We start from the raw sequence: 72,089 nt of genomic DNA, 5'->3' as shown, positions 1-72,089 counted from the left end.
ATGCCTCTTATGCTGCTGTCATTTCCAGCATTCTCTTCTCTTATGGTATGTAAAGGCCAATTAAACTATTGTGAAATGCTCATGATATTACAAAAAGAAATGTAATGAGAGTGAGAATGGAATGATGAGAGAGTGCACCTTACTCTTCTTCAACTGGGTAATCCAACAAGCCCAATCCTCCCTAAAATGCCTCTTCTTCCTCTAAGACTCGATTCACATCTTTCCTCTATGCATCCGGATTCCAGTTTAGAAATCCCATATTGTTGCATTACCTTTTTCTCCTTTCTCTTCTGCGATGATCAAAGAGCCTCCGCCATTGATTGACCCTCCTCTTTTTGGAAGAATTTGTTTATGTTTAAGCCCCATGGTTAGGTAATGGAGCATTTTTCTCAAATGTAAATCATTTTCTCATGTTTTGCATGCCCTCCCCAGAGGTACAGGTACAGGTACGTCTTACAGTCAATGCATGTTTTACTTAATTTATTTTAGCTAACAGCTGTCAATTTTTTGAATAATAATTTGTGGAGCTGGTGGTTACGGATAATGATCTCATGGATAAATATAAAATTTGAATCAGTCTTAAATTACACACATTAAGTAACATAGTAAGTCTAGAGAATGTCAGTCAATTCTGAGCGTTTTAACACTTTTAAATCTAGAAGTCAAAGCTTAGTGTGTGTGATTTAAGCCGTTCGTAAAATTTGCTGTTTGTTTTTAAGCAGCCTTCTTAAATGATATTTTCAAATGAAATTTGTAAAAATATTTCTTGGAAATAAAATTTGAAGGCAAATAAAAAGGATAGGAAAAAAGTGATTTTTCCCAATAAGCATTTGTTGCTTATTTTCATCCACTCCTTTCTCTACAACACATTTTAAATTATTAAGCAGCAATTGCTTCACAAAAGTAAGAAAAGATTCCAAATCTTCCTTGTCCCATGATTAAAAAATTACATAGGGACATTGTCCCTGTATATTTTTAAGCAGAAAATAGACTTAACCAACTGCATGGGGACATGGGCTAACTAGATCGTGTAAAGAGATACCTCCACTACTCTATATTCATGCTTAAAATTTCACAGTTCGTTAAAAATAATTTCTACACTCAAATTTTATGTGAGAAACAACTAAGCATAATTACAATTACTTAGAAAAATGAATTAATAAATCTATTTAAAAATACATTCTCTACATTTCTAGATTAACAATTAAGTTTTTTAAATTAAGAAGTTATTTAAAAAAAATAAAATTGGGTTATGACATTTTTTGTCCCCCATTTTTGCACACTTACCCATTTAGAGGCCTAATGTAAAGTACAATGAAATGAGAAGATCAATATGAAAAGAATAAACTTTATCCTATCAATGAATGCAAATAGAATGGATGAGATTACAAAGGGAGAACCCCCTGGTTATACAAGCCAAGGTAAGACATAAAATATCATAAGATAATGAAAAGTGTCTTAATATTATGATATAAGATAATATGTAATGCCCGACAAAATACCCTAGAGAAATATAACTAACTAACAAGCACATAGAGATAATTTAAAAAAAACAAACATCATCTAATGCAACACATATCACTAAAATACACATATACATTAATTTACCATTTACTAAATATGCACATTTCAACTTAGACATAATCATAAGAGCACAATCATATGAACTCAATTGACAAGTGGAAATAAATGCAATTCATTAATTATCATTCCCTAGGGTATATCAACGTCATTACTTATCTAACATAAGAACATAACCACATCAAGCTTACTATCACAATATAAAACAATCTAACATTTCCTTACATTCATCTAAATGACATCTACTAATTCAACCATTATAGGTATGATATATCCTTAACCAACTCCCAAATTATTCCTTAGGTTCATTTTAAGAGCACCCATACCAATTGTTCCTAATTTCCATATTCTCTTTTACTAATATCATCATCAATCTATCATAGAACATCACCTACCAAATAACTAATCCATTACCATCAAGAGTATGATCATAATATCCAATACATATACATATCCAAGAGACAAGAAACACTTCTTCCAGCCAAGAACATATACTCTTTCTCATTCAAGAATAATCCAATAACATCATCAATCATGAATCTAAACCTTACTTTCATTAATCAACAATATCCAAAGTACAACATATCATAATCTACTACAAGAGTCATGATTCCAATCTTATTACAATATTTTCGATACATATGAATACAAGATCCTTACATAGAGATACATATTTACGAATCCACAAGTACAACTACCTCATTATACATAATCTCCTTTCATTCTAGTACAACTATCAAGAATTATAATACATCAATTTTCTACAAGAATCCATCCATAAGTCGAGGAGATAAGAATCACATCCATGCACAAGAGCATCCAATGAAGAACATCCCAATGAAAGAAGACATCAAACCACTTGACCATGTGGAACCTAAAGGAACCACCCCTTGTGCTAGGAGATGAAACAAGGCCCCACACACACTCTAGACCTAGGCTAACACCTAACAACCAAAGGAACTCAACAACTCAAAACCACAACAAAGAAGTAACATATAATCAACAAGCCAAATCACATCACAAGCCTAGTCATAAAACATATAAGCTCCTAGAGGTATATCAACAACAAAGGCATAAGGAACAAGGGCACATGTAGGGAAAGAGTATCATCACATGTTATCCTCATGAAGAAGGGATAATTCCACACCTTGATAGACATGTCATTGCATGTTATCCTCACAAAGAAGGGATAATACCATATCTTGATAGACATGTGAAACCGTCTCAACCTATGAGAGATTCAAGGGAGTTCGTTTGCCATCACTATGACCTTCCCAAACTTATCCTAAAATATCCTCCCTAGGACTAAGTGTTGGGGTCCAAATAAAATTATTATATTGTCTAGATGAATCTTAATTACCGAATCCATCTAATTAATTATTAAGATTATCACTTATTTAAAACAAGGAAAACTTTCAATGTGCCCTGGTGGTCTAGACTCTAAGAATCTTTACTAGGAACCTCAAGTAGCAACCTATCTCTCACAACCTTAGTCATCACATGAAAGATCACTCCCCCTAACCATGTTCCAAGATCTTAAGGTATACACATACAATAACACAAGGAGGCTCATACAAATGTATTCTATAATAGCATCCACATACATATAGATATGCAATCCAACAATAGTCATAAGCCATAATGCCAAAAACATGAAGTAACCAAGAGCCTCAATAATTATTCACAAGCTCAAGCATAATTTCTCATATACAAATTAATCCTCTACAACAAGGCATATCAACTTGTTAGAACCATAACACATTACATTCCTCAATAGCAAGGCACATCAACTTGATGGAGCCACCCAGAACCTCCCTGTTTATGCCCTCAATTTATTTGGTATCCCGGCTAAATTTGCTGAAGCATTGGAAAGAATCCAGAAGAGATTTTTATGGTCAGGAGTTGAAGAAAAAAAAAGAATATCCTTGGTGGCTTGGGACAAAGTTTGTAGAGCAAATAAAAAAGGAGGGTTGGGGATTAAAGCTCTAAAACCTTTAACAAAGCTCTTCTAGCAAAACAATTATGGAGAGCTTATGATACCAAGAAAGATTGGAATCAAATATGGTTTGATAAATATATTTAGAATCAGCCTATTCAAGGGGTCCATGACTTTGAAGACATTCTTGTAGGATCCTTCATTTGGAATAGTATTATCAAATCCATAAAAGTGGCCAAAGCTAGAGCTGGATGGGTCCTTGGAAAAGGTGACAAAATAAGGTTTTGAGAGGACCCTTGGATGAAGAATGAAGCTCTTTATGATCAAGACAACAACCAAGTTATTGAGGAATGTAAAAGGAGGTTTGGGCTTATGGTGTGTGACTACTGGAAGGAGGACAAATGGGTGAGGCTTGATTTTATCCATTCTGGATCTTCCTTACTCCAGAAGGAGCTGCTGTCCTTTTCCCTTAACAAAGACTATGATGATGTTTTTCTCTGGAAAAGTAACCCTAGAGGTGAATTTACGGTTGCTTCAGCCTACAAAAATACTTTTTCTCAGACCAGTAATCCCATTTGGAGTAAAATTTGGAACAACTTTCTGATCCCTAAAGTCAATATTTTCTTTTGGATTGCTTCTCACAATAGTATCCTTACTCTTGACAATTTGGTCCGAAGAGGTTTCAAATTCCCTAATAGATGCGAGCTATGCCAGAAAGAGGAAGAATCAGTTGATCATCTCTTTTTTCACTACTCCTTTACTTGGGAAATTTGGTGTAAAATTTGGGAGAAATGGAAAGTTAGTTGGGTTATGAACAAGAGTATCAAGGATATTATCTGGCAATGGAATTTCCCCACTAAATGCCAGCTTATCAAGAACCTTTGGTCCTTGACCCTCCCCATGATTTGCTAGGGCATTTGGAAAGAAAGAAATAACAAAATATTTAGGGAAGCTGAGTGTAACTCTCAGGTGGTTTTTGAAAAAATCTACAGGGCCATAAAAGAGAACATCAATATTCCTCACAAGAACAATAAGCAATGGTTTGTTACTGATATGAATGATATGGAAAAAGATATCCTCACTGAATGGAACCTAATACATAAAGTCTGTAGATCTGACAATAAGAATAGGAGAAATGATGATGTTTTTCTCTGGAAAAGTAACCCTAGAGGTGAATTTACAGTTGCTTCAGCCTACAAAAATACTTTTTCTCAGACCAGTAATCCCATTTGGAGTAAAATTTGGAACAACTTTCTGATCCCTAAAGTCAATATTTTCTTTTGGATTGCTTCTCACAATAGTATCCTTACTCTTGACAATTTGGTCCGAAGAGGTTTCAAATTCCCTAATAGATGCGAGCTATGCCAGAAAGAGGAAGAATCAGTTGATCATCTCTTTTTTCACTGCTCCTTTACTTGGGAAATTTGGTGTAAAATTTGGGAGAAATGGAAAGTTAGTTGGGTTATGAACAAGAGTATCAAGGATATTATCTGGCAATGGAATTTCCCCACTAAATGCCAGCTTATCAAGAACCTTTGGTCCTTGACCCTCCCCATGATTTGCTGGGGCATTTGGAAAGAAAGAAATAACAGAATATTTAGGGAAGCTAAGTGTAACTCTTAGGTGGTTTTTGAAAAAATCTACAGGGCCATAAAAGAGAACATCAATATTCCTCACAAGAACAATAAGCAATGGTTTGTTACTGATATAAATGATATGGAAAAAGATATCCTCACTGAATGGAACCTAATACATAAAGTCTGCAGATCTGACAATAAGAATAGGAGAGATAATATTGTTTGGCATTTTCCTGATCATGGTTGGATAAAGGTGAATTTCGATGGGGCGGCTAAGGGCAACCCTGGGAAGTCTGGTGGTGGAGGAGTTATCAGAAATGCTCAAGGAGTTTGCATTGCAGCCTTTGCTTCTTCTTTTGGGGTCCAAAATAATCATGTGGCCGAAGCTCTGGCCATGCTAAAAAGCCTCCAGCTTGCTCAGGGATTCAAATTCAAAAAAAAATTGGCTCGAAGGGGACTCCTTAAACATCATCCAAGCTCTCAAAGGTACAAGCTCTGTTTCTTGGAATATTACTTAGTTAAAAGTGCTAAATATTTGTTAAATAACTATGTTAGTATTAGCATAACTCATACTCTAAGAGAAAGCAATAGGGTAGCGGATCTCTTAGCTAATGAAGGGGTCGATTTAGAGAATGATGTTAAATATATTGGAGAAACTCATTGTAAAAGGGAGGTTAAAGAGCAATTATAGTTTGATCGTATCAATGGGTCAAGTTAATATCATGATTATATTTTGGGGAACAAATTCCAAAGACAAAATTTGGGGGCGGATTAACTGCCAGTTAATGAGTGCTTTTTGGCATCATTTCCATGATCATATGCGTGAGGAAGATTATAATCATAATTGCTGGGTTTGTGCAGCCATAAACATAAGTTTCAAAACAACAAAAGAGTCTTTGTTCAGTAACTCCAGAATTTACAAGCATTTGGGGTTTCATTTGTGGACTGTGAATAGTAGCTGCTGGTACTTCTACTTGGAGCTCAAAATGGGTGGTAATCTAAACAGGAACGAGCCCCCAGGATGCGAAAATTGGAAGAATGAACGAAAAGTCTAGAGAAGACTTCACAAATATGGCTTTACTGACTATATGGAAAAGCTTCACGGAAGCAGAAATTCTGTTTCTCATGGTTTTGCCAGAGGCTGGAGTAACAATAGAGTTACCCTGTTCGGGGAGATATGGCAAATTGATGAGTTTGCAGACAGAGGGCACCAAATTTTACAGAGATCGGAAGTATGCAGCTGGAGCGTTCAAAATTTTCCCGAAATCAAAGGATGAGAAGGGCAAGCTTGTGAAGAAAGACAACATTTCCTATTACATTCCCCAGCAGGTAAAGCCCTTTTGGCAAAAATTTTTAAGGGTTTTATTGGAGTATTTAACTATTGACGATAGATTTACAAAAAATTATAACTATCACTTTGCTATTTTGAACCACTTCCATCATGGGGCCAAAATATCCCTGCCTTTTTATCTTGCGTCCTCTCTGAATGAGAGTCTTGCTGACCATGCTAAAAAGCCTAACTCTTACCCTATAGCCCATCAGGGGCTTATATTGCTCATTTATGAACATATGAAGGACAAGGCTAGGGCGACCAAAGATGACCCTCTGATCACGAATGCACATATCTTTGAGAGTGGCAAAGACACAGATTCAGATGAGGAACAACCTACTACCCACAAAAAAAAGGAGAGCTGACACAGATAATGTGGATACAGAGGTGCACTGTGATGTGGAGGAGGAAAAGGGTAAGGATTTTGAAACTGATATGGAGTATGAAAAGGATGAGAACATTGGTGAAGAGGATGAAGGGGGTAACTCTGAAAACCCTCACTCTAACCCTATGGGCTCGGACAATAGGAATGTTGCTTTGAATTCTAAGGAGGATGACAATCCTAACTCTGTGGGCACTAAACAGGGTAAGGATTCTGCGAACACCATCTTGAATACCACCCGTAACTGTACTCTGGAGTCCTTCAACTTCCAAAAATGGGTTGTCAACAACATTACTAGCATGCAAAGTAAACAGAGGGAGTTGGAAAACAAGATTAATAAGTTGATTAAGGACTTTGGGAAAAAGAATGATGAGACGGAAACCAGTGAAGCGGAAGAGGAAATCGAGATGGAGGATTGGCTGGAAAAAGATTTGATCAAAGGGGATTTGAAATATCTAAAGGATGTTATAAGAGCCTTGAAAGAACAGGCTGAAGAGGATAAAGACAACGTCAACTCCCGGGTTGCCCATACCGAGAAGACTCTAAAAACTTCATGAACCATAGTCTCTAGGTCCTCAAAGTCTCTTCATAGAACATGAATGCTTTGGTGGATCATCTGAAAAGGAAAAATCAGGAAAAAAATCTAGTTGTCATTGATGATATTCCTACTTCCAGCACTACCCACCAGACTCCCAGGCGTAGAACAAGGTAGAACACTACTGGGATGGAGATCAATATGAAAGATAGCCAACTAAGAGAGGAAAACAATGACCTGAGGGAAGCGGCCAAGGCGATGATGCTCTTGGTTCAAAATGTTGAGGAATCTATTAAAATTTTCAATTAATTTGTAATGCTGGGTTTGGAGCCAACTTCTTGTTGGTTTCTTGCTGTCTTTTTCTTAGCTATTGGTGTTTTGCAGCTATTTTGTTTCATTTCTTTAATGCTTATCTTTCGAATTGTAATAAGGTTTCGGGTTCCTTAAAACCTATTTTTACTTAATCAAAAACATATAACCAAATATAAACAATATACAATATTGGAAATCACAGGGACATCATAAATAGCCTTTGGCACGAAGACAAACCTAGAAAACCTGACTCAAATTTAGTCAAAACCATCACAATACCACTAGTAAATCAGACTAGCACTTTTATTAAATAATATAACACTTATACAAAATGGTTTAGCATCTTCGTTAAATAATCTAGCACTTTTGGCTAATAGGGTAGCGCTTTTGCTTGATTCATCAATGCATATAATAGATTTGACAACACTTCCATTTCTTAGAACAACACATTTATTAACTATAATAGTGCATTTGACAATATCGTTAGCACATATGATAAAAGAAGTGGCACATATGAAGAAACAACACATTCACACAATTGTTTAGTGCATTTGTTGTAAAACTCAGAAAAATGGAAGTAAGAATTATGACATCACCAACAAAATACATAAAGTTATCGAAATGAAGCCAAGGCCATCCAAACAAGGATGCAATCGTATTTGTAATTCAAAGGTATTAACAATAATCATAACAAATCAATCCAAGTAATAGTTGAAACACAAAACAACTCTCGTGACACACAAGAATATCACTCACCTATAGGAGAAAAGAAGAAGGCTAATACTAAAATGATAAGACTCCCAATAACACCAAACAAGGAAATAATTCCAAACGCAACACCCTCATAGTGCAAGGATACTCAAACACCAGAGACACCTAAGATATCACTACTGATTCACGACATCGCACATGGATAAGAAAACAAAACTTTCACCACCAACATACGAATAAACAAAGATCCAGTGAATGTAATATTTTTTTCCCAAATATCATTTCTTAACTATACTATCAGTCACTTTGTAAACAAAACCTCTTGCAGACAATCTTTCCTTCAGACATAGTGAAAAAAATATTTTCAAAAAACAAAATGTAAGGAGAAGAAAATCAACCTGGAAGATAGAAGTTATGGAAAAATTGAATTCAATGAAGAGCAATACAAACCAAGAACGCCTCCAACCAAATCCCAATCAAGCTCAGAACAATTCAAGATCTCCAAAACTTAGAAAATATTACTGAAAAACCAACAAGGGAAAAATCTCAAAAGCTCCATAAATAAATTTCATCCAAAACTATAGCCGAAATTTAACTAGACAGAATAATCGAAAATACTATATTTCATACCAACCCTTTCCTGAAATCGAGGTAAGAAATATAAAATAATATTATTTACTTACCTAATTCTCACAGCCAATAGAATAATAGGGTGGGTAGAATATATAACATTTAATTAGCCCAAATAGTAAAAAGAGAAAAAAATAATGATATAAATAACCAATAATTAAACAAGCCATGGGAACAATAAAATGTAAACTTGCCCAATAATAAAATAAACCAAGATCACTATAAATAAGTACCCCAAATTAAATATTAAAGTCACAAACTATATAAATGAATAATAAATCCAAAAGACTCAAATAATAAATAATTAAACAATAAATAATAAATTATACTATAATAAACTCATTAATTATTAAATATCAAACTATACATTAAATTAATTTTTATATTAATCAATTATTAATTAATTAATCAAAGCTCCACAATGCAACCCAGCATAGGGCCAAACATCTCATCACAAGATACTAACATGACGACTCACGACAAGAAACTAGACTGACAGGATATCAACTTAAGCCTAGAGTTTGCAAAGGGAACCCATGCCATCTCTGATCAAATTGCCATTGGGATAAAGACAAGATCAGACCTGTGAGACCAGGTGGAGTTGATGTCTAGTACCTGTGATCCTGCAACCACCACCACAAGACAACATATATAATAAATGATCTAGCAAGTGTTAGAGAATCACAACATCATATCATGCTCGTAATGAGTGATATGACATTGTCTCTATCACAAATACAATAGTAATACAGATACAATCAACACAGCATCATCTCATCCAATATAATCATGAAGTGGGGTTAGCATAATCAAGATGCCATCATAACCTCATAATCAATATAATCTATCCATGAATAATGAGTGCATATCAATCATCAAATGTAAATCCATCCATCATAATAAACAAAGATATATCATCATCCAACATAAATCACCATATATCAATATCCATATGAAATGTCTAGCATCATCAATACGCATCTAAGATATAGATCGTCATAAGTATCAACCAAAATATCACCTAAGAGTCTAGATAAGTCTATCGATGCATAAATCAAAAGATGAATCAGGGAGGGACACTACATAATATAAGGTCACATGTCACCTATTGATTTGTGGAAAGATTCCTATGTCAACCCTAAGTAAACTTATGTGATAAAGTGTAAAAAGGACCTAATAGTGAAACTAGTTACGTAATACCCTTTTTTATACCACAAGATTAATTTGATTACACATTTTTTGTTGTGTTTAACTTTGAGATTAAATGGTTAGATGTTGACAACTATTCTATTTAGATTTTAAAAGGAGGTCTTACTTCCCACAACTAGATTGCATGTTATTGTTGGTAGGACCTGGCTTAATGTGTAGTGTTCTTCTTTATTAACCTAGGAGAATTGAAGTGGTTGAAGGAGAGAAGTTTTCAATGATATAGTTTGTAAGTTTGTAGATTGTTGTGTGCTCTTCTATATCGTGTGACAAGGAACTTCAATCATGTATCTATCCTTTATGAGAGTGTTGTTGGTTGACTTTTGGATGCTTTGGTCAATTTTAGACTAGACATTGCCAAGTAGTAGAAATTGTAGGAAGGTATATATCATTAAATGATAGTACGTAGGTATCCACAAGGTATTTTTGCATGCCTATGTATTGGTTACTTCAATAAAGACAAACTATGTGCAAAATCATGAATATTTAAAGAATTTTTTATTGTAGATTGAGATGGATATGTGGATAGAAAAGGGTATACCTATAATGTATTTATCCTTTTTTGAGGTTTTGTTAGTTTGATATATTAGTGATAGGTTGTGGTCACTATATTAATTACTATGTGACTATATGTTAGATACTTAGGACCCTATTCAAAAGGAGATAAATTGTAGTGTATGTTTTTGAGTTAAATCATGACATTTAGAGTGTAACCTTTGCTTCATTTTCTTATCTTTCATGTTTGGGTATGGTGGAGGATGAGAGTGTTGTGTTAAATTAGTGGATGTTGTTGATACTTTGTTGATCCCATGAGCATAGAGGAGAGGAGTTAGCTGGTGTAGTATGATTATACACTTAATGGTTAGCTCATTTTGTTGGAGCCTCTTATGCTTTTTCATTGTGAATATCAAGAGGGGGGATGCCATGCTTAGGTGTATTATTCACTTTTCACATCCTCAGTTATAATTGTTCATGTAAATAATTAATTGCAATGCATCTCAAAAGTTAATGGGATGGGAAAATGGGGTTCCCACATGTGAGGGTGGGGACATCTATATTTATTTTATTACTCTCCAAGGACTTGAAAATATTATTATCATGAGAAATTTATGATGGGCCCACATAATAGAAATGTGAGAATGTATATATTCCTTATTTAGTGGGCATGGATGTAATTAGTTCTTCACAGATGAGTGTTTCGAAGTTACATATACCATCTTAAGATATGAATATCAAAGATGCTTGTGTCAAAGCTATTTTATATTCCAAGATGGCTCCATGCATTTGAGGATCTTGATCATTTGTATCATATTATTTCAAGACCTTGTTTGGGCCCATGTTAATATGTTTTTGTTAGTTTTATTGACCTGCTTAAGTTGATATATTGTAGGCATGTGATTTAAAGAATTGGACAAAATGTATTTTGTAGGGTGTTACTATTATTTTTTAAGAGAAGTAGGAGTTATAAATCACATTAAATCTCGCATAGATATCCTATGAATGTATTCCTTTGATGTTGCTAAACAATACATTGGTTTTATGTATTTTGGAGGTTGGGTTTTCTACCAAAAGGTTTTTCCCACAATAATCTATATGTCTCTTATTTTTGTTGTTATTTTATTCCACTTCTCTCTCTCATTCCTTTCTGAGTGTAGTTTCATACTAGGATGCTACTAGAATTTTTATAGAATACTTTTTGCAATATTTTCCTAAAAAGACTAATGTGGAAATACTTGCATGTCAAATTCTTAATATTTATTTTAAGTTTAGTTGCCAAAAGAACTTTATTGGCCCTTTTGCTAACAAGTCACTCATGTCTTATCCATTTTAATGTGAATGGATTTACGAGATACCATCTTTAATGGATTTTGCAAAAAAATGTTTCCTCTTAGGACTATCTTGTCTATGCTACTCATTACCTTAATAATGATATGCTATTATTTATGGCCTTTACTTTAGGTATTATTATTTAATTTGATGTTCTAACTAAAATATTTGTATTATTAACTTCTCTTGAGTAGCTCAACACATGACGATAATTTATTTTAATTCAACATTATTAAAGGTTAGCGATTATTGTGATATTTGAAGGGTTTTTCATTAGGATTTGTTTTTCTTGTTGAACCATGGTGTGTATTGAGTAAGGCATGTAGTGTCCCTCCTTGATACATTTTTATTTTGATAAATTGTTAGACATTCATGAACTTGTTGAGATACATTTATGATATTCTTAGTAGATGCTTCTGATTTTGATCATGTTATTGGTAGATGATAGGTATTACATGTTGACATATGATACATTATGCTTTATATGGATGATGATATACTCTAAACTATGTTGGGATTTATGTTTGGATATTTATGTGTATTCAATGGTTTATGTTTACTTATGATGTTATCATGTTATGTGTTAACTTTACCTCATGATTATATTGGATATGATGATGATCTTGATGTTATTGATGATGTGTCTTTATTATGATGTATTGTAACTATGTGGAGGGGATGATGTCATACCAATCATTGCGAGCGAGGTGTGACATTGTGATTCTCTTACCACCAGTGTGCCTACTCCATGATTGTATATATATATATATACTGTGCATAGATGTTTGGTGTTATGCAGGATTGCAAGTACTAGACTCTAGTCCCAATGGCAAGTTAATAACAAAGAATGATATAATGTCCTATCACATTCTAGGCCTAGTAAATACCTTGTTAGTTCTAGTACGTTGGTTAAGTTGTCAGTATGAGAATTAGAACAATCTGTAGACTCTGAGGTATGTAAGATTGAATCATTTTGAGAATCAGATTATTGGTGATAAGAATAAAGGTGTGATGACTAGAAAAATGTTAGTTGCAGAAGAGATATGTTTGATTCCTAAAATTGAACCTAAAGATGTTGTTGAATCTTGTAAAAATGATAACTGGATTAGAGCCATGGAAGAAGAGTTAGATCAAATTGAAAAGAACAATACTTGGGAACTTGTGCCTAAACCTAAGGATAAAAATGTTACTGGTATTAAATGGGTTTTTAGGAACAAATTGAATGAAGCCGGTGAAGTAGTTAGAAATAAAGCCAGACTGGTCTGCAAAGGATATTCAAGCATAGTACATGTGAGTTTTCAAAGGATATTTCAGGGAGGTTAATGTCAAACACTATGTTATGTTTTTGTCATAAAAATAGGACCATTTACTGCTAACCCCCTTTCTCAACTAGATAATACTTTAGAAAGTAGACTCAAGGCATTACAACTCTTTTTATTATTACATTGAGGAATTTATATAGATTGATATTGTAAATTGTATATTGTATGGGATCGAATGAGGTAAGCAAGGCGTCCGAGACTTTTGGCAGGAGGATGATGTGTTGACCATTGCTCGAGCCAACATGACGAGACAATGGATTATTTATGGAGCCTCTCATGTAAGACAAGATTTTTGCATCTAATGACAATTATTTCAGAGGTTTTGTTTTTGCATCTAATGACATTTATTTCAGAGATTTTGTTAGATGGCTGAGGTTGGCAACTTCATGTGTAATTATTATTTTTGGTCCTTGGAATTGGGACTTAGTAATCATAATTCATTGTGAGGTGAGCTATTCAAGTGGTATTGAAGTTGGTAGGCTTGGTTGTGGTTCAGTTTATGCTTTTTCTCTATTGTAATATTGATTTACAAAACAATGCAAATAGCATTCATGGGGGACATCACAGAGAAAAGGTTGAAGGTCTGAGCATGGCATGGTCATTCATGTGGGGCAAATAATTTTGGGTGATGAATTCTTAAAACCAAAGAATCGGTATAGGGTTAACACTGATATCATGAACATGTTTGTTGCAGCTTTGCTAGACTCAGAAGAATCGAAAGAAATGGTGAGTGCTCTTTGTAGGAGGTTGATGAAGAATTGCTACCTAGGGGAACTAGATGATGTGATGGAGAATGTGGATGAGAGCAACCTCATCCTACTACTGAAATGTTATGATGTGAAGAGGATTGCATTGTTCCTAAAGAAGCTTATGGAATTTTTGAATGAGGGTAGTTTAGGGTGGTTGTAGTGGTACTTGGTTACTGAGGGCCTGGTGAGCAAAGGGGATGACAAAGATGGTGTTGGGGAAGAGGATTCAAACAATGATGGCTTGTCTAGTCTGGACCTACTAAGGAAGGTGGAGGTGGCTACTCACATGGATTGCAGAGTTGACTGTACAATCAAGGCCAAGGTTGCAAAGGGATCCAATGGGAAAGGAAAGAAGTTTGTTTGATATGCTATGTTTATTTGTTGTCTATAAGGTCTCTTTTTATGTTTATTTTCAATTGTTTGTCCAAAGTTTGGAGGGGTTTGTGTTCCTTGATTTTGGGCCAAGTGCTAGCTATGGAGATAGGGGTATATCATTGTTTTGTGTTATATGATGTAGGGTGTATGGGGTATGGACATTTTGTATTGTAAATTCTTGGTCTTGAAATATATGTATTAAACTTTTTGATTTTATATCAAGGTGTTTCTCCTTAATGACTATTTATTGAAAATAATAATAATAATAATTTTTATATTATCCAACTAAGAACTTTTGAATAATAATCAAAATAATCAATATTTTAAATAATTACAAAATAACACTGCATTAAAATCCTTTTTAGAGCAATTTGATTATTTCCCTCTTACTACCATTAATACTACTTGATGAACAAAGTATATGATTCTTATAAAATATAAGAATTATTAACTAACTTAGATATAAGACTGACAGTTCATTGGAAGTTTAAAAAGACATGGTATCTGAACTGTTCAATTTTCCTTAAAGGAAAGTGATCTCGTAGATTGCAAAGATAGGTAAGTACATGTAAGTAAAAATAGTAGAGGTTTTTAAATAAGAACTTAGCATGTGGCCTGTATAACATGTAGAAATAGCATTAAGGTTCACTTAAATATCAGAGCGATTTATATTACACACACAAAGATTATATTTTTAGGTTTAAAAGTTTAAAACACTCAGAACATTTTTTAGGTTTAATATGTTGCTTAAGGTGTGTGGTCACACTAAGAATGCACTTCTAGATTTAAAAGTGTTAAACACTTGAATTGAAGGTGTAAATGGAAGTGGTTATCTAGTTTTTGAGATGTATCGTTGTATAAATGATAATATATAAAGATAACTTACATATTGATACATTCTAAAGAATAGATAGCCATTTGTATTAAATGACTTGTAATCTATACTCGTAACTTACGCCTCTTATGTTGTTGTCATTTCCAATATTCTCTTCTCTTATGGTATGTAAAGGCCAATTAAACTATTGTCAAATGCTCATGATATTATAAAAAGAAATGTAATGAGAGTGAGAATGGAATGATGAGAGAGTGCACCTTACTCTTCTTCAAAGTGGGTAATCCAACAAGCCCAATCCTCCCTAAAATGCCTCTTCTTCCTCTAAGACTCAATTCACATCTTTCCTCTATGCATTCGGATTCCAGTTTAGAAATCTTATATTATTGCATTACCTTTTTCTCCTCTCTCTTCTGCGATGACCAAAGAGCCTCCGCCATTGATTGACCCCCCTCTTTTTGGAAGAATTTGTTTATGTTTAAGCCCCATGGTTAGGTAATGGAGCATTTTTATCAAATGTAAATCATTTTCTCATGTTTTGCATGCCCTTTCCAGAGGTACAGTTACATCTTACAATCAATGCATGTTCTACTTAACTTATTTTAGCTAATAGCTGTCATTCAATTTTTTGAATAATAATTTGTGGAGCTAGAGGCCACGGATAATGATCTTATGGATAAATATAAAATTTGAGTCAGTCTTAAATCACACATATTAATTAACATATTATGTCTAGAGAATGTCAGTCAACTCTGAGAATTTAACACTTTTAAGTCTAGAAGTCAAAGCTTAGTATGTGTGATTTAGGCCGTCCCTAAAATTTGGTGTTTGTTTTTAAGCAACCTTCTTAAATTATATTTTCAAATGAAATTTGTAATAATATTTCTTGGAAATAAATTTTGAAGGCAAATAAAAAAGGATAGGAAAAAAATGGTGAAGCCACCTGTGATTTTTCCCAATAAGCATTTGTTGGTTATTTCCATCCACTCTTTTTTCTACAACACATTTTCAATTATCAAGCAACAATTCCTTAACAAAAGTAGGAAAAGATTCCAAATCTTCCTCGTCCCATGATTAAAAAATTACATAGGGACATTGTCCTTGACTTAAGCAGCTGCATGGGGATATGGGGTAATTAGATCGTCTAAAGATATTCCTCCACTACTCTATATTGATGCTTAAAATTTCACAGTTAGTTAAAAATAATTTATACACTCAAATTTTATGTGAGAAACAACTAAGCATACATTTACTAAGAAAAATGAATTAATAAATCTATTTTAAAATATATTCTCTATATTTTTAAATTAACAATTAAGTTTTTTAAATTGAGTGATTTTTTTAAAAACAAATCAGGGTTATGACATTTTTGGTCCCCCATCTTTGCGCACTTACCCATCTAGAGGCCTAATGTAAAGTACATTGAAATGAGAAGATGAATATGAAAAGAATAAACTTTATTCCTATCAATGAATGCAAATAGTATGGATGAGATTACAAAGGGAGAACCCCTTGGTTATACAAGCCAAGGTAAGACATAAGATATCATAAGATAATGAAAAGTGTCTTAATCTTATGATATATGACATATAGTGAAGATAATATAAGATCACATCATGTCACCTATTGATTTCTACAAAGAATCTTATGTGAAGCCTAAGTAAACTTATGTGATAAAGTGTAAAAAGGACCTAATAGTGAAACTAGTTACTTAATACCCTTTTTATACCAACAAGATTAATATGATTACATATTTTTTGTTGTGTTTAACTTTGAGATTGAATGGTTAGATGTTGACAACTATTCTATTTAGATTTTAAAAGTTCTTACTTCCCACAACTAGATCACATGTTGTTGTTGGTAGGACATGGCTTAATTTGTAGTGTTCCTCTTTATTAACCTAGGAGAATTGAAGTGGTTGAAGGAGAGAAGTTTTCAATGATTTAGTTTGCAAGTTTGTAGATTGTTGTATGTTCTTCTATATCGTGTGACAAAGAACTTCAACCATGTATCTATCCTTTATGAGAGTGTTGTTGGTTGACTTTTGGATGCTTTGATCAATTTTAGACTAGACATTGCCAAGTAGTAGAAATTGTTGGAAGGTATATATCGTTGAACAATAGTATGTAGGTCTCCATAAGGTATTTTTGCATGCCTATATATTGGTTACTTTAATAAAGACAAACTATGTGCAAAATTAATGAATATTTAATGAATTTTTTTTATTGTAGATTGAGATGGATATGTGGATAGAAAAGGATATACCTATAATGCATTTATCCTTTTTTGAGGTGTTGTTAGTTGGATATATTAGTCATAGGTTGTGGTCATTGTATTAATTATTGTGTGATTATATGATAGATACTTAGGGGCCTATTCAAAAGGAGATGAATTGTAGTGTATATTTTTGGGTTAAATCATGACATTTAGAGTGTAACCTTGGCTTCATTTTCTTATCTTTCATGTTTGGGCATGATGGAGGATGAGAGTGTTGTGGTCAAGGTCATGGTATTTAGTGGATGTTGTTGATACATTGTTGATCCCATGAGCATAGAGGAAAGGAGTTAGCTGGTGTAGTATGATTATACACTTAATGGTTAGCTCATTTTGTTGCAACCTCTTATGCTTTTTCAATGTGAATATCAAGAGGGGGGATGTTATGCTTAGGTGTATTATTCACTTTGCACATCCTAAGTTATAATTGTTCATGTAATTAATTAATTACAATGCATCTGTAAAGTTCATGGGATGGGAAAATGAGGTTCCCACATGTGAGGGTGGGGACATCTATATTTATTTTATTACTCACCAAGGACTTGAAATATTATTGTCATGAGAAATTTATGAGGGGGGCACATAATAGAAATGTGAGAACATATATTCCTTATTTAGTGGGCATGGATGTAATTAGTTCTTCATGGATGAGTGTTTGGAAGTTACATATAATATCTTAAGATATGAAAGTCAAAGATGCTTGTGTCAAAGCTATTTTATATTCCAAGATGGCTCCATGCATGTGAGGATCTTGATCATTTGTATCATATTATTTCAAGACCTTGTTTGGGCCCATGTCAATATTTTTGTTAGTTTTATGGACTTGCTTAAAAGTTGATATATTGTAGGCATGTGATTTAAAGAATTGGATAAAATGTATTTTGTAGGGTGTTACTATTATTTTTCAAGAGAAGTAGGAGTTCTAAATAACATTAAAGCTCACATACATATCCTATGAATGTATTCCTTTGATGTTGCTAAACAATACATTGGTTTTATGTATTTTGGAGGTTGGGTTTTCCACCAAAAGGTTTTTCCCACAATAATCTATATGTCTCTTTTTTTTGTTGTTATTTTTTCTATTCCACTTCTCTCTCTCATTCCTTTCTAAGTGTAGTTTCATACTAGGATGTGTTGACGGGTGTTTTGAAACACTCACCAACAATCAGGTAGTTGATGTGAATACTCCCAACCTCTCCTGAAAATCAATAAGTTTTTTGGAACTAACCACTCCAAGGTCTCTATATTTGGTTCTCGACGGTGATGGGAAGCTCAATGGTTGATGTGGTCATACCTGCTAAAGGGGCCTGTTGGTCGAAACAACTTCCAATAGCTTAACTTTTTTTTTTTTTGTATTTGTATGATTTAGATTCTCTTTCAAAATAAACTACAAAAGATGGATCAGGGAAACAAGAAAATAACAATGACACAAATACAATAACAACTTAACGAACTACACAATTAGCACCCTGCAATCTAAATATCATCAATATCATTCAATCCAGTATTCAATAATAGACCTGCAGTAAAGATGCAAAGTCATGCAACCTCACAAATTCATGGAAACGAATACCACCACAATGTTTTTCTATCAGATTAATTCTCATACACCACTTACGTGTGCAATATGATTCATAAAGCAATAAAACATAAGATCAAAATAAGTTGTTGATTTCAAACTATAGACATTACTAGATTGCAAAGAACAAATTCATAGCACATACGCATAGATCAGGCAATCTATAAGCTTCTTTTTGTATTAACTCCAAAGAATGTATCATAACATCTACTCAAACTCATAAAATCTACATAAAAATCTCTAAAAGAATATCTAATTGGGCCTCAAATCATCAATTTTTGGACCCTTACAATGAATAAAAAATCTTTAATTTATAGAGTTTCTTGCCCTACTGTCTAGAAATAAAGCGATCACTAAAAAAGAAAGGAGTTGCGGTTGACATGCAAGTCTCTGCCTTGAACTCTAGTTAACTACTACAAAACTGTGACTGGGTGAGCATTACGAAAATGGTGTTGCATGAGCTAACACTTCGTAATCATGCAAAACTTGCTCAATAATTTAAGGTACATGCTGGAGCAGTAGTTGAAGTCCTAGTCATAGTGACATGCAAAATTCTTCAAAAATACCATGCTATCATTAGCAACTATATGTTCAACTTCTACTTCTTTTTATAACTCTTGTAGTTGCTAATGAAGCATGCAACTACCTCAACAGGAGGATCAACAACATGTTTGATTCTGAACTTGAAATTCTTCAAAATCATCTTTGCATTCTTACTTCTATTCTCTAATTTCTCTATTATCTCTGAAGCCTGTTGACACTGAGTTATCTAGTATGTATATCTATCCATTAACTCAACATTAAACTCAACAGAAGTTGTAAAATAATGTTCCGCATATGCATCCCACTGACAGAGTACATCGTCCTCCTCCAAATGTCCAACACCAAGAATACCAATCCCAAAAATGCCTAACAACTTCGCTACAAACTTTTTATATTTCTTTACCGACCCAAGGAGAGGAAGACAAGAATCTGTTATGTCCTTTCCATACTGCTGCAACATCTCAATCTTCAACTCTCCCCAAGATTCAAAATCTTGCATTGCTTAGAAAAAATGTTGAGCTTTCGCTCCCACTGTTGAGAACTTGAATCCAAAGCTTCTCCTATCTACGTGGCTTTCCTATATACCTCCATAGTATTCTGCAAAAAAACAATCTAATCTTAGAAGCATTATTTCATGCCCATGTTTTTGCAGTTGCAACCACCTTTCTCACTTCAATGAGTGTCTTTACGTCACCTTCTGGAAGCGATGAGGTTGAAGGAAAACTGTCGTTTATACACAGATCTAGTGGCTTGCCCATTTCTACCAGTAATTGCTTGTATTTTTCTAATTGTGCCTTAACCTTTGAGTGAGAAATGTGCTCTTTCTCTATTCTGCTCCTCACCACACTAGTAGCAAGTTCCAATGTATCCAACTCTCCCCACTTGGTCTGCTTACCCAATTTTACTTGTGAAACTAGGTATTTCTGGGAGCTTTGGCCTTCAACTTGTACATGAACTGCAATATCAACAATCACCTCACTAGAACCGGTTCTATACAAATGATGCACAGTCTTTGCCTTCTTTTTTTTCCTTGGTTCTTTAGTGATTGCTTGTTGCAAGGTGACAATATTATTTTCTTCTTCTTCTCAAAGGTGAAGCTTAATCATTGTGGTGTGTCTTCATCCTTATCACCTTCATGTGGCACAATCTTTGCAGTTACCTTGTGTGCCTTTTGTAATTGCTCTTTTGCTTCATCTTTCTCTTCCTCCTCTTGTTCATGAATTTGCACACCTTGGGTTGACATACCCGGTTGAACTTGGCTGGTTTGGAGAGCGATATCAATATTCAACTTCTACTATTTGTGCAACTCTCCTAACCTGTCACTTACTTCCTCTTCAAACTCTTTATCAACTTTATCTATTTCTTTCAATTCTCCTTCAACTGTTATTTCTTTTAATAAATTATCGTGGTCCTCAAGAGTTAGAACCAATCTTTCATCATGTTCATCCTTGGGTTCCTCTTGTTCTTTAGCCAACTACTTCTCTGGTAGATTCTGCTCATCTACGTCCATAGGATCCACCAGTGCATGTTTCCCTAGCCGAACATATTTCTTTCTTTTCTTCTTCTTAGTTTTCCTTTGTACCAATTGTACAATAAGCTTCTTATCCTCGTGATTAGAATCATACTCGATATTATGAATACTCACCTTTTTCATAGTAGGAGTAAATACTTGTATTACTGGAGGTGATATTATTGATGTAGTAGCAAAAATATCGCTCGGTGCAAACACTGATGCTATTACAGGGATTGTAGTAGCTGATGATGTCAAAATTGGAGCCTGTGCTGATGTAGTAGGTGGAGGCCGAGTAGATGTTGTTGTCATATCAGGAGGAGGTTGAGTAGATGTAGAGGTACCTTCATCAACCTTTCCTTGCTCATCTTTCTCCTTAGTGCCTTCTCTTGGTACTTGCCCAGTAGCAACCCTAATAGGATGTACTTATGCCAGTGGCACAACTCCTAATCCGTCCCTTACTCTAAAATTTGCTGCCTTTTTCAATAACCCAGCCTTTCACATTTGTTCCTTGACTTGTTCCATAAGCTCCTCTATCGTTGGCTCAGGTCCAATAACTTCATCTGGTTTTGTGGGTGTGTTCTTTCTAGAACTAGACCTTGTTCTTCGGGAATATTCCTTGTGTACCCTTGCTTGAGGATTATCAGTGGCTGATTCTTTTTGTTTTCCTTTTGAAGCGCTTGGCCTAATCCTCAAATTCAATGATTGTTTAGTTCTTTTTATAACATTTTGGCTTACTGAATCTATATTTACATCTTCATGTCTTGACCATCTTATTGGGGAGAGGGGATTCTTATCAATTCCTTGCTCCCTATATGTTTGGTCTAATAATTCACCATCATCCCTCAATTCTTTAGGGAGATTTGTCTGTATTTGAAAATTTCTTATTTGTGGGATTGAGAGCCTAGAATAATTTTTCTCTCTAACTTCAAAATTGTCTTGGAGGTTGGCCCAAAAGTCTTCTAACCTCGGTTTATGCCCATCATAAGCTTTTGGCATCATTTTCTTCAGTTTGCCATACAGATCATAATGTTCCTGAGCATAATTAAATTCTTTTAAATGCAATAATTCTTGCTCGTCCGCCTTAGCTACTTGAATTTTCAAACAAAAAAAAACAATTGAAACAGAGAAATCCACACCGATTTTGTGCTTTGAAGACAACAATTACTACAACCCAACCATCTGCCTTACATACTCAAAGAGTATCACCCGTTCATTACAATATCTGGGCAGCAACATGGGCTACCCTGTAAAGCTACTAACCCTGATGTACGTAGAACGTTGATTATGGATGAACCAACATCCCCATTCCCTTATTATTGCCACTGCCTCTAGGCTTATTCTATAAGCCTCATCACCTATGAGCTTTATAATAATGTGGAAGAGTAAGGCATCATTTATCCTTTTGAAATGTATCTTTGCATTGCTCAGAGGGAGTTGAGTATAATACTCCCATGCCTTTTTCTGCCCCTCTTCATCACCGAGTTGGCCTTCCGTTTGCAACCCTATAAACTTGTCTGCCCGAGCAGCCACCTGGATAACTTCTTCATTTTATGCACATCAACCAGTTGACTATGTATGTTATCCGATAATATTTGGGCCCAATCAAAATATTGTTTCCCAATCAAAATAGTAGTTATATACTGAAACATCCAGGGGTGAAAATGTCGACAATCTGGCTTACCAAAGACCTTGCTCAACATTGTTAGAGTTATCATATTGTGGCTAATAATTATTTATTTAATTATTAGTCTATTATACTCTACACTTAAGATAAACTTAGGCATTTAATAATATGGTTGGTATTTAATAATTATTCTAATTATTAAATACACTTTATCCCTTTAGGGTTTCTTTAGGGTTGCACAATCTCCTTTATAAGGATTGTATTGTACTTTTTAATTAATTCCTTCGCTGAATGATAATCTTTTTCTTTAGAGCCATTATTGCTTTTTTGCATCCATTCTTCTCTTGTGACAGGTATTTTGCTTGCAGGTGTTCTTGGGATCTGTGAAGTTGTATTTCTCAACTTCTTCATGGTATCCGAGCCTACATCTACTGCTACTTGGTCTTGATTTTTTAGAAGATTTTTGGAGGCTAGGGTTTCAAGTTCTTTTAGAGCTTATTATTTGGATATGGGGTGCTTCTTTATTTTTGGGCATTTTGGTCTCAAACAGATCTCATCGTTGAGCTTAGAACACCCCAAAACCCCAATTTTCATATTAAATTTGTCCAATTTGGAGAACATTGGCCTCTACAATTTTTTTTGGGTTTTTTTCCCTTTTCTTTCAAAAAAATTATTAATTGTTTTTTTGGGCAGTTTTATGGCATACCCAGGCCGAAATATAAAAAAATTGTGAATTTTTTTTTTAACAAAAGTTTTTTGAGAAGAAAAAGTGCAGGGCCGCCGACAACCTCTGCAAGGTTGATAGCCTCTGCAGGTTTGTACGACCTATAGCAAGCCATGGACCCTGCCCACCGATGCCAACATACGACCTCCTGTCGCCTCCCGACCTGCACAACCCCGCCGCCGAGGCCCCCCCCTGTCGGTTTCTTTCTCTGGCCTCCCGCCTCCAACCCACTGGCCAATCAGCCGCCCCCTGCTCCACTGCCGCTGTCGGCTTGAGCCGCCACCTCTACCGTCGGTCTCCCCTATCAATTTTTTTTTCGGTGATCGATAATTTTTTTTCGGCATATTTTTCTGGTGGCCAATTTACTTTTTCGGCGACCGCCGAATTTTTCCTACGGATTTTTTCTTTGGCAGGCAAGAATTTTTTTTGGTAATCAGGGGAATATTCTAGGAATATTTTGTTGATGTCAGCAACATGGACAACTTGCATGGCCCCCTGTGACCCTCTTTGTGCCCTAAAAGAGGGGTTTTTGTTTGTTTTGGCCATAACTTGGGCATACGATATCATTTTTTGACAAACAAGATATCGTCAGAAATCTCTTACTATCAGCCCTACGTGGGTGGTCCCGTTGGTGGTACCACCCCTGCCAGCTGCTTCCTTCCCGCCAGGTGACAACCACCACCGCCACCTCTTGCCCGTTGCCACCAGCCCTTGCTGCCTCCGTGCACCCAACAGCTCGAGCCTGCCATTGCTGCCTTGGAGTCTTTGCCATCGCCGCCTTGGAGCCTTCGTGTCGCCTCCTCTATTGTCGGCCTCCCACCATGTAATCTGTTGCCACCCCTTTTTTGGTGATTGCCAAATTTTTCCGACAACCTGCATCTTTTTTCGACGGATGAAATTTTTTCCGACAGGGATTTTTTTCAAGAAGCAGGGAAATATTCCAGGAATATTCTACCGACGTCATCAATACGGATGGCTAAATATGACCCGTTTTACCCTCTTTGTGCCCTGAAAGAGGGGTTTTTTTTCTTTTGGCCATAACTTGGGCATAGGTTATCATTTTTTGGCTAACAAGATATCATTGGAAAGCTAGTTTCGTTTACTTTCCATATTTGTGGGTTTCATCACCTGGTTTTGTTGTTGGTACATTCTACAACCATTTAAAGTCAGAGGTGTTGTTTTATGTCTTGAGCTCATATCTTTTTGCCAGTTTCTCCATTTTTTTGTGATTCCAGCATCGTTGGGACGATGATTCAGAGATCTTCACAACCATCTACACACTTTTTCCAGATTTTACTCCAGGTACATTTTATTCAGTTTTTAATGTTTTCGCACTTTGGTGAATTACTTGAACATTTGAGCTCCTGAAAACTTCTCGTTTGGGTGGGATGACTTGTTGTTGGCTGTTCTTCATGTATGTCCAGCGTTGTGTCTTTGTTTTGACATTCTGAACCTTCATTGTAAGCATTCTCTTTTTGGCAAACACACTGAGATAAAGTGCCACTATGCCTTGCATGCTTGGGATCTTGCACATCTTGCACCTTATTGTACTCACACTCCATTATAAAGTGCCATGGGGGGTTTGATGTTTGCCTTTGTTTGTCGTCTACCTTTTTCATGTGAGTGTTCCTTCCATGACATTAGCCTCATGATGTGTGTCAAGTGAGTGTTCCTTCCACGACACCAGCCTTTATATGTGTTTGTACTTTCTGCCGCACTCTCGATGTTCCTAGTTCTTCGTCATGCAGTTTTTCTTGGCATTCAGTTTCAGTGTACCTGTCACCTCTCCCTTGTTAGCATTATGAGGGGGGTTTGTCCTCTTGGTTGTGGATTCTAATGCTTCCTTGGTTTGTTGGAGTGAGGTATGTATTCAGTATTTGTTCCTATGTACTAGGCAGATGCAGTGGCTAACTACCTATGCATTTTGGTGAGATGGATAATTTACCATATAGACACTCTTTCATTCCTATTTTTGGAGGCAACCTTCCATCTTCGATTGATCAACTCTTAAGACTTTGGTGTTTTTGCCATTTGTATCTTCGAGTTCAATTGTTTGCCTTTGTTTGCCATCTGATTCGAGGAGTGTTATTTGAGGGCACTCATGTAGATTACAATCTTCTCTACCTCATCATCTTCTATTTCAGTGGGGGTTCTACAGATCTAAAATTATTCTTCGATAGTGTTTGCAGCTTCATGCTTCAGTGGTGTTCTTCATGTTCACCCTTTGTTCCTTTTTTCAGGGATATTCTCTTTGTTCCATTTTGAAAATGTTGACAATCTAGAATACCAAAGACCTTGCTCAACATGATTATTAGGTCCCGCTGCGGCTCTTTAAAATCAGCCCTTAGAATGTCACTAGCCTTCAACCCTGTCTTCCTCTCTTCTTCGAGCAAATTTTCATTCATGTATCTTTTATAGGAAGCAATATCCTTATCCCATATGTTTGCAACTTCCTCCTCAATAGTCAACAATACTTCATCCCTTGAAGGAATACCAAATACAAAGCCTAGCATATCTACTGACAAATCTATTACTGTTCTGCCTTTATCATCTATGCACTTCTTGGTGTTTGCATTATAGAACTGTGCAATAATAATAATAGATTCAGGGGCTTGAGCAGATTGCACAAAGATGGTTGCCTCCACTAGCCTCAACCTCTTGATCCTCCTATAAGGAGCATCCAACCTTGGCCTGTCTAACTAAGTTCTAATATCTTCAAGTTCAATATGCCCTACTTTGGTATCAGTCACCCATTTGATCCAGTCTTCCAATTTGGAAGCATAAGTCTTACCTTGGTAGTGGTACTTCATGGTTGATGATAGATTTTCAAATTCCTTAAGTTTCTTGCTGGAGGTTGGGTCCATTTAATTGCTCTAATCTGCAAGAAAGAACAAAAAAATAGCTTATCACATAGTCAAAATAACAATTTTATCATCCATTTTGGGACTCTGAGGTTCTGAGGTGGGAAATTCCTTCAAAAACAATTAAATTTGGAACTCTGGGGTCCTGGGGTTCTGAGGTAAGGATAAGCCAAAACAACCAAGCCCAGAACTTCGGGGTTCCGGGGTGAGATAAAACCAAATGGCTCAGAACTCCAGGGTTCCAGGGTAGGATATTTGAAAGCCCAAAAGGATGGTCTGGAACTCTAGGATTCCAAGGTTCTGGGGTGAGATAAAATAGTAGAGCCCAAAACTATGGGGTTTCGAGGTAAGGATATGGCCAAAGGGGAACAACCTCGGAATGTCGGGTCTCCCAGGTTTCGAGGTTGTGACGGGCAAAACACAAGACTTCAAGATTATGAGGAACCAAAATCTTGAACCTAGGGCACACAAAAATAACAACACGTAAAACGAGAAACAAAAAAAAAGAAAAAGAAAAAGCCAAAGAAAATCTACACTAGAAAACTATAAAATCTAAACAAGAAAGCATGAGATTGAAGAAATCCACCAACCTAATGGGAGAAAATGCACGAATCTTGACAACATGAAGGCACGAAGTCGAGAGGTCAGAGCTGGAAAACTAGAAAGCTTGAATGTACAAATGAGCTTAGAAAAGTTCATTCTCCATATTTATACCCCCGATAGTCCGTCTGTATGATTACCTTAAACACAACCTTGGGAGTCCAGGGTTTCAGACTTTCAAGGTGACAAACAACAAAACACACACACACACCTCTAAACTTCGGGGTTTCGGGGTATGTTTCAACAACAAGTAGGGCACCTCGGGACTCCAGGGTTCTGAGGTGAAAACACAAAACAACTTCGGGATTCCGGGGACCCGAAATTCCAAAGTTCACAAACAAACATGAAACAAAAAATGAAGAACTCGGAGTTTCAGGATTCCAAGGCTTCAACAAAAAAGAACAAGGGAAGACCTCGGGATTCCAGGGTCTAGACCAAAGACATAAAACAAAGAGCCTACCTCGAAACTTCGAGGTTCCGGGGTAGGACTTAAAACAAAGCAAAGAACACCTTGGGACTCCGGGGTTCCGAGGTGTTAAGGCAAAAACTAAGGAAAACAAAACTACAAAAAGCAAAAGAGAGGGGACCCATATTTTCAAGACAAGGAAACTGATGGGGTTAGGTATGCGGGGCATAACAAGATGCTACTAAAATTTGTATAGAATAATTTCAACAATATTTTCCTAAAAAGATTAATGTGGAAATACTTGCATGTTTAATTCTTAATATTTATGTTAAGTTTAGTTGCCAAAAGAACTTTATGGGCCCTTTGCCTAACAAGTCACTCATGTCTTATCCATTTTAATGTGAATGGATTTACAAGATACCATCTTTAATGGATTTTCAAAAAACTATTTCCTCTTAGGATTATCTTGTCTATGCTACTCATTACCTTAATAATGATATGCTATTATTAATGGCCTTTACTTTAGGCATTATTATTTAATTTGATGTTCTAACTAAAATATTTGTATTATTAACTTCTCTTGAGTAGCTCAACACATGACAATAATTTATTTTAATTCAACATGATTAAAGGTTAGTGATTACTGTGAGATTTGAAGGGTTTTTCATTTGGATTTGTTTTTCTTGTTGAATCATGGTGTGTATTGAGTAAGGCATAGGATTTAGGTTGAAAGTAAACAACCTCCACATTAACTATTATCTGGAGCATATAAAAAATAACTTAGAATGTTGTTTAAGCTCTACTAAAGTTTTATGTTCTTTGAATTATAGTTTATGTGAGAATTATAAAAGGTATTATAAATAGCAGAGATTTTAAGATCTTTCCATCTTGGTGTTGAAGATAGTTTTTGTTATAATGTGTATTGAAGAAGAGGATATTTTATGTTTTTTAATATTTGTGTGTTCAATTAAGGTTTTTTTTATGCACTTATGTTGTTGAATCATGATATGCATTGAGTAAGGTAGAGGATTTAGGCTGATTTAAGTAAACAACCTGAACAAACAACTTGATAGTTGTTTAATCTTTGCCAAAAATTTATGTTTGAGAACCATGGAATGTTACTTGTTGCTTTTGTGGATTTGATTATGTCTATTTTTTCATCATTTTTTCTACTATTTGATCTCTCTAACATCAATATAGTTTTCATGAGTACAACCTTTTATCCTTTTTGAATAGGAAGTTTTGAGGGATTGAAATTGATTTGATATGGTGGAGACTTTAAAGATAACTAAATTGTTCTGTGTATGCATTTTATGTTTCAAGTTGGAAATATGGTACTTTCAAGGACTAGTGCTCATTTCAGGACTGCTCCCCAATGTAGAAGTTGAATTGGACTTTATTTTTGTTTGGTATATCATGATAATACAAATGCTTATCAATATGTTTGTGCATTATGTTGGGATTAAGGTGTCTCAACATTAGAGTTCAAACATGATTAATTAATTAATTAATTTTATTACACTCACTTTGGAAGTCTTAAAAAGAAGGGACTAGTGTCATAGGTTGCTATGTTGGAACTATAATGGTTACTAGTTTAGTAGAAGAGTCATGGAGAGCCATTATTGGTATTAATGGTGGAGCTCACTTTTGACAAGTTGTGTGAGGTTGGTGTTGCATATGGCAAGGTGACCATTATGGATGAGTTATGCTTTGTTGCTTTGGAAGTTGCTATGTGCAATGTGCCATGGGTTTAGCTAGTTTTTTTTATGACACCACATACCTCTTTGAAATTGGAATAGGTTTTGGAAACCATGAACACTTTTTGCCTATTTGGAGCTTTATAAATATGCGGCTTCTTAGTGTATTTTATGTTGTAAATATGAAGTTGAAGGCATGCTAGTATGGTTGTCATTGATGTCAATTTATTGATTCTCTATTGGTGTTTTAGTGATTGTTTGTGCTCTACAATTTTGATATGTTGTAGTTGTAGTCACAAAGATTTGGTATGTTGTTGGATATTGCCTTGGGATGTCATGCTTATGATTTGGTGCTCTGGAAGTTGTGATCTAGAAGTGTACTCAATGATGATGATATTTGATAGTGTTTTCAGCTCTTTGTATTTCTCCGCATTTCTAGTTTTGATGATTGTATCTTGGATTTATGTTGTTCATGTCTTTATATTTTTTGTCTTCATTCATACGTGATGATATGCTCCAGAGTCATGGTTGTGGATATGATCATTCTGAATCTGGTTGACCTTGAATGTTCTATTTCTACTTCAGTGATTATGGCGTATGGATAACGTGTTGTTTTTAATCGATGTAGTGCATTGTGGTGTGGTCCACTTCATTCATTTCTATTGTGGGAATGTTTAGTGTAGACCTATTTCAAATTGGGCTCCAAAAATTTGTTTGGCCAACTTGGGAAAGTTCCATTTTAGAGATTAGAATAAATAAAGGATGATCATAATGAATAATATTTAGAAGCAAGTAGATTGAAAAGAAAGATCTATTTCCTATTGATGCAATTTGTGTGAGGTTGTGTGTGATTGTGGTAATGCATTGATGCTATTTGGTACTGGAGGTAGTGAGAAAAAGGTTTCGTTCGACATTGTAGCTTATTGGCAGTTGTGCTTTAGTGGTAGATTCTTTCTTTTTCCTTCTTCTTCTGGGCAATGAGCCCTTTCCTAGTGGTTTTAGCCAGGCAGTGAGCCCACCTGCAGTAAGAACTCTGGCAGTGAGCCACCCTTTATAAAAATCACCTTAACTGGTGTCACCCTAACATGTGTTTTATACTTGAGAATTAGCATTCTCCGTGGTTTTTCTCTTCTTGGGTTTTCCACATCAAATTTGGTGTTTCATGTGTATGTTTCATGTGTGTGCTCTCTCATGCTTATATATGTTTATGGTTAAGTCATCAATAATTAGTTTACTGGGTTTGTTTCTTTGGAATAAGTAAGGTTTTAATTGACAACTGATTTACCCCACCCTCTTAGTTGTCTGAGATATTCAATAATTGGTATTAGAGGTTTGGTTCCTAGAAAGTGAGACTAACTACACGAGGGGATCTAATGACACATAAAAAGACTATTCCTACCTTTGAAATATTCAACTATAGTTTCTAGAGAGTGAAGATGAGAGGATATTTGATTTCTTTGATTTTAATCTCAAAGTGTTTACCGATGCAGATTGGGCAGGTAATGTGGACGACTGGAAGAGCACAACCGATGGAGCATTCTTCCTTGGTGGAAGACTAGTCTCCTGAACAAGCAAGAAGAAAAGCTATATTTCTCAGTCTACAGGTGAAGCAAAATATGTGGCAGCATTTATCAACTACACTCAGGCAATCTAGATGAAGCATGTAATGAATGGCTTCAAAGTGCCTATATCTGAATCGGTGAGTATTTTCTGTGATAATACTAGTGCAATCGGTATTTCCAAAAATCCGGTATTGCATGCTAGAACTAAGCACATTGAGCTCAAGTATCATTTCTTGAGAGAGAAGGTTCAAAACAAAGAGTTTGTATTAGAACATGTTTCCAGTAAGGAGCAGCTAGCAAACATATTCACTAAGCCCTTACCGAAGACTACATTTACCTATTTGAGAGGTGAATTAGGGGTTCTGCCCCTTCATGAAGTAAACTAAAATTGTGTGCTCCACATCAGTCAGGTACCACAGTGACAAATCTTACAAGGTTGATGTGTTGAAGGATGCTACTCCATAGGGGGAGTAGCATAGTGGAGTATGCAAGCTTGTGCCTCCACTTTGGAATTGTTGTCAAAGGGGGAGAAGATATCTAATGATGAAGATATATGACAGAGTAGACACTGACCAGTCCAGATGGTGGTGGTTGTGATCTTTGAACCAGTATATGACAACCGGTATATGCTATTGAGCATGGTACAAATACTAAGCAATGATACACTGAGTATTGCCATCAATGCCAAAGGGGTAGATTGTTGGCATATGATGAAGCGGTGACAAAGTATGTTGTCATTGATGTCAATATGTGCTCAAGAAGATACACCGGTATTCATCGGTATGAAGATTGGAAGTGGTTTTGGTCAACCGGGATGGAGTGGACCAGTGTCGGGGTTCACTAAGTGCTACTATCGGTTGGTAGTCTCTGTTCAGTTTTAGGGTTTCCTGTATGATCTGTGCGGTGCAACCGATTGTGTTTTGTGAACGTTAAGAATAAGGATCAGGATGCCACATCAGCTGTGTGCACGTGAAGGATTTCCTTGAGGACTTGGTGCTTGGAGATTGAATGCATTGAATGCCTACCTTGGGAATGTGCAATTTTCTAAGCGGTGTATGAAGAGTGCCTGATGGGTTACCATTTTCCAGATGTGGTGGAGATCAGATGATGCAGAGTGACTTGTGATCTATTTAAGATTGTTTCATTCTATGCAAAGTGTTTGGACGGTCAAGATTGGACCGCTTGTAATTGTAAACCTAAAATACTTAGGGTTTAGGGTTTATGTTACTGGCCTAATTCTTGTCTATAAGGTTGATGAGTTTTGATATTTTTGTTGTTGGCAAATGTTGTGTGTATCTGAGTGATGAGATACTTGTCAGAACAGTGAGTGGAAAAATGTAGTGTGTGATTACGGAGTAGAGGAACTAAAGAGGATCTGCCTTAGCATGTAGTGTTGTTATCAAATCAAAGTTTTACCTATTGTCTTCTAACCATTTCAACAGAAGGAAAATCCATTTGTCAGGTAGCTTTAATAGGCTTATTGTAAATCCTCTAACCAAGTGACTCAAGTTCATTGAGTTCTTCAAATCCTCTAGCAAGGTAACCTTTAACAGGGTATATAGCCATCCCTTAACCGGGTGATCTTTAACATGACCAGTTCTAGCAGAACCTTATTGTAAAGTCTTTAACTGGACTAGGCTCGTAACATAGCGAGCTTCAAAAGAGTTCAAAACAAGCTTGTGGGTATTCATCCCCACCGTGGTTTTTCCCATTTGGGTTTCCACGTGAAAAATCTCTGTGTCATGAGTTGTGCATTTTTCATGTGATGATTGAGTATTCTTTGTTTAAGTGATTATGCATGCAGAGCTAATGGTTATGGTATTACTGATACACCACATGCATATGTATATGGGTGAAGTAGTTATCAAGTGTTGAATGATATTTGAAGTATTCAGTTTTACCAGTTTAAGTTGTCTGAAGTCTTACTGTGTTTAACCGGTAAGTTCAGTAATGAAGACAACCAGTTAGCATTGTTTTAATTTGATAAGTTGTGGAGAAGTTTTTGTATGTACTGATTCACCCCCCCCTCTTAGTACCAATTAGGGTATTTGTTGTTCATCATTATTCATCAGAATAATTAGTGCAAGATCGATGAGATATTTTTAGGTGTCGACACATTCTACCAAATCTAATTTTTTGCTTAAAACCTAGCCAAATCTTTATCATAACATAAGATAGAAATATAAAGGGTATGGAAAATGTTAAAAGAAAAAATTGATACATACAATATCTAGTGAAAATAGGGGGGGTTTAATTAGAGCTATGTATTGGGAGGGGTTGAGAAGAAAGGAGTTTAGGGAAATATTTTTTGAAAATAGGGGGATTCTTGAGTATGCCATGAATGCATGTGATATAACCCAAGCTCACTAAGTGAAGCCGCCCTGTGTGGTTCTATTAGATTTGGAGATGATCATACTACATAGATTGTTGGAATAGATTCTATTATTTTTTATGGAAAACATCATTGACAATGTATACTATGTGAAAGGATTACATCATAATCTCTACATAGATTGTTGGAATAGGTTCTATTATTTTTGATGGAAAATATCATTGGCAATGTATACTATGTGAAAGGATTACATCATAATCTCTTAAGTGTCAAACAAATGTGCAAGAATGGTTACAATGTTGTTTTTTAGGCTGGTGGTTGTGAGATCCAGAAGAGATCCAAAACTGTTATTGCTACTGAAAAAAACAAGTGGAAACATTCATCAATTGGAGGCTACTATAGGGAAATGTCATCTTAGATCAATGAAAGTTGGCTATGGCATCAGAGGATGTGTCACATCAACTTTAACAATTTGGTGATGATTAGTTTAACAAGTTGTGAGAGATTTATATAGACTTACTAAACCGGATAACAATGTTTGCAAAGAATGTCAAGTGGGAAAACAAACAAAGGGAACATTCAAAGGAAAGAAACAATCTTCTACCAGACTGTTAGATTTGGTGCACACAAACTTATGCAGTCTGAACAAAACAAGGAGTTTATAAGGTGTGAGGTATTTCATGCTCTTAATTGATGATCATTATAGAATGACTTGGGTTACATTTTTAAGAGAAAAGTCAAAGGCATTAGAAATGTTTAAGATATTCAAAGCTAGAGTTGAAAATGAAGTTGATAGAAGAATCAAATGCTTAAGATTTGACAAAGGATGAGAGTTTGTTTCTAATTAATTTGACACTTTTTGTGAGAAATATGGAATTAGGAGACATTTGTTTGTCCCTAGAATACCTTAGCAAAATGGTGTAGTGGAAAGAATGAATATGACTATACAAGAGGCATCAAAAACTATGATCAAAGAAGAAAACATACCGAAAGTTTACTGGAAAGAAGCAATACATACTGTAGTATACACTCTCAATAGAGTTATATTTCAGAAGAAATATGGGAAGACATCATATGAGTTATGGCATGGAAGGATTTCATCAGTAAAGTATTTCAAAGTTTTAGGAAGTAAATGCTACATTCAAAGAGATAAAGGAAATCTTGGAAAGTTTGATAGCAGAGAAGATGAAGGCATATTCTTAGCATATTCTACAAAGAGAAAGGCTTACCAGTGTTACAACTGGACATTGAATATAATTGTTAAAAGTGCAAATGTGAAGGTTGACGAAATTTTTTCTAAAGACTCTGGTATATATGCAAGATATGAATCTGATGAGTCCACAAGTAGAGAAGAAGGTAAACAGAAAGAAACTTAGGTTTCTCTAGAAATTGTATCAAAAACTCTGAGGTACGCACAAAAGAATCACTCTGAGAACCAGATTATAGGAGACAAGAACATAGGTGTTATTACAAGAAGTAAAGCTACTGAAGAACACGTTCTTTTGTATTTACTTTCTGAAGTTGAACCTAAGACAATTGAAGAAGCTTGTAAAGATCAAAATTGGATGAAGACTATGAAGGAAGAGTTACATCAGATTGAGAGAAATTAGACTTGGGAACTAGTCCCTAGATTGGTAGATAAGAATGTCATTGGAACAAAGTGGGTGTTCCGAAATAAGTTGGATGAAGATGGGCATGTTGTAAAAAATAATGCAAGATTGGTATGCAAAGGTTACACACAAGTTGAAGGCATTGATTTTGAAGAGACTTATGCTCCTGTCACCAAAATGGAAGCTATAAAGATGTTCTTGGCTTTTGGAGCATGTAAAGCTTTCAAATTTTATCAAATGGATGTGAAGTTGGCATTTTTGAATGGGGAACTAAAAGAAGATGTTTACATTGAGCAATTGGTAGGATTTAAGTTGTCAGATGATCCAAATATTGTTTATAGATTAAAGAAGGCACTACATGGGTTAAAGCAAGTTGCTAGAGCTTGGTATGGAAGGCTAGACAAGTATTTATTGATTTAAGGTTTCTAGAAAGGGTCTACCAACATCAATCTTTATTACAAAGTTAAATCAAATAAGATCCTAGTTATTGTTGTATATGTGGATGGCATAATATTTGGAGGAAATGATGGCATGTGTAAGAAGTTTGCTAGTGAATGCAAAAGGAATTTAAAATGTCCATGATTGGTGAGTCGAATTTTTTTCATGGGTTACAAGTGAATCAAAACAATAAAGGTATTTTTATTTCTTAGTCAAAGTATGTTAGAGAGTTGTTGAAAGAGTTTTGATTGGAGAATTCCAAACCGGTATGTATTCATATGACAACAAGATGCAAGTTGACTAATGATGATAAATCTCCTAAGACTGATGCAAGCAAGTATAGATCAATAAGTGGAGGATTGTTATACCTGACTGCTACTAGACCAGATATCATGTATGTTATTTGTCGTGCAACTAGATTTCAGAAAGATCCGAAAGAGTCAAATGTTGTTGCAGTAAAGAGAATTTTCAGATATCTAAAATGTATAGAAGATTTTGGAATGTGGTATCCCAGAGGATCAAAATTTACTCTAAAAGCTTATACTGAAGCAGATTGGGTAGGAAGTGTTGGTGACAGAAAGAGTACCAATGGAGGAGCATTTTTCCTTGGCTCTCGGTTAGTTGCATGGCTAAGTAAAAAGAAAAACTCTTTGTCTTTTTCAACCACAGAAGTTGAATACATTGTGTAGACACTTATTTCTGTCCACTTGATTAAATGAATTTTATATTTATTTAATTATCATTCATCCAACTATTAATTAAATTCACATTTAATTAATCCTTTCTCCTTTTTCAACTATTAATTAAATTAATATTTAATTAATTCACCCCAACCCTCTTCTTCTATTAATTAAATAAATTATCCAATTTATTTAATTTAATTTACTTAATTAAAATTAATACCATTAATTAAATAAATAAATCATATTTGTTTAATTAAATTCCATCCCTCGCATTTAAATAAATAAATATTTATTTAAATCCCTCACCCACTTGCACTTTCTAGAAAATACAAGTCGCACACTAATCCTTCTCCTAATCATGAATAAACCCCTATTATTAGCCTAATCCTCCTCTAAGTGTTTGCAATTCCTAAACTAAGGGATTAGAGAAGACTCACTTCTCAAAACATTTAAGTCTCTTACAAAACATTAAAAGCCTTTTCCTTCCACAAGTTAACCCTCAAAGTCTCTCAAAACATTTAAGGCTCTTACAAAGCATTAAAACCCTTTTTCTCTTCCAACAAACTAACCCACCTTTAACCTTTGGTTAGAGACTTATATCCCTTAAACCAACCATCCATGTAACCCTCAAGTCTCTTCAAGCATTTAATGCTTTTACCAATTTAACCATTTAACCCTTGCATTATTTTACCCCTTGGATAAAAGATTTATCCATTAACCTAACCTTAACCCAACCATCCATGGTAATCATCATGTCTCTTCAGGAATTTAATACTTTGTCCCTCTCCTCTCAAGACTTCCCATGTTGACACTTGTCAACATGTGATTGGTTTGAAGGGAAGCACATGGATTGAGCATCACCCCTTCCTCAAGCAATCCTATCCCTTCCTCAATAAACTCAATCCCAACCCTCCATTTGTCTATACCCTCTATAAATAGGATTCATTATTTCATTGTCAGGAGTCCCAAATCTCAAGATCTAGATTTTGTCTCTATCACACAAGCATTTAAGAAACATTTTAGATCATAATATCATTATCATTATCAATTACTCATATTAGTATAGCATTTTTATTATCAATAACTTGGCATTTTCATCATCATGGATCAATTGATCATAGCAATAATTGTTATATCTCATAAATCTTAATTGCATAGCATATAAATCATTATCATAGGACTCATTCTCTGGTTGTCATTTTCAAAGTTAAGTGCTTAATGATCTGAGAGAAAAACCATAACTTGAAGAATCCTTAGAGATAGAGAAATAATGGAACTCTTTTGAAGGATTGTTTTATTTAATTTCCTTATCAATTAAATCTTCCTATACATAATGTTTCATTGGTGTGTCAATTACATTGTTGTTGATTGATTGTCACATATTTGTTGCACACACATTGTAGTTGCATCATGCCTCACTCGGATACTTTGGATGAAACAAACATTGAAGGATATTGGTGTGATGTTTGATGAACCAATCTCAATCATGTGTGATAATACAAGTGTGATAAATATCTCTATGAATCCGGTACTGCATTCCAGAACAAATCATATCTCTATTCAATTTCACTTCTTAAGAGAGAAATTTTTAGAAAATAAAGCAAAACTTGAGTATGTACCTACAAAAGAGCAGGTTGTAGATATATTTACAAAGGCATTGTGCAAAGATACTTTTTAGTATCTCTAGCCGAAGTAGGGGGTATCACCCCTTCCTAGTTTGAACCAAGTGCATTAGTATAGGGAACTTCATGTATATATTTTAGTCTAGAATAATGATTGGGTATTCCTCTTAGGGGGAGCTATGTGGAATCTGAAGATAGTTACACGTGTTGAGTTGTTGCCCGCCTTTGTCCTTGATGTCAAAGGGGGAGAGATTGGAGATGTTTGGGGGAGAGATGTATAGATAAAGGAGTTATGATTCTGAGTGTGTGTTTGTTGTTGATGAATGTTGTCATCAATGACAAAGGAGGAGATTGTTGTAAATGTGAATTTGATTCTGTGTCAGCATGGTTGTCATTGATGTCAACATACCAATTCCTTGTTGGTGATTCAGTGACTGGTTTGTGCTTCACATTTTTTATATGCTGCAGTTGTAGTTATGAATCTTTGGTATGTTTTTGGATGTTGCCTTGGGATGTCATTCTTATGATTTGGTGCTCCGAAAGTTGGTACTTAGTGATGATGATATTTGAAAGTGTTTGCAATAATCCACATTTCTCTGCAATTCTGGTTTTGATGATGATACCTTGTATTTATGTTGTTCATGTCTTTATATTTAATGTCTTGATTCAGGACGTGATTATGTGCTCCGAAGTCATGGTTGCATATATGATCCTTTTGGGTTCATTTGACCTTGAATGTTCTATTTTTACTTTGGGGATTGTGGTGTATGGATAACATGTTATTTTTTATTGATGTAGTGCATTGTGGTGTGGTCCACTTCTCCTTCCTTTCCACCACAAGCATGCTTAGTGTAAAACTATTTCAAATTGGGTTTCAGAAATTTCTTTGGCCGACTTAGGAAACTTCTATTTTAAATATTAGTATAAAGAAATGATGACCGTAATGAAGAATATATAGAAGAAAGTGGATTGAAAAAGAAGATATATCTCCTATTGATATGATTTTGTGCGAGGTTGTGTGTGATTGTGGTTGAGAAGTGTGGTAATGCGTTGATGTTGTTTGGTACCAGAGGCAGTGAGCCAAAGGTTTCTTTCGACATTGGAGCTTAGTGGTAGTTGTGCTTCAGTGTTGGATTCTTTCTTTTTCCTTCTTCTTCTGGGTAGTGAGTCCTTTTTTGGCGATTTTAGTCGGATAGTGAGCCCACCTACAATGAGTATTTTGGCAGTGAGCCACCCTTTGTAAAAATCACCTTAACCGATGTTACCCTAATAGGTGTTTAATGCTTGAGAATTAACATTCTTTGTGGTTTTTCCTTTCTTGGGTTTTCCACGTCGAATTTGGTGTTTCATGTGTGTGCTCTCTCATGCTTATATTTGTTTATGGTTAAGTAATCAGGAATTAGTTTATCGGATATGTTTTTGTGGAATAAGTAAAATCTTTTAATTGACAACTAATCCCTCGCCCCCCCCCCCCCCCCCCCCTCTTAGTTGTCCTGGATATTCAACATTTTATATGATAGGTTGGATATCTTCTAAGAAGCTTTTGTGTGTCGAATATTTTCTATTGTATTTAATCTTAAAGAGAATTGGCTCTAAGTATTACATTGTAACTGTTGGTGTTGCTAATAATATAATTGAGCCTAGCTTTTGGAGTGTGGTTTTTTTCTCGAGAGTTTTCCCACATATATCTAGTGTTGTGAATTTATTTGTTTAAATCTAATTTTGAACATGTTTATCTAATTTGTAGCAATTAAAGGTTTGTAATATTTTCTTTTGCATCATCTCTCCTGTTAGATTTAGCATTTGGAAGCATTTTTCTGCACTTGGCTTCCTTTCAATTGGTATCAAAGCCTGACTAGATTTGTTCTTGTTGTTGGGTCAATGGTTTTTTTGGTGTAGATCTAGTTTCAATGGGAGTTTTGTAGATGATGATTTCATAGCCTTGTTGCAAATTTGATATGGAAAGAGAGTCCACAAGAATAGAGATGGACAATTTTAATGGCGATAATTTTGAGTTGTGGAAACTCAAAATGGAGGACATAATCGTGGATAAAAAATTGATGGGTTTCAATTTCTTCAACAAAACCCCAAACTACAACATAGTATGTGTGAGATACAATAAATTAGAAAGACAAGGGTTTGATAAGACTTTGTTTGGATGATTTAGTGCTCCTAAATGTCCATGAAGAGAAGACTATAGTTGAGCTTTGGAAGAAGGGAAAGTGATATTTATTAGGGGAAATCCTTTAAAAATAAGTTATTTTTGAGAAAGAAGATGTATTCTCCAAGGATGGAGGAAGGAGGATCTATTGCAAATCACATGAATGTGTTCAAAATGCTAGTCTCTCAATTGCCCTCTATCAGTGTCAAGATTGATGATCAAGAGAAATGTATACTTTTGTTATGTTATTTTTAAGACTTGTGGGATCATCTTGTGATGGCCATTGAAATCACAACAACCACTTTCAAGATGGACAATATGATTTCTTCACTGTTATCTAAAGAGATGCAAAGGAAATCTTTTGAGATGGATAAGGAGGCCCTGGTTGCTCATGGTAGAATAATAGAGAAAGGAAAGAAGAAGGACAAGAAGGGTAAATCCAAGTCTCTGGAGGGATTTAAATTTCCTAGTAAAAATTATAAGGAAAAATGTTGGAACTGTGGAAAATCTTGTCATGTTCAAAAAGAGTGCAAGGAGAAGAAGAAAAAGAAAGTAAAAATGATTTATCCGATTTAAACTTTGATAAATCCTCTCATGATGAAGTAGATGCTTTTGTCATAGCCTTAGCAACACATGCATCAGAAGATGTGTGCTTGATAGATTCACATGCCTCTTTCCATATGGCCTCTCATAGAGGTTGCTTTTCAAAGTATGAAGAGTTTGATGATGAGAATGTGTATCTAGGTGATGAATCTCAAATGAAGATTGTTGGTCATGGAATAGTTAAGATTTGATTGTTTGATGAAAGTGAAGTGGATTGACGATTTCCTGTATATGCCTAGTTTGGCACAATCCACCTACTTTTAGTTTACTAGTTGAATGATGTGCACGTGCAATTTGTTTTATCAAGTAGTGGATGTAAGATGACAAGAGGCTCTATGATATTTTCTAAGGGTGCTTAGATTGGCACCTTGTATAAGTTGGATGCATGCATGGTTTAGTATAATAGTGCTTTTGTGAAGTCCAAGAAAAGGACTTTAGATTCTTCATCCTGACCATCAAATCAAGTAGAAAAGAAGACTATTGTTTCTACATTTGATGGTCATTATTTCTGGCCCTACCTAAGGGTGTAAATGCTTTGGAGATGAAGCTCCCAACTGAGAAGATAATATTATGGAAGTAGAGAATCAGTTACATTAATGTTCAACGTTGAGATTGGTTTTCATTTGATCTCACGTCCATCATCCTCATCTACCTTTATATAGTCTATAACACATTCTTCATTATTCCTTGCAGCTTCATCAACCCATTCCCTATCTTTGAATGCATTAATAATTGTATTTTCATCGTCTAGGAGTCATAGCAAAATTTAGCCTTCTTACCTTTGCCTATCTTCTAGGATAGGTGATTGGTGATTACAAATTTGCTATCCCATATGAATTTCCATACAACCAAGCCACTAGAAAAATTGGCCAAAGTTAAAATTATGCAAGGATCTTCGTTGTCCAAATATTTTCTCCTTATAATTTTGCACCAAGGCTTCTCAATTTCTTTGAAGACTTCCAATGTTAACTTCACCCCAAGGGCCAAGTTTTGAAGCTTTATATGTCTCAACCCCGCACCACCATCATCTTTAGGTTGACATGTTGTTTCCTAATTGATCAAGGGGATTCACTTAACTTCTTTATCTCCTTGTGGAATTTTTTCATGAAGCTTTCTAGAGAGGTAATGACTCTTTTTGGCAATTTAAAACATGACATTGTATAGCTTGGCAACACTGAAATAACTGGTTTGATCATTAGAATCCTTCTCGCCTAAGAAAGCCACTTATTTTTCCAGGCTATAGTCCTCATATCAAATTTGTTTATGATATCCTTCCAATATGCTAATGTAGACACATAAAATTGACTAAATTAATATTTAATTAATTATGTCTTTATTGCATGGTTAATTTAATTAATCCTATTAGTCTACCACTACCTTTAAATTAATTAAATTATATTTTATTAATATCCCCTTTCCATTTCTTCCAAATATTGATTTATTTCAATAAATCAAACTCACCTTTATGGAATATTCCATTTTTATCTCTAATCCTAATCAGCTAAATTAATCCATGATTAATTAGGCTAATTTAGTGATTCCTACAAACCTATCATCCAATCCCCTCATTATCCTAATTAATCCAAAGCCTAACCAATGTTAGTATTTATTCAAATTAAAAATAGTACACATCTACCCAAACCCACATGTGACTCACAAGTCACTTAACATGTCCACATCACTTTTGACAAAGGGTTTCTCACACGTGTAAGGATGCTCTTCCCCATAGAGCCACCCTACTCTTTCCTCTTTTGGCCTATGTGTCATAAACTCTCTTCCACTATCCCTTACACATTTCCACAAGTGTTTCCACTTGTCACCTCTTGGACTTCCCAAGATTTGCTCACACATGTGTGAGCACACTTACCCTTGCGCCCACTTCTCCTTGTCACAAGGCTAAGATTTCAAACCTGGGACCACATTCCCTTTCAACCTTATCCCTTGATCAATCTTCAATATTGACCATCGATTTCCAAGCCTCAAACTCTATAAATTGATCCTTTATCCATCAATCAATCATCCACTTTTTAAGCATCCTGATGGTGGCTTTTTATCCACTTATCATAGCACAATCATAATGCCCATTTTGATCTATCATATCTACATCCATCATCTATGTTATGCTAGTTGAGAGCATTCCACACTTAACCCTACTCAATCTCCCACTCTTCATTTGACAACCTCAAAGCAACGCGGTTCGTGGAGACGAGGAGGACAAGGAATACCAAAATGGTGTAGGGAGCATCATGAGTGAATTATTTATTTATGTTCATGTTTCTCATTTATGCTTTTTTATACTTTCTTGATATCGCCTTTAAGATGGTTTTGATTTATATTGATTACAAATCTTGCTTGACCATTTTGACATGATACGTATGATGAACCCGACGTGAATCAAATATGCAACCTTATGAGATCTCCATGTTTAAGATGGTTTCGTTGTTATGAGCTCTCCATGTATATAATTGCTTTGTTGCAATTAGTTGGCTCTTGGTTTTTGGGTGACCCATTTCCTTAAATATTGACTAGTATTTGACTTGTTTATTCTTGAGGCTTCGCACCTGTCAATTGCATTGGCTCCTACATTTTCATACTAGAGTGAGTTCCAAAGCCTGTTTACGAAATCCATCTAATGCATATCCAGCAGGCAACACATTCCATACTATGACATCTTCGTGAGAAGTAGCACCTGTTACTTGCATTTTTTTTAAAGCATTAAAACATATGCAAAAATAATACAAGACTATTTTCACTTGCCTTTGCTGGAAAGGGCTAAGAAAAATCATACATTTTATATGCCCTATTTCAAAGCCCACGTGGGGGGCTAAAGGAGTAAAATATATTTTTACCTTAGTATTCTTTGTTTTGAAGAATAGTTTTTTTTAGATGAGTTTTAAAAAAAAAGTAGTTTTTTTTTTTGCTGTTAAAATAGTTTTTAAAATAGCTTTGTTATTAGTTTTTTTATGTTTTTTTTAAAATTAGATTTATTTTTTGGTTATTAGTCTTTAATTTAGATTTTAAATTAGTTTTTAATTTGATTTTTAGATTAGATTTAAATTAGTTTGTTAATTTAGATTTAATTTTGTTTGTTAGTTTTAAGTGTGATTTTTGTTTGTATGATTATATTGGTTGGTTCAATTAAATTTTTGGTTATTTCAAGCTAATTTTGACTTTGGAAACTAATTTTGTGTTTACATCTTGTGCAGAACATCAAGGAGCGTCTTTCTAACACATTGTTGCAGGTGTTGAAAGTGTCAAATTTGCAAATTTTTCTTTAACACGTTCTAATTGGGAAAAATGATCAATCCTAGGATAGTCAAACATTTCGCAATATGGGTTAAAATGAACAATCACATTGCTATCTTGGTTTAAAATGAACATTCACATTGTCTTATTTTGGACAACAATTTGGCTAAAAAGAACACTTCATTTTTCTATCTTGGCTAAAAAGAACACCATTGTTGTTGGAGAAACATCTCTAAGTAGCAAATAGATCACATTGCGATGATGGGTTAAAAAGAACAAGTGTCTTTTGTGTTTGGCACGCTTGTGCAAATTGGAAGAGTGGCCCCAATTCTAACACACAGTATCCTCTCCCTTGGCTCTCGTGGTTCTAGGTGCAAGAGAAAAGTGTTAGTAACACTCGAAATTTTTCTTTTTTTAAGATAGGCCTGCCAAGGGACACATCACCCTTGGAACGACCTTGAGCGATAAATCCCCCGAGCCACTAAATAAATCAGGTGAGAGCGAAAGTTGTAGCCTTAGGTGTATCTATTCCTACAATGTAATTTACTGAAAGGACATATGGGCCCCACCGTGATTTACTAGGCTCTTAAGTGAGTCACTACATAATGAACTTACATCTAAAGACATCGAATATTACTAGACACCTCTTATTTTAGAAACCCACCCATTCTATTGATTGAGGATATTTGTGAAAAGTTCAGTGCAAGAGCATAGAAGGTTTTTCTCCCAAGATACTCACCATACATATTTCCTTAAGTAGAAACAAGGCTTTTTAAAAAGCTACTTGTAGCTTGATGAAAGTGGTGACTCCCCGATCATAGGGACCACCTCTCTGTTATGCTCATACAAGACTTAGTATATCACATCCTTACCTACCACAATGAGATACATAAGGTATGTAGTACCAAAGTCGAAGAGATACAACAGGCCATTACCTTAGGGATAAAAAGTGTTTGAGTTGTCTTCATCTTGTTTCATACCATTGGAAATTTTGGCCGACTTTAGGCCTATGAACATACACGCATTATCAGGGTCAAAAAGTTCATGAATGGGTTGATTTAGACCCACACCTTTTGTGCCATTTTTGAAAGGGAAAGAATATGTGCTTGTGTGCTTGATGTGTTTTTCTTGTCAAAGAAATCAAACATTTGAAACAAGTTACACCCCAAAAATGATCTAATCAAACAAAACAAACAATCTAGAAAAATCCATCAATGCTTCATGTTTGGATTACTATCAAACACGCCAAGAAGTCAATTTATTAAAAAACAAAAAGAAGCAAAGTGAAAAGAAAACCCAAAAGAAAAGAAGCTTCTTTTACAAGACCACAAGATTTTGTTGAAACATCGCACTTTCATCCATCGACATCACGGTTTTAGTCACGGTTTTACTGACGACTTTGAATTACTCCATCATACATTCCACAACCCACAATCACTTATTAGAGATTTCTAGGTTCACATAATCCTCCTACATTTTCTTCCATCTTTCTCAATTCAAAATCATTTCCAAAATCAATCATCAAATTCATAGTCCCTTATTAGAAATTCCAAGGTTCACATTCATTCCAAAGTTCACAATCCAAACATCAAAAATCCATTCAACTCTCAACACAAAGAGGTCTTGTCCTTAGTTCTTTCAGATATTGCTTATCATACCAACAATATTACTTTCTAGTGTGTCTCTACATCTAGGATCAATCATCCTAAGGGACATTACTAAGCATCATAGATAGGTTAAAACTAATTCATGAGTGCATCCTCTCATTACTAGGTAGCTTGGGATTGTGACAACACAAACCTTGCTACACCTCATCTCACAATTGTTAAAACATCAATCAAGCAATTCTAAAGAGGACTTTGTTGATACCCAGCCTTTAGTGTAAGAGATCAAATATCCACAAACACTTCAAACTCATCATCATCATCACAAAATCTTGGAGCTATAAGAAGGGATCACCCATCCACTTTTTCATTCATCTCATTCTCAAAACACACTTTAACATGGTTGAGACTAGAGATCAATATCAAAGACACAAACAAAGTGAAATGCACCCAGAATCGGAAGAGGATGAAGAACTCAACAACCCCTTCCATCATGACAAATTTTTAGGGGGAGAAGGCCTAGATTCTCCCACACAAGAGGAAATTGAGCGAGCAACACATAACCCACAATTTAACAAAATCTTTGCTGAGATTCTTAGAGGGAATGTTGATGCTCATTTCGTAAGACTTGATCGAGAGGGTGCAAAATTCCCTTTAAATTTTGACTTATCACAAATTCGAGAAACACTAGAGCAAGCCCAAAATAGTCACCACAATGAGATAAGACATCAAAATACCCACAGTTACGATGACACCTATCACCAAAGGAACCATCCACCTCCTCCCACAAGAATGGATATGTTGAGACAACAAATACAAGACCTCACACAACAAGTCAATTCATAAAGTTCACAAAAACAATACACTCTCGAAGATATTTGTCCCTATTCATTTGATAGGAACATGATCATGCCTCCTTTCCCATGCAATTTTGAAACACCAAAATTTGATAAATACAAAGGGAAAGGAGATCCAGGGGACCATGTGAGAGAATTTTACTCTGCATGCTTAGAGGTGGCATATGACGAAACATATTTAATGCACCTTTTCCCTCAAATTTTAGGTGGATCAGCCATGAAATGGTTTTCACGCTTGCCTGGAGGAATAAGGACATTTGAGGACCTAGTAAAAAAAATTATCACTCATCATTCACATAACATAGAACGTGATGTTTCCATGGCTGATCTATGCAATACAAAACAAAATAATGGAGAGTTATTCTCAACATTCTTACAAAGATAGAGACACCTTTCTAATCGACGTTCCTTTCCCATTCCTGAAGAATAATTAATTAAATTTTTTATTTCAAACTTAAATGAGGAAATGGAATTTTACTTAGAAATCACATGTTCAAACTCTTTCAAGGATGTCATAGCCGAAGGACTTAAAATTGAGAAATCTCTTATCAAGAAGGTACTTGTCCAAATTTACAAGGACAACAAGGATGGTCCATGACCAGCCTACAATAGTGAAGACCAAATTTTGGTCCAAAAGCAAAAACACTGTTAAAGATGGTGTGGTAGACGTAAGAACTATCAAAATCGCCCAACGCATAGTCAAAATTGCGGGACAAACAGATAATCGTAACAATGCAATATCAATCAAGGTCATCCCCCAAACTATTAAAGTAATCAACCTTCCAACACACAACAAGAGACACCTAAAAATAGGTACTCTAGCTACAAACTCAATCGAACATATAAATCCTTGGGAGAACCTCTTGAAGTGGTATTACGATAACTTCTATCTTCCAATCTTATCACGTTGCCTAGAACATCAGATTATGAGCCTCAAGTTAAACCTCCATGGTGGAGGGATAATGAGTATTGTGAATTTCACAAAGGAAAGGTTCATAAGACAAATAATTATCATTGACTAAAGGACATTGTTCAAGACCTTGTTGATCGAGGTGATATAGAAGTCGATGGTCACAATGCAAAAACTTCCAACAGGGATCATACCATGTTCAAGAATCCGCTCCCATCATATGAGAAAGGAGGTCCATCCCATCAAGGTAAGAACCAAGATAACACGACAGACTGTACATGTGCAACATATACATATACTGTCAATAATATTTATGATGCCAATGGAAAAGTTTCTACCATTACCATCAAAGGAAAAGATCTTGCATGCAATGTTGTTACTCGCCATTGCAAACTTGTATTACCAGGAGCACCATCAAAAGCAACATACATGCCTAAACATTATAGTCTTGTTGATCAACTAGATAAAACTCCCACTCATTTCGATACTAGAGTTGTTGTGCCTATCACCCTCACACAAAGCTATCTTAGACCAAGCTCTCCAAGAAGTGTCAGTTCCATCAAACCTAAACACTAATCAATTTCAAGCCATGGTTGGAAGTCTCAAATCATCACCATGTCTCACTTTCACTAAGAGTGATGATGTATCCTTTCAGTAGCCACATAATGCCCCTCTACACATTGAGGGATTCATACATCAACATAGAATCAAGCGAGTATTGATTGACAATGAAGCTGGTCTTAACAAATCAGTTAGTTTCAGATGAGATACAAGTAGCAGTGGACTTTCAATAAATCAAATCTTTTAGTAGACTTTGGCAACAACATGGTTTTCAACATTATCTATCCTTTATTAGGATGACAACATTGTGACCAAATCAAACATGTTAACATATGTGGTAAGAAACACAAATAACTTGAGGATTTTATTATGTGTTGGTGTCAAGTCTTGGTTTTCTTTTGATTTTATCTTTTGGTGACATTTCTTTTAGCTTTTTCAGGATGCCTCTGACTAGAGATTATATCTCCAAGATGTATTTGACTAGAAAGGTGAGGATGGGATATGTTCACCTATTGTTTTATTATCTGTGGATTGTCTCTTAGTAATGCAATGACTTGTCCAAGGATATAAGGACACTGTGAGTCTAGTGTGAATTGGGGAATTCCTTGTTTGCGACTGTTTGATCTCCATGCAAATGGGTACAATGACTTTCTGGGTCCAACCTATACCTCGATGTTCATAACCTATTTACCATAATAAATATCAATGATGATAAAGAACAAGAATCTCTTTCACTTCCATATCTTCTACCTTTCATCCCCCTTTCGTGATTGAACTCCATTGTCCTTCCTTGAGTCCATGTAGCCCGCTATCACACGACTGATTATAATGACATGCCATAAATATTTGCATTTCATGTGGTGTCTACCTGCATCATCACATGATCACATATCTCATTTCATACATACATATAGATATCACAATCGCATCACATCTTGCATATATCATTGGTGAGTGTTTGCATCTGCATATAAACCTAGAAAAAGAAGACAAATATATTGCATTTCATCATGTACATATTTGCATCCATATCATAAGCATCATAAAATCACCATAAAGCATATAGAAACATAAACACATATAACACATGCATATAGCTTCCGCAAGGATGGATCATCTCATCTCATATATATCAAAATAATAAAGTGTCATGATACAATGATGTCAAAATCTCATATGGCTACAAAATTACCCAAAGGTGTCTACATCATCATAAAAAATTTGATACAAAATGGGATCCAAGAGAGCTATGATGAAGACCCTACCTTAGAGCTAGTATGCCTCGAAGGAATCTAAGCTCCGGAAGGACCAGCCCCTAGATCATCTTGTTTGTCCCCTCCTGTAGACCCTGTGGGACCATCTTTTCACCAAAGCAGTTAACAATCTTGTGTTTGCCCAAATCACAGGCATATACATAATGTATCTCAATCCCATCGCCTTGATCATGACGTGGTCCTCAACAGTCAAATTTGTTCGTAACTATTGTGTCACAGGGAATCTCTCTCTAGACTCAATCTGGGGTAAGTACTCTTGCATCCAATCAAATCGATCGTGTCAATCCTAGTCGTACTCATGTTCATCACATAGTGTTACTTATCTTATCCTATCCTATCCTAGAGGTATCTATGCCCATCACATGGTACTGCTCATCAAGCTCTATCCTAGTGCTTATGTCTATCACATGGCACTGCATCTTAGTGTATATGTTTATCACATTGCACTATATCCTATCTTGCTAGAGTATTCACCGGATTTTATCAATTTGATGACTTATCCTACACTCAACTTCGCAAAACTACCTGTTTAGGGCACCTGTTGAGTGAATCCTCTCAGCAACTTATCTAAATGGCAACGTATGTTTATCACATAATTGTCAGTTCTAGCCTTAATTTCAGTTGTCTTCCTCAGGGCACCAGTTGAGCGAATCATCTCAGCATCTTATACAATTGATAGCGTATGTTCATCACAAAACTATCAATTTTGGCCTTTTAAGACATAGACACGATTTTGTTGATTCCTCTTGAGTCAGTCTTTTTCCTGTGTGACCTTATCATCCTATTTTGTCAGTCCTTTTTAGCGTTTCTTTCTTATCAAGAGATTGTTTTCAATCTTTTCAAACATTTTCATCCAATCTCTTGAGGGGGCATATCATTCCCATCATGGGGTAATTGTGTATCATCTTATCTTTGATGGTATGATGAAAGAATAAGTATCTGGTAGATTACTTAGAGTGGGGGGGGGCATGAATCAGTAAACTGAAAAACTAATACAAACTTCCCAATCTCAAATTCAAACTCACAAAGTAAACTTACACTATCAAGATCAATACTCATAAGAATACTCAACATCAACTAGTTAAATATTATAACAACTTAACAGTAAACAACTTCAATCTTGTAAACATCAAAATTCTTAATCATATATCAATATATTCCATCTCTCAATGCTTCCAGTTATCATTCCTTATCAGAATAGTTAAGTAGTTAATCAAATCAACAAATAAGATCATAACCACAACAACATTCACCACTTGACACAAATGATTATACGTGGAAAACCCAAATAGGTAAAAACCATGGTGAGATGAGACTCACAAGATAGCTATCTGAACTCTTCTGAAGTTCACCCTATTAGGAGCCACGCCTGTTAAAACTTTTACAATAAGTCCTGTTAAGAACTGATCCTGTTAGGAATCACCCGGTTACAGGATTTACAAAATGCCTTGATAAAAAGAAAATACCCTATTAGGAGTAACCTCGGTAGAGGATTTGAGAATCCAAGCTAATGGACCACCTTGTTAGAGGATTTAAGAAGTAACCAAGCTTGTTAGAGCTTACCCAGTTAGGGGATTTCACTTTTGCTGTAATTGTTAGAAAACCATAGGTTTTCTTGATCTATTTGAATAACACTACATTTGCTTGATCAAATCCTTTTAAGCTTCAATCTACCTTTACTCAAACTGCAAATCCATTCTCCATTTAGGCAACCACACACTCAACTGATTTCAACCAACACTTTGCCAACAACTTTACAAACAACTTCATCGACCTTAAATACAAATCAATTAGGTCGGTAACACAACAAAAACCTAATTCTCTCATAGATATTACAAACAAATTGGTTCAAGTGTGACCGTTGGATTTACATAGCAATCTATACACATTCTTCAAGAAAATTCAAACCACTCCATGATCACTTCTTCAAAGGACTTGTAACTCATCACGCAATATGCATTACATGCAATTCACTTTTCTCATTCCCTAGACAATAAAACAAATGAACAAATGCGCCAATGCAATCTGAACTTATCCTCATACAATGATCACACATGTCGCCATCATTACTGCTCATCATTAGATCTTAAACCAACAAACTTGATTGGTTAGGGTTTAACAAAAAACAACTGGTAGGGTTTACCGGTTGCATTGCATAGAAAGGGTTTAACCTTATATACTGGTTTACCGGTTCAACTCACAAACTAACATACTAGTTTACAACATCTTCCTCAAAGCTCTTCCTACCGGTTACAAGACAATGTCAATAACAACAAATATCAGCAATATCATAAATACCATTACCAGTTCAATTGACATCAATGACAACATATCATATCATTAATGCAATCATCATGCAAATGCCAACAATCTCTCCCTTTGGAATTGATGGCAATACAAATATCAATGCCTCTAATTGATGCTATGAATGGTGAATAGGAATCCTGGTTTACATTACCAAGTATTCACCATGCTTTGTCTATCTTCAGCCTCTCGCTGGTTTCCCTTTGCCAGTAACATAATTCTTCTCCCCCTTTGGAAACAATGCCAAATTGAAAGTAAAACATGTAATATCAAAATTTCACTGTGCATCAACAACATACTACAACTTGATGCTCCCCTTATGGAATACATCCACTTCTTCATCAATCCATGTAAAATTTTGCAAGTGATTTAGGGATTGATGCAATCAACATCGTTCTCAACTAACTTCATGAAGAGGGACAACCCCCAAATGACTTCTAAGATACTTAAAAGTGGTCTTAGGCAGAGGTTTGGTAAAATATCTGCAAGCTGCTCCTTGGTAGAAACTCTAAGATAACATCTTTACTTTGAAATTTTTCCCTCAAGAAGTGATACTTCAATTCAATGTGCTTGGTGTGAGCGTGCAAAATAGGATTCTTAGAAATATTAATGGCACTTGTATTATCACATAAAATATTTATAGGTTATGAGATCTTCATCTTAAAACCTTCCAAAATGTGCCTCATCCAAATAGCCTGTGTGCAATTCATATAAGCTACAACATACTCAGCTTCATCAGTAGATTGTGAAGTACAACTCTGCTTCTTACTACTCCATGAAACTAGCCTTCCTCCTAGAAAGAATGTTCTACCGGTAGTAATTTTCCGGTCATCAACATTTCCTGCCCAATTAGCATCTATATATGCCTTCAAATCAAAGTTTCCTCCATATGAATACCATAACAGATACCTAAAAATTCTCTTGGTTGCTATCAAGTGTGTTTCCTTTGGATTCTTCTGAAATCTAGCAACTATACCAACCGCATGGGCAATATCTAGTTTGCTGTGAACAACATAGTATAATTTGCCAATCATTGACCTGTATTCCTTTTCATCAACAAACTTAGATTCATCTTCCTTAGATAACTTACAACCTGTAACCATTGGTGGTCCAACTAGTTTACAATCACTCATGCCAAAAGTCTTCAAAACCTCTTTCACATACTTAGATTGAGTAATGAAAATACCATTCTTCATTTGTATCTGCAAGCCTATGAAATTTTTTATTTCCCCTACTAAAGACATTTCAAACTCATTTTTCATTTCATCTGCAAAATTGTTTCTCATGAAATCATTACCTCCAAAAATAATATCATGAACAAATACTTCACTGACCAGTATTTCATCACCTTCAGACTTGAGATAAATATTATTATCATCATTGGTTCTTGTAAATCCTATCTTCATCAGATGTGTATGTAGTCATTCATACCATGCTCTGGGTGCTTGCTTTAATCCATACAAAAATTCATGCAATCTGCATACCATGTCTTTCTCATTAGTCAATGCATAACCATATGGTTGCTCTATGTATACCTCTTCTTCCAATATCCCATTCAAAAATACAGACTTAACATCCATCTGATATACCTTGAACTTTTTATGGGCTGCAAATGCAAGTAAAGTTATGACACCTTCCAGTCTTGCTACTGGTGCAAAATTTTTGCCATAATCTTCTCCTTCTTCTTGAGCATAACCCTTGCAAACTAATCTTGCCTTGTTGTGAAATACAACACCATCTTCATTTAACTTGTTTTTGAATGCCCATTTGGTACCTAAAACATTCTTGTTTATAGGTCGGGGTACTAGGGTCAAGTGTTGTTCTTCTCAATTTGATCAAATTCCTCCATAGCTTTAACCCAATAATCATCACCAAATGCCTCCTTAGCACTTCTAGGTTCAATGGTGGAGATCATGCAAGAGTTCTCTCTTATTCTCCTTCTAGCTAGTACTCCAACATCCTTATCCCTAATAATCTGCTCAGGACTATGGTCCAGTCTTACATACCTAGGAATAACATGATCATTCTCTTCAAGTTCAGCTTCTTCATTATCATCTTCTTCTGAATTTATTTGTTCTGGTTGAACAAGTACATCAGAATTTGCTTTACCGGTTTTTGATTTAACAGTTTCAGGTTCCAAAAGAAAAATGCAAGGATCTTCATCCTTTTTCTCCGAACTGGTTCCTTCTAAGACTTCAGGACATTCATCTACTCAAACATCAACACTCTTAATAATTCTCTGTGTTTGGTTGTTGAAGCATTTGTAGGCCTTACTCTTGGTGGAATAGCCAAGAAAAGTGCCTTCATCACTATTATCTTCAAACTTGCTTATGTAATCACCTCTTTTAATAAAACATTTGCTAACAAATATCTTAAAATAGCTAACATCAGGTGATCTCCCATACCAATATTCATAAGAAGTCTTGTCCTTACCTCTTTTCATAAGAACTCGATTCATTGTGTAGATAGTTGTACTTACAACATCTTTCCAAAAAAATTTTGCTACACTTCCTTATATCAACATTGTCCTAGCAACTTCAACCACTGGCTAGTTGTTCCTCTCTGCTATACCATTTTGTTGTGGTGTCCTTGGTGCAGAAATTTGTCGCTTGATACCATTCTCATCATAGTACTTTGTGAATTCCTTAGAAGTAAATTCACCACCTTGATCTGTTCTCAAACATTTTATCTTTTTGCCACTCTCTTTCTCAGCTAAGGTCCTGAATGCCTTGAATTTACTAAAAGCTTCATTCTTATCTTTCAAGAATGTGACCCACATCATCCTTGAACAATCATCAGTGAAGATCATAGAAATATCTATCACCTTGAATGCTTCTTGTTCTTATTGGTCCACATAGATCTGTATGAACCAAATCTAACAAGTGCTCTGCTGAGAAGGACTTGCTCTTGAAAGTTGAAGAAGTCATCTTTCCTAACTGACATTCTTTACAAAGAGCATTAACTGGTTTGTCTAGTTGAGGTAGACCACTTACTGTCTTGGAATTGCTCACTTTAACAATATTATCAAACTTTATATAACAAAATCTCATATGCCAAAGCCAGCTATCATCTATCTTTGCAATCAAACAGTTGCTAACTTTAGGATTAAGATGAAATAGATTACCTCTAGTTTGTTTCCTGGTTGCAATCAATTCACCATTGTTGTCAAAGATTTTGCACATACCATTTCTAAACTCTAGTGGGTATCCTGTGTCATTATGTTGTGCCACACTCAGAAGATTGTGCTTTAAGCCTTCTTCCCATTAAGAGAAATAACTCCCTTACCTTTAACCATACAGGGTGAGTCATTGTCAAATTTGACAACACCGCCATCAAATTCCTTCAAGGAAAGAAATTTGCTCCGATCACCGGTCATGTGATGTGAATAACCACTATCAATGATCCAATCATCAGAGTTATCCATCCTGGACACTAGTGCCTTTTGATCTAATATCTCTTCCTTAATAGCTACAAACACAATATCTTCACTAGCATCATCATCAAATTCTTCATCAGTAATACCACTATCAACCTCTATAATACAATCTCTCTTTCCTTTTCCCTTATACTTCTTGAGTTTGTCTCTCTTGTATTCATTTTCACAATTAGGGCAGTTAGTTGTTATATGACCAATCTTGTTGCATGCAAAAGATTTTAAAGGTAGTTTACCTCTATATTTACCAGTGCCTCTAGGAAGTCATTTTGCCAACAATGCTTCAAACTCCACTAAGCTTCCTTCATCATCAGCATCTCTGCTGGATCTAGATTCATAACCATGACAAGTATCTCTACTTTTTCTCATAGATGGGTTAGAGACAAAATCTCTGAATGCAGATTCTGATTTCTGTACACTACCATCATAACTGTTTAATTCAAAAGCAGTAAGTTTGCCAATGATAGAGTCAAGAGTTACCTTAGTTTTGTCAATAGACTTCAGCTCCTGAATAGCTGCAACTCGGATAGCATAGACCGGTGGCAGGGTTCTTAATACCTTACTAATCACTATGGCATCTTCCACTTTCCCTCCTGCACTCTTTATTTCACCAACTATCTCTTTTATCCTTTGACCATATTGCTGGATATTCTCACCTTCAGACATCCTCATTTCATCAAACTTTCCTCTTAGACTCTCCTCTTTAGATCTTAACATGTTCATCACCGCTATAAATCTCTTCAAGTTTTTTCCATACTTCATATGCAGTTTCAAGACCATGAACATCTACATATTCAACATCAGACAAGGAACTGATAATAGCCTCCAATGCTTGATGATTTTCTTGTTGTTCTTTCTTTTGATCATCAGTCAGAGTTCCAGTAGGTACAATATACTTAGTTTCTATATGATCCCAATACTGACTTCCTAGACTCTTAATGTAAATCTTCATTTTGTTGCTCCATGTCCTATAGTTATCTTTATTGAACTTCGAACCTTCCTTCTTCACCATGATCTACAAGATCTTTTCTCAAGTTGTTAGGCTTTTAGGTTAAAGAGGACCTAAGATGCTCTGATACCAATTGATGGTATGATGAAAGAATAAGTATCTGATAGATTATTGAGAGGGGGGGTGAATCAGTAAACTGAAAAACTGATACAAACTTCCCAATCTCAAATTCAAACTCACAAAGTAAACTTTCACTATCAAGATCAATACTCATAAGAATACTTAACATCATTCGATTAACTGTTATAACAACTTAACAATAAACATCAAAATGCTTAATCATTATTCAATATATTCCATCTCTCAATGCTTCCAGTTATCATGCCTTATCAGAACAGTTAAGTAGTCAATCAAATAAAAAAATAAGATCATAACCACAAAAACATTCACCACTTGACACAAATGTTTATATGTGGAAAATCCAAATAGGTAAAAACCACAGTGAGATGAGACTCACAAGATAGCTACTTGAACTCTTATGAAGTTCACCCTTTTAGGAGCCAAGCCTATTAATTCTTTTACAATAAGTCCTGTTAAGAATTGATCCTGTTAGGAATCGCTCGGTTAAGGGATTTACAAAATGCCTTGATAAAAAGCAAATACCCTGTTAGGATTAACCTTGGAAGAGGATTTGAGAATCCAAGCTAATGGACCACCTTGTTAGAGGATTTAAGAAGTAACCAAGCTTGTTAGAGCTTACCCGGTTAGGGGATTTCACTTATGTTGTAATTTTTAGAAAACAACAGGTTTTCTTGATCTGTCTAAATAGCACTACATTTGCTTGATCAGATCCTTTTAAGCTTCAATCTGCCTTTACTCAAACTGTAAATCCATTCTCCGATTAGGCAACCACACACTCAACTGATTTCAGGAAACACTTTGCCAACAACTTTACAAACAACTTCATCGACCTTAAATACAAATCAATTAGGTCGGTAACACAACAAAAACCTAATTTTCTCATAGAGATTACAAACAAATCGCTTCAAGTGTGACCGTTGGATTTTCATAGCAATCTATACACATTCTTCAAGAAAATTCCAACCACTCCATGATCACCACTTCATCGGACTTGTAACTCATCACACACTATGCATTAGATGCAATCCACTTTTCTCATTCCTTGGACAATCAAACAAATGAACAAACGAGCCAAAATAATATGAACTTATCCCCATACAATGATCACACGTGTTGTCATCATAACTGCTCATTATTAGATCTTAAACCAACAAACTTGATTGGTTAGGGTTTAATAAAAAACAACTGGTAGGGTTTACCGGTTACATTGCATAGAAAGGGTTTAACCTTATACACCATTTTACCGGTTCAACTCACAAACTAACATACCGGCTTACAACATCTTCCTCAAAGCTCTTCCTATCGGTTACAAGACAATATCAATATCAACAAATATTAGCAATATCATAAATATCATTACCAGTTCAATTGACATCAATGACAACATAACATATCATTAATGCAATCTTCATGCAAATGCCAACAATCTTATCTTCTTTGAGCCAACGCGACAAGCTGCATCGTCTCAAAGCGGGGCAAAATGTAGACACCTAAAATTGTCTTGTCTAATTAAATAAATATATATTTTTATTTAATTATTTTATCCTAAGTCTTTTATTAATTAAATAAATTTTTATTTATTTAATTAATTCATTAATCCTCTTCTAAGGCTTTCCTCATTTAAATAAATACTTTTATTTATTTAATTGATCCCACTTTCTCTATTAATTAAATAAATCTTTATTTATTTAATTAATTCATTAGCCTTTTCTACCCATGACACATGTCATTCATCTCTTAATTCCTACACTACCTACCCCCTTTATCATTTTATTATTTCTTCTACCTACCCTTTAATCCTAGCCGGTCATTTATCTTTTACACCTCTTATTCTTATCCTTGCATTTCTTATAGTGTCTTCTATATAAGAAAATACTCTTCTTCATTATCAATCCTAATCAACTAATGAGCACACTAATTATGCAATCAAGCCTTTTAGCGATTAAGCTATCAACCACATTTATGTTCTTTGTTGAGCTCTTGTGCACACATAAAATCTAAGAGCAAATATATCAAGCAAGATCAATGGAGATAGGAAGACAATGAAGATTGAAACCCTACTAGACATGTGAATGCTATATCTTGTTTTATTTTATTGATTTGCATGATCTTAGGTATCTCTATTGGTATTGATGAATGTTTCATTGTAGGACTTAGATTGTTTGTGGTTGGATCTTTATGGTTTTACAATAGTTTATCATCACTTTTCACATATACAATAATAATTCAAAATTAAAGTAATTAAGAATTATAATAAATATTTTTATTACAATATTATAAAGGCAAGTACTCACTGGTGGTACTTGTGTATATATTGAAACAAGTGCCACATAGTGGCTAGTACTTGTCGTTGTTAGTTTTCTAATTATTGTAATTGTAATCTTAGTCTTAGATGTAATTACAATTATAATTATAATTTTAAGGTTTTTTAATAAATTAATTATTAAAAGTAATTATTATTATTATTATTTTATTTTTACAATACACTAAGTTTATAATATATTATAAATTTACAATAAATTTAATATATCAAAATACATATTTTGTAATAGATTTATTGATAATATATTAATTTACAATATATCAACTTTACAAAAGATTTAATGAAAACTTTTAATATATTTTAAATTTAATAGATTTATTGAGATTGTAAACTTGATAAATTAAAAAATAATAATAATTGATTTTAATGATTAATGTATTATAAATATTTATTAATTTTAAAATTCAATTTATGAATAACCACTTTTCAAATATTTAATTTTCATCATTAAAAATTCATAATAGTAATCTAAGTTCTATTAACATATTGTAAATTTAATAGATTTATTTTTAGTTGCTAATTACTTTATTGCTATTTTAATATTCACGGATATTTTAAAACTTTAAAATTAAACAAGTGTCATGTAGTGGCTAGTACTTGTTGTTTAGATTTGTAATAGTAATTGAGTATGTTTTTTTCAAACAATTATCAAATAGAAGAGATTAATAATTTTGTAACATTAACTTTAATTGAATCCTAATCCTAATTAAGTTGTAATCTTATTTGAACCCTAACTATAATACTAATTAAATATTAATTATAAATTTAATTGAATCCTAATTTTAATGCATAATAATTCGTAACATAAATGGAACACTAATCTTAACCCTTATCCTAACCCTATTTTAACTCTAATAAAAGTCTTGTCTCTAATTTCAATTATAATTTTAATCTTAATTGAATTGTATTCCAAACCTCTTTGAATCCTAACCATAATTTGACCCTAACACTAAATCAAAAGTTTTGCCTATATGTCTAATTGATACTTAACCCTAACTCCAATTTAACTGTATACCTAACCCTTACTCTAACCATGTTTTAACTATAACCATAATTTAACTCTAACTCAAAAATTTATTTTATAACCTTAATTAAACATTAATTGAATCATAGTCCTAACCCTAATTGAACCCTACTCCTATTTAAATTCTAACACTAAGCTATAAATCTAACCCTAATTGAAATATAATGCTATCCCTTTTTGTAATAGTAATTGAATATTTTTTTTTTCAAACAATTTGCAAATAGAAGAGATTAATTAAAAGAATTATATAATTAATTATATAAAATTAATTTATTTAATTTTTTCAATTAGAATACTTCTATAATTTAATATTTATTTGAGAATGTGACAGATCATAGTAGTAAAGAAAATATAAATAAATTTATTACATTATATTAATATTTATTATTTCACAATTAATTAATAATCAATTAATTCTAGCATCAAAATATTTTCACCTAGTTTCAATAATAAAGGTAAAATTTATTAGTTTTTGATATTAAAAAGCAGCCAAAATGCAAGGGGGTTGACCCATAGGAACATTAAGAAGATCAATGGCAAGACCACTAACTACATATAAACAACAGAGTTACAACCTTTTGCCTCTATCAAAAACAACTATCATTCTACGAGAGTTTATCAGAATTATAGTAATAAGCAGAGTTTTAGATATTTGCCACGCAGGGCAATAAACATGGAAAATTAAACAAAAGCATATGCTAAACCTATCCGCCCAAAGGCTACTAACCATAAACAAAAAACTAGTATCCCTCCGCATTCAGAGCATTACTTCTTTTTTCCATGGCTCCTCTTGGGGAGGAGCTTTCTTGCCCATTCCTTGGTGAGAAATTTGAACAGGGCCTTGCAGTCCTCATCATCCTTGCCTTTACCTTTGGACGCACTTTCCTGCTTGAGGCACAGGGTGGTAGCTGAGCAACGCATAACATTCAATGCAAATTTAGAAACATCATGCATTTTGGACTCTGTAGTCTCTAGTCTGTTGGTGATATCTTGCACATTAACCAAAAGGGCCTCCATTTTTTCTTGATCTCCGCCAGGTTGTTTTCCTCCTCCTCTTTTATGCTACTCGCCTCCTTGACAACCATCATTTTATCCAATCTGAAAGTCAGGGAGGGAAAATTTGCAGGCTCCGGACTCTTCGAAGAGGTGGGGCTTTCAGAAGCCTGGGTGGAGCTGACAGAGTGAGGGGTCAGGTTATGGTGGAGCGATACCACATTACCAGTTGGGATAGAATTATCAGTGTCATGCAAAGAAGAGGGGTCTCTCAGGGATTTTTCCAAGGGTTTAGAGGCAAGCCGCTAGAGCGGCGGGGGGTATTGGCCTCATCAATAATATCCATGTCAGAATCGATCTCCTGGATTCTAACTTTCTTAGGAGTTATGACCTCCTCAAGGGAGTGTTTTTTAGTTTTCTTGCTGCAAGAGCCAATTTTCGGGAGCCGAGGGGGGCTAGTGTCATTTTTAGCAGAAGGGTGGGTCGAAGGGCTAGTATTAGTCACATTTTGGATGAATATGGAGTGGGGCGGGTAGAGGACAAGGTGGAAGTTGTACAGGTGAAGAATCGGGCCTTGGTAGAGGATTGGGAAATCCTTCCCTTTTTTCTTAGCTTTAGCAATGTCCTTAACATTAGCGTCCAAAGAATGCAGCAAGAAAAACAGAATAGAAATAAAGTATTTGTTTCTCAAATGGTTAAGGAAAGGGAAATGGTAGTAATAGAAGATACCATACCTTCCCTCCAGTGTGAAATACTTCATCACAACATAACAAACCTCATCCCACGAGGGAGGGAGCTCCTCCCTGTTGAATTCGCCAGCCCTCTTAATAGGGTTTTCGCCCTCGCGGAAGAACTGGTTCAAGCTGGTGGTATCCGCAATACAACTCTGATTTTTCCATTTTCTTCCTGCCATAGAAAGACTCATCGCCTAGGCTATGAACTCTTCATTGATTTCAAATGAGATTCCTCCCATGGTCACTCTTCTGTCTTCCCAGGAAGTCACAAATTGTTCGGAGAGTCTCTCATCATTACCCTTCATACTTTCCATGAACTTATCAATGCCACCCTCCGAACAGATGAACCACGCCATCAGTTTTGCTCTGAAATCATCCACTTTATCAGGTTCTAGTCTAAGCCTGTCCCCCCCCATTCTTGGTTCCTCTAGCTTAACAAAGTGAATGTGAGTTCTTCCAGCAAAAATACAGAGCCGAAGCAGAATTAAGGCAGAGTTGATATTAAATCTGTGCTGAACACGAGATAAGAGGACGTAATAATCAGGATGATTATTATCTCTTATGTCCGAGTAGATATCAAAATTAGGAAATCTATTAGGAATGTGTGGACCTTCACTCGAGCCTGTGTGATTTGACCTTTCCCTTCCTTCACCTTTATCGTCGCCAATTGGCTTCGTTTGGGTAATAATTAGGGAATAATCATTCCCGATATCTATACTGTCATCATAAATCCATCCCTTGTGAGAGTTGTGACTAAGCCTGCCTTGGATACATGGTCATCCATGCTCATAATGGCCGGGATTCCCATCCCAACTTAAAATTTGAAAGTTGGTTTCCTTCATCTTTGGGCGGATAAAACGGTTCCATCTTGGACAAAGGCTTTTTCCCTCTCCAAGATCCCCTTGGTGGTGAGCGACAGCAGGCTAGGGTCCCTCCGACATCGTAAGCCATTTTGTAGCCTTCCCATCACCGCCATAGAATCGGCAGCTTCGTTTCCCTCTCTAAAGATATGCCAGATGGTGAAGCCATCCAAGTTGGCCAGAAGACTCCTGACATCCCTCAAAATGGGCTCCACTCTCCAACTAGCATTAGATCTCCCTTTCACCGCTTCCACAATAATCTGAGAGTCTCCTTAAATTTCCAGCTATTTAATTCTGATGGAGTTAGCAAATTTCAGCTCCTATAGGAGGGCCATTCCCTCCGCTTGGGTGACAGTATTGTTCTTTAAGTTGTCCGCGTAGGATGCCACAGTGTTCCCCAAATGGTCACGGATGATTCCACCCCCTGCTTGACAAGTATTTTGGGCTGCACCATCAAAGTTCAGCTTATACCAATGTAAATTTGGGGTTGACCATTTGGTCATCTTCCTTTTGTTATTGGCACTGTTGTTGAAGATTTCAAAACCGGGGGGAGCTTCCATCTTTCAACAATTTTCTTCTCCATCCAGTTAGGGGGAATATGAGGGGTTTTCCATTTTGTCACCACAATATTTTCAGAGATCATCTTAAAGCAAATGTGGGCAACACTATCAGGAGGAGTTTCAGTATCTCTAAATATTGTGTTATTTCTTTCTCTCCATAAGGCCCAACAAATTTGCGGCGGTATTTGTCTCCATAATTGAATGATGAGGGGGTGATGGGAGGGGGGATTCCATCCAAAAACAAACTATTTAATGTCATTCTGGAAGACCCAATAGAGACCACATTTCTGGAGAGTGTTAATCCACAGATGTTCAGCAAAGGGGTAGAGGACAAACAGGTGGTCAATAGTTTCCTCGTTAGCTTTACATAGGCTGCATCTGTTGGGGAGATGGAACCCCTCTTTTTCAAGTTATCCAAAGTGGGGGTTTTACCATGCATTAGAAACCACCAGAAGAAATTAATTTTAGGGATTAACTAAGGGTTCCATATTTTCTTCCAGCACTCAACATCCGTAGGGGGTCTCAGGAGCTGTCTGTTAGCATATTTGACCGAGAAAGTACCTGATTGGGTCTCTTTCCAGATAAATTTGTCTTCATGAGAGGCCAGAGGGATTCTAGTTTCCAACATAATGCTCTGAAGGTCTTGAGAAATGGGAACCAGGTTAGGCCTGTTGCTGAAGACCTGGACAATGTTCTTCCATCCTCCCCTTCCAGGTTCCATATAATCAACTATGTAATCCCCTAAGAGTCACTTTAGGTGGTGCATAAGTTGGTGGAAATGAGTGTTAGCCAAGGGCCTGTCCTCTGCCCAAACATCTTCCCAGAATCTCACCTTCCTGTCATTTCCAAGTTGCCATTTCAATCCTTCTCTAACAACCAATCTTCTTTTTAGGATGTTATTCCATAACTTGGAGCCTTGGGGGAGGTCGATCGCACTCAAATTGTAATATAATTGCTCTCGGTTGAGGTACTTTGCTCTAATAATGCTACACCAATCCGCCTCACCTTTAGCCAGGGTCCAACCAATTTTTGTTGTTAGCACCTTATTCAGGGCATTTATCTTTCTTATACCCAAGCCTCCCATAGATTTGGGTAAGCACACGCTATCCCAATTGACCAAAGCAATGCGCTTTTTCTCCTCTAGGCCCGTCCATAAGAAGGTTCTTTGGATTTTCTCAAGTTTTTCCCCCATGGCACCTGATATTTTAAACATGGACAAGAAATACATAGGAATTCCCTGTAGGGAAGCTGCAAGGAGTTGGAGCTTCCCCGCACTACTAAGGAACTTTTGTTTCCATCGTGTAAGTTTCTTTTGCATCCGTTCAAGGATAGTGTTCCAAAAAGAGGGAGTGACTTCCTTAACCATAAGAGGGAGACCAAGGTAAGTCCCCGGGAGAGCCGTAGATTTGCACCTAAGGATATAGAGAATTCTGAGTTGGAGGTCATTAGGAGTGTTAAAGAAGAAGAGGTTAGTCTTCTCATAATTAGTACATTGACCTGAGGCCTTCACTATTTAGCCTCCATGATAGAGGACTTGCCCAAAAGAAAAATGTCATCCACAAATTGTTGGATATTAGAGGGGGGGAGCATGGAAGCAGCTTTGAATCCTTGAAGTATTCCATTGGTAACCAGGTCTACCACATTTCTGCTCAAGACTTCAACAATAATGATAAAGAGGTAAGGGGACAGAGGGTCACCTTACCGGATACCTTTTTCCTCTTTGAAGAAACCCCTAGGAGTCACATTAATCAAAATAGAGAACTGGACCATGGTAACACTTATCCCAATCATATCCACCACCTTTTGGTTGAACCCTAGCTTTAAGAGAGTCTTGAAGAGAAAATCCCAATTAACTTTGTCATATGCTTTTAAGATATCCAGTTTGAAAGCCATACCTAGTATTCTGCTCCTATCCATGGAGTGGATTATTTCATGAGTGGCAATGGCAACATCCAGAATTTGGCGACCTAGAACAAAGCCTTTCTGGGATTGGCTGATAAATTTCACCAAGAGGGGTTTAATTTTGTTCACAAGGACCTTGGAGATTATCTTGTATATAGTATTGCATAGACTTATGGGGTAGAAATCTTGCATGCAACTGGGATTTACAGTCTTAGGGACAAGAACAATGTAAGTGTTGTTGATTTTCTTCAGCAATTTCCCAGTCTTAAAGATATCATGCACATCTTTGGTGACATCATAGCTAACAATGTCCCAGTAATCCTGAAAGAACACTGAGGGGAAACCATCCGGATCTAGGGCCTTATAAGCCCCCATAGCAAAGATAGCTAGGCGGACTTCTTCTGCAAAGATAGGGGCAGTTAGTTGATAGTTATCCTCCTCCTCAACGACAGTCGGAAGCTTACTCACAAGGCTATCTTGTAGAGGCGCATCCCTTCCTCCAACCCCCGTGTATAACCTTGTGAAAAAATCAGAAGCACATTGTCTAATTAGAGAATCTCTAGTGATCTCCTGGTCAGAATCATCCTTGATACTTTTGATATGGTTCCTTCTCTTGTGAATGCAGGCTGATCTATGGAAGAAGGCGAAATTTATGTCCCCTTCCTTCAGCCACTGAATTCTGGATCTTTGCTTCCAGTACACTTCCTCAAAGAGGATATCCTTCCAATTATTATGACAGTCCTCTTCCTCCATCAAGATAGGGTTCGGGGGTTTACCAGTAGCCATTATGTTCTGAAGTTGTTCCAGTCTGGAGCCCTGACCCTTCTTTTTTTTGAAAATATCCCCGAAGGTAGTCCTATTCCAGCCTTTGACTTCCTTGCTAATGAGCTTTAGTTTCTCCACAATTATGAACATAGTTGTCCCTTGGATCAAGGTAGCCAACCAATTCCTAACCAAATCTCTAAAGTCAGGGTGAGAAGCCCACATAATCTCATAGCAAAAAGGGGGGGGACCCTGGTAGGGTATATCCTTCCAATGGAAAAGAAGGGGCTTATGATCAGAAGCAGTCCTTGGGAGTGTTTTTAAGAAGGATTTATGGCTAATGTCCAAGTTAGTGGAAACCGAGAATCTATCTAGTCTGACTTGAATTAGATGTTTGCCTTTCCTATTGTTTGACCATGTGAAAGGAGTGCCCTGCAGGTCAATATCCATAAGGCTAGAAACATTTATGAAGTTGGCTGGATCTCCCATACTGTCAGTAAAATCTACAAGACCTCCACACTTCTCAAAGGGGTGAGGGGAGAATTAAAGTCTCCCGCAAGCATATACTGGGCCTTCTAGTTAGCCAATATGAGATCAGAAATTTCCTCCCATACAAGTCGTCTTCCCATCTTGGATTTGGGGCCATAGATGTTGAACATCTTCCAATAGTGTTCACCATGTTGGAGAGTAACCACTAGGAATTTCTAGGAGCTGGCGAGAAACTTACCTTTAATATTAATGGGGTCCGAGAGGGTGGTGATACCCCCATACACCCCCAACGCATCAATATACAAGAAGGCCGCCCCCGGCCAGAGTTTACCAGCAATGCTAGCAAAGGTTTGGTTGGACATTTTGACTTCCTACAGAAGGCAAATATCAATTTTCATATCCAAAATGAGTTGTTTTATAGTGAACTACTTCTGGGGGCTGTTCAGACCCCTTATGTTCTAGGAGAGGAACTTCATTTCTTACTTCTATTGATTCCATCAAGGGTCAGTTTCCTGCCCTTTGCAATATCCCTAGCCATAACTTTGTGTCTCAGGACCCTTTCCGAGGGTCTGCCAACTTTATTTTCAGGACCCCCCACATCCGCTTTCTTGGCCTTAGCTTTCTTCTTCTGGGTTATCCATTCTTCATTACCTGCCTAAGGAGATTCCAGAGGTGAAGGTTTCACAGGAGGGAACATTATCAGGGAGTTCCCTAGTAGAGCAGGCCTTTCCTCCATACCAGAGGAGAAAGGGGGGGTTGAGGTAAAAAGCTTAACCTCAGCCACATGAGACATAACTTCATCCGAAATGGAAGCTTGAAGGGATGAGGGGGTGGGGGTAGCAGAGGGCATGAGGGGGATTCCATTTGACAACAAACCTGGGGATGAAAGAGGTTTAGGGGATATGTTGAGATTCATCACCGGTGGGATTTCACCTTCTTCTAGGGGAATGACATGATTAACAGTCTTAACAGGGTCCACATGGGATTTTAAGATTTCAAGGATCCTATCCTTGTGGGGGTAGTCCTCGGGGATTTTATTCACACCGGTCAGCTCTAGGGGAGTAGATGATGAGGGAGCATTTGGATTGATGGGCTCAGCCCAGATAGTCTTTTCTTTAAGCTTGGGCTCAATAGTCACTAGGGACTTACACTCAGTGTAGGTATGGGCTTGTTTATTACACTTCTGACAAAAGAGGGTAGCATTTTCATACACAATAGCTTGGGACCATTTTCCCCATTTTGATTTTAGAGACACAAAATTAGGGAGAGCCTTGTTAATCGTAACATTGACACAAAAGCGAGCATAAACCAACCTGGATTTATTGAGAGTGACCGAGTCTGTTGCAACATAGCTGCCAAACGAGTTCCCTATCTAGTGGAAGATCTGCTCATCCCAGAACTCCAATGGGAGACCAGGAAGCCTAACCCATATAGGATCCATGTGGTTGAGTTTGGTTGAGGGGTCGAATCCTGACTTCCATTTAGTCATAGTTAAAAAATTTTTGCCATAAGCCCAGGAACCCGACAGGACATAGATCAGATCTTCCTCAGTATTGAACTTGAACAGGAAGAGTCCCCCTGACATTGCTGAGATGTCCATGCTACCTTTGATCTTCCATCGAGACTTCGCCCATCAGCTGATCATGTCAATAGATGGTCAGAAGGAAAAGAATCGACCAACAATTGCCAGGTAAAGGGAGGATACGATTTTATCCATGAGATTGTCCGGGAGCTTGATCTCAGTTCCTTCCTCTGTTTGTGTAAATTTGGCCAAAGCTGCTTCTAAGGTCGAATTTGTGGACCCAAGGAGGGCCTTCTTCCAACTAGACTTAGGATCCTTCTTTCCATTCTCCACATCCCCCTGTCTGATAGAAGTTTCTAGTCCGGGATGTGGTATATTCTTCCCTTCACCGTCCAGGACAGAGTCAGTCAGAACCGACGTGGTGGAAGGGGTGTCAAACTTGGCATTTTCTTCCATATGACCCACAGACCGTGGGGTCCCCGTAGTTGGAACAACAACATGTGATCCGACCATGGTATCGGGTATGGGGTCCAGTTGTAGGGGGAGGGACCTCCCTAGGAGGGGCAGTCATCCAGGGGGAATAGATTCAAACGTGATGAAGACGAGAGAGTTGTAGAGTTGAAGGGCAGGAGAGTTGCAGAGCTGAAGGCGGGAACAAATTCATATCAAGATAACTAAAAATTTATTAGTTACCTTGTAACATATATCAAATAAAACAAAAGTTTAGATTTGTTATCAAATTTTTATATTACTAATATGTATTAGCCCACAATTCTAATATGTAATCAACAAATTGATATTCAAAATTAATGGTGTTTCATTGTTTAAATATTTATAGTTATTACATAATTATTCTAATTTTTAAAATAATAATTAATATGTTAAACTCTAACATCATATAATTATATTTTAAAGTTATCATAATTGAACATGCCTTTAGAGAAAAAAATTTGGTTGCGGATGGCCTAGCGAACCTAGGTGTTAATTCCGAAACTCAAACTATTTGGCACGGGGAAGATAATATTAATTTTAGTATTAAAGATCTCCTAAGAAAGGATAGATTCACGGGGAAAGAAGGACCGCATAATTATGATAGTTGAAATGAGTAATTTATGCTTTTATAGAAAGGTTATGATTACTTGGCAAAGTGGCAGAATCGCAATCAAATATATTAACGCTCCGCACACTTTGTGGGTTATCATTTTCAAAATTTTGAGAGACAACGGGAAGACAGCTTTGAGTTTGCAGAAGAACAGAGGTGAAAGTCTGAAATTGAATATGGGAGGGGATCTAAGGAGGGAGGAACCAGACAAAATTTCCAGATGGAAGGAAATGCCAAAAGTATGGACGAAGCTGGAAAAAGGGTCCTTGACGAATTTTATGGAGAAGCTAGTTGATTACAATAAAGGTAGGGTTAATCTTGCAGTCTCCAAAATAACTAAAAATTGGAGTACTAGGTCTTTTAAAATCCATGGTGTGAGGTTCAAATTGGACGCGAGCCTCATTGCGATTGTAATAGGTATGCCCCACTAAGGGCTCAATTTTTTTAGAGATCTTGAAGTTTCCAATAATGCGGTTAAACTTTTTCCGTGTAAGGAAAAGGAGAGGGCTAAAATTGGTAAAGCTACGGAGGGTTATTATGATGCCTCCAACATCAAGAAAATTTGGGGTTGGGTGTTGAATGCTATCATAGAATACATAACAGTTGAGGGCCATTTTACTAGGGCCCATACATATCACTTTGTGCTATTAAACCACTTCAGGTATGAGAAAGGGGTTTCCCTGCCCTAATATCTCTTCAGGTCCTTGTCGAGGTCTCTCAACAAACACAACAAGAATCCCTCAAACCCGGTGCTTCATTGTGGCCTCATTTTGCTCATTTATGAGCACTGCAAAATCCTTGCCATTCAGGAAAATAAGAGGTTGTCTACTTCTCCAGGGAAAGGCAAGAGAAAGCTGGAGGAAGGCGGACCCAACAAGGAAGAGTCTATTCAGAGCAAAAAAAGCAAGAGCGCCACATGGATGAAAACCCAAGATGACAAGAATGACACAAAGGAAACTGGAAAAGATGGCAGTGAAATGGAAATGGACGAGTCAGGAGGTGAGGAAAGTTGGAAAGATGAGGACGTGGGTGCAGAGGAAGATGAAGTTGAGGATGTGTCTGACCAAGATAGTCCAATTCACAGTGCTAGCTTAGGCAATGACAACAATCAACCTATGGCGGATAAGGATGATAAGGATAATGAGGAAAAAGATATGGATTTTGAGAGGGAGAAGAATAAGGAACCAAAGAAGGAAACAACTAAGGATAGTCTGAGTAAGGATAAAGAATGTGTCGGAGAAGGGTTATTCCTAGATAACCTCAAAAACCTTACTGAGGCTAGATTGGGTTTTGACAGATGGACATATGAATTTTTGAAGAATTTGGAAAAAAATGGGAAGTAGATGGATGAGAAAAGGAAGGAAGACGACATGAACCAGAAGCAATGGAAGCAGGACATGGAGGAAAAAGTTAAAAAGATGGCTGCTCAGATTGACTATCTGGAATAAGGTAAAGTGGCAATGAAAAACCTACTGGGAATGATCTCGAATATCTTGTTCGATGTTACAAAGAACCTTGAGGATATTTCTAAGGTCCTTGAAAACTCCAGCTCTCCCAAACCGGTGGTGGACCTCGACATTGATGAAGATGCAATCGAGACTGGGAGCGGGGAAGCTACGCTTGGTGGAGCGACAAAGAGAACTAAGGCGAGTGTGAAGATAGTTGATGTATCGTCTGCTAAGGAAATCCCTAATCTTAGGGATAATATCAAAGATCTGTATGGGATTAGCAGTAACTTGGCTAATGCTCTAAAAAACATAAATTAGTTCCTTTTTTGTGCTTTGTCTAGTTTGGCTGGTTATCGCTGGGTTTTTGGGGCTTTTTTGCTAGTTTTTTCTAGTTGTTATGCTGGTTTTTCTTATGTATGTTCCTTTTGGTTTCTTAATGCTTTTATCTCGTAAGGATATTTTGTAAAGGGTTTCGGGGCCCCTTCAAAACCCGTTTTTACCTTAATCAAAAACATCATATAATTATATAATACACTCATCTCTATAACTTTAATTCTAAATTTAACAACCCTTAATTGTTGATCTTATGTTTAGCCTAGTTCAAATTCTAGTTTTAACCATAACCCTAGTTCTAACATAAACATTAATTTGCATTGTAGCCCTAATACTTAACCTAATTATAACTTTAAATACAATCCTAATCCTATTTTTTCCTTAACTCCATCCCTAGTTCTTAATCTAAAAATCTAACCTTAACCCTAATTATATTTATTAATAATAAATGTAGTTACAACATTATCTATAATTGTAATTATTATAAATATTTTTAAATAATTTATCATTAATTTAAATTTAAATTTAATGGTGGCTTAAAATAAATTAAGTGATCTTTATAAATCTTTATTACTTAAAATGAATTAGCATGTTTGTTATTACTATTTTTGGAAATGTATAATATGTTAAATTATGATAAGATTGATTACTTTTAAAGTTTATGCAAAATTTTAAAAAAAATAATGCAATAAAAACAAGATTTAAAAATATTAAAAAATTAGTTAGATAATGTTGTTACAAATATATTATAAAAATACTACAATTAAAATAAGATTTAAAAATATTAAAAAATTAGTTAGGTAATGTTGTTACAAATATACTATAAATTTGAAAATATATATTATAAAAGGTATGTTCTAACTATTATGTGAGGCATGTTTAATTATTTATTTTTAGTTTGAAATTTCTCATCCCCTTAAATATATATTTGTAATATTAATTCTCAAATTGAATTTAAATCTTCTCTACTGCTCTCTTTTCCATTTTTCCTTTTGTTTGCAAATTGATTTCGTTGGGCTTCAATTAATTCGTAGCACCCCCCACCTACCTGGTCGCTCGTGCGACTTAAACCTTGGCTCGCTATGGATCTAGAGTCGGATGGTGGTGCCATTAATGGCCCTAAATCCACAGCTCAAGCTAATTCTCCTCCGAAAAAATCCTTCACAGAAACCGTCTCCCCGCCTGCAAATGGAGTCAACCCTAATGCGCGATTTTCTAAGGCTCCTGGCAAAGAACGATTCGGTGAGGAAGGTAAATGCCCTGGCACTACTTCATATTCCTTCTGCATTTCGCCAAATATTGAAATGTTGAATGAAATTGCTTCGGAAAAGACTAGGTTAAGTAATACAGCCATTTTCTTTGCGTGTGTTGATATTGAGAAATGTCCACCTAGGAAATTCTTAGACGATTGGTTTCATAACCTATGGAATTTAAAATTAGGGCTTAAAATATCATTATGCAGACAAATTCAAAAGGGTCTCTACCTTATCTTCTTTAACACTCACGAGGCTCAAAGGGAGGCAATAAAGCGTCAATACTGGATAGTTGGGAATACTTCCTTCCATGCCCTAGCTTGGTCTCCAGAGGCGGTTGGTGAAGAGGTTCTCGCACTGTCTTCCCCTAGATGGATCATCCTCAAGGATGTCCCCCCCTTTCTTTGGCGTTTTCTTCCCCAGTTAATGGAACCTTTTGGAAAAACAATCTGTATTGATGAAACGACCTGCCTCGTCCCTAACCTGGATGCCAAAATGCTTGTATCGATTAAGCTAGGGATTGATATCCCACTATCTTTAACCCTAAACGTCAATGAAGAAACTTTTGTCTACCCTATTGAAATGCTTGGAGGCTTAAATGCATGCTTTCTCTGCAAAAAAGAAGGGCATCTTCAGAAAAATTGCCCAATCATTAATCGGAGAAAACAAAAACCCAACATTAATTCAGCTGATGCATCCTCAAACCCTATAACCAAGATTAATCAAGATTCGTCCACCCCAGTCCCTATTAATGAAGAAGCTAATATTCCCATGACCAATTCAATAGAATCAAAACCCATGCATATTGATCACATGCCCCTTGTCTCTGAACACCTCGGTCCAGCCTCTGATCCACCAAATGGTCCTGTAGAATTGCCCTCTGACTGTTTTTAGTTGGTCACCTCTAGAAAATGAAGGAGGAAAATTAACAACCTGAACGCCCCAAATCAAATCCATCCTACTATCCCAACTATCAGCCAATTAACGGGCAATTGCGATTACCCCCTCCCTTCAAATAATAGCTCACCCACTAGCTCTCAAACCCTAACGAACTTTGTGGTTAAAAAACTTGAGAACCCTAATCGAAGTGCTGATGATGCTAGCACCAGTGATAACCTTGCAAGTTTGATGATCAAGTCTGAAACTCCCAAGAACTCAGACTCCTCATCACTTGCAGGGCTTACCCCTGAAGTTAACATCACCAACCCCTCGCCAGCTTCTATGCTCAAAGAGTTAGAGGATAATCATGTTATTGAAGTAATCTACGCCAATAAGGGTCTAGAGGAAATCAGGTCTAGCACAATGCTCCTTGGCTTTCAATACTCCCAGATGTCTGGGTCCGACATAGGAGGAAATGCAGCTACTAGG

At 35.9% G+C, this 72,089-nt stretch overlaps 1 protein-coding gene across 1 annotated transcript; it reads right to left on the bottom strand.

The window, feature by feature from the left end:
• Nucleotides 1–25,760: 25,760 nt before the first annotated feature.
• On the bottom strand, nucleotides 25,761–64,727 carry LOC131875205 (uncharacterized). The gene is made up of 2 exons (XM_059219263.1): nucleotides 64,020–64,727; nucleotides 25,761–26,144 (listed from the first exon to the last, which is right to left on the bottom strand). Exons 1-2 carry the CDS (start codon nucleotides 64,725–64,727, stop codon nucleotides 25,761–25,763), a joined length of 1,092 nt encoding a protein of 363 aa, XP_059075246.1.
• Between the last annotated feature and the right edge of the window lie 7,362 nt (nucleotides 64,728–72,089).

This window comes from Cryptomeria japonica, chromosome 4 (assembly GCF_030272615.1).
Source record: "Cryptomeria japonica chromosome 4, Sugi_1.0, whole genome shotgun sequence".
NCBI lineage: Eukaryota > Viridiplantae > Streptophyta > Pinopsida > Cupressales > Cupressaceae > Cryptomeria > Cryptomeria japonica.
This window is presented reverse-complemented; position numbering and strand designations above follow the sequence as displayed.

Coding starts and splice junctions, on each gene's coding strand:
- LOC131875205 (XM_059219263.1), bottom strand. CDS start 64,727: ATGTTCATAATTGTGGAGAAACTAAAGCTCATTAGCAAGGAAGTCAAA. Junction 26,145..64,019: donor TTGTTCTTGTCCCTAAGACT/GTAAATCCCAGT, acceptor ATTATTGCACAG/TTCTATAATGCAAACACCAA.